The 72089-nt window shown below is 39.3% G+C and overlaps 3 protein-coding genes across 5 annotated transcripts; 1 reads left to right on the top strand and 2 right to left on the bottom strand.

Annotated features, from left to right (window-relative positions):
- Positions 1-7648: 7648 nt before the first annotated feature.
- LOC145167911 (pyruvate dehydrogenase E1 component subunit alpha-3, chloroplastic-like) lies at positions 7649-10772 on the top strand. Its single transcript, XM_079087180.1, has 3 exons — positions 7649-8088; positions 8304-9084; positions 10320-10772. The coding sequence occupies exons 1-3, from the start codon at positions 7828-7830 to the stop codon at positions 10595-10597; spliced, it is 1320 nt and encodes a 439-aa protein (XP_078943306.1). The 5' UTR covers positions 7649-7827; the 3' UTR covers positions 10598-10772.
- Positions 10773-17213: 6441 nt separating this feature from the next.
- Positions 17214-26160, bottom strand: DCL1 (dicer-like 1). Its single transcript, XM_079087179.1, has 21 exons — positions 25894-26160; positions 24680-25704; positions 24475-24588; positions 23801-24011; positions 23333-23727; positions 23033-23246; positions 22781-22953; positions 22576-22698; positions 22338-22498; positions 22023-22256; positions 21757-21910; positions 21473-21655; positions 21201-21368; positions 20856-20951; positions 20152-20783; positions 19992-20092; positions 19716-19915; positions 18761-19639; positions 18132-18296; positions 17656-18041; positions 17214-17557 (listed from the first exon to the last, which is right to left on the bottom strand). Exons 2-21 carry the CDS (start codon positions 25655-25657, stop codon positions 17374-17376), a joined length of 5751 nt encoding a protein of 1916 aa, XP_078943305.1. The 5' UTR covers positions 25658-25704; positions 25894-26160; the 3' UTR covers positions 17214-17373.
- Positions 26161-34120: 7960 nt separating this feature from the next.
- On the bottom strand, positions 34121-38784 carry LHY (Homeodomain-like superfamily protein). 3 transcript variants are annotated; one of them, XM_079087178.1, is made up of 8 exons: positions 38478-38784; positions 38328-38353; positions 37864-38037; positions 37666-37777; positions 37363-37424; positions 36186-36443; positions 34820-36097; positions 34121-34736 (listed from the first exon to the last, which is right to left on the bottom strand). In XM_079087178.1, exons 3-8 carry the CDS (start codon positions 37903-37905, stop codon positions 34386-34388), a joined length of 2103 nt encoding a protein of 700 aa, XP_078943304.1. In that variant the 5' UTR covers positions 37906-38037; positions 38328-38353; positions 38478-38784; the 3' UTR covers positions 34121-34385. The 3 variants fall into 3 exon arrangements, with proteins under 3 accessions (XP_078943304.1, XP_078943302.1, XP_078943303.1); XM_079087176.1 differs by having other exon boundaries at positions 34820-36109; positions 38478-38783; XM_079087177.1 differs by lacking the exon at positions 38328-38353 and having other exon boundaries at positions 34820-36109; positions 38478-38783.
- Between the last annotated feature and the right edge of the window lie 33305 nt (positions 38785-72089).

Below are 72089 nucleotides of genomic sequence, written 5' to 3'. Positions count from 1 at the left end.
GTTTGAGGGATTCGGACGCACCTTCGGGTAAATCTGGACTCAAACTGGGGATTTGAGAAAAAAAAATTAAAAGAAATGATTTTTCTAAAGCGAACGAGGGTTCTAAGGGAAAACGAGAAAGAGCAGTGTGTACAATCAGCCAGAGCCCGAACAGTGATTTCCCAAAATACCCTTGCTTTTGTATTATGAGATATTTATGAAGTATTATGTATGCTAGAGATAGGCTAGGTATTTCATATTTTAGGACTAGAGTGGCCTGATTTGTGATGCCTTAGCCTAGGAGTTGTTGTTATCTGTGATGTGTTTTCGAGTATGTGTTGAGTAAGAGTATCCAGCAGGAATCCTTTTTAGAGAGGGATTTGAGTAGAGGAGTAATCTAGGAGAGATACCTAGATGAGCATTTGTGGAACCTACCGAGAGGGTAGTTAGCTACTCGCGAAGGGTAGAGTTGCTGATTCCGGTGATATCTTTTGAGTATGAGTAGAGCAAGTGGAGCTATCACCTAGGGTGGGTTTTGCGTATTTATTCGATGCCCGAATGCTGCTTGCTTCGTGCTTTGTGGAACTCCCGATGATGGGAGTCAGCTACCAAGTGAATATGACGATATTCAGGAGGTAGATGATTGGCACCATAAGGAGTTTCTCAGCAGCTGATGGCGGAGAAGTGTGAGAACCTAGGAAGAGTCTAGGAAGTGACCTTAGTCAGATGAGTACGCTGACAGAGTAGAGCATTTCGATGGGAAGCGAGCACGCGTGTCGGGATTGGTGATTGCGAAGGTTGAACAGCTACTTAGGGACTCTGGGATGGTCCGTATAGAGAGTATGGGTAGATGTGGCAGGTAGTATGGGCCTGTACTACTGAAAGGAGATGACCCATACTCGATGCAGGGAGTATTCCGGAGGATCTAAGTAGCAGATCGAGAGGTGATGTCATGGTTCGAGTACCATGATTTGTAGCAGATCGAGAGGTGATGTCATGGTTCAAGTACCATGATTTGTAGCAGATCGAAAGGTGATGTCATGGTTCGAGTACCATGATTTGTAGCTGATCGAGAGGTGATGTCATGGTTCGAGTACCATGATTTGTAGCAGATCGGGAGTTGATGTCATGGTTCGAGTACCATGATTTGTAGCAGATCGAGAGGTGATGTCATGGTTCGGGTACCATGATTTGTAGTAGATCGAGAGGTGATGTCATGGTTCGAGTACCATGATTTGAGGCGGATTGAGAAGAGAGAACATGGTTCGAGTACCATGATTCGTAGCAGATTAAGAGGAGGTAACATGGTTCGGGTACCATGATTCATAGCAGATCGAGAGGTGGTCACATGGTTTGAGTACCAGGACACGTGGCGGTTAGTGCTTCTGGTTTTACCGGTTATTCTGTGGTGATTGTCTAGACTGAGATCAGATGTGGAAGAGTATGAGGCCAGAGGGCCATGATGAACGAGTTTTGGTGGAGCATCCCTTGAAAGGGAAATCGAGTTAGCTCCGAGGGATTGTTGGTGAGATGCCAGTTGGAGTCGCAAGACTCAGGGATGAGTAGGGATGGTGCGCTATGGGAGAATACGGTCTGGGCTGAGCGACCGACCGATAGTGGAGATGTCATTTTCTATGACCTGAGCGGTGCTATTTCTGTTCCTATGGGAAACAGGAGAGGTATTGAGATTTTTGGTTTCCGAGGTTGGGGGTGAGCCCTGTGGGGTAGCTTTGGTTACGATCTTTCATCGGAGTATCTGGGCAGTAAGTCTGCCGCGAGGTAAGGATATAGCATGAGTAGGTTGTCAGTGGGGACTGAGATGGTCAAGGACCAGGATACACCTTATTTGAGCATAGTAGGGCATGTGTTAGCTGCAGCAACGGACGATCAATAGGAGTATATCGGAGCGGTGGCTCTTATTGTCTATGATGGGTATCGAGGGTGGAAATGAGGTCTCTGCTCTTACGATAATTCACATGATGGGATGTTGGTTGAGGAGTCGAGGATGAGGAGTATGTTAGTTCATTATTTTCAGACTGAGAGTCAGGGTTACTACTGGACAGTTGAGATGTCCGGTAGTGAGATGGTACGAGATTCTGAATGACTAGAGGCAGTCATAATGAGAAGTTTCTGAGGATTTCATCTGAGATTCGGGGTATTTGGAGTTGCTTGATCTCCATCGGGGAGATCATCGAGCATTGCGTATCACCTTCCAAGAGTAGTTGCGATGTTACTGGTAAAAACAGTATGTGGGATAGATTGTTGGTGAACCAATTGGTGATGGTTCAAACCCTGAGTGGGGGAGAACCGGGTACTTTTTGAGGAGATCAGAGATTTGTTCAAGAGCGGTTAGAGAACTGGATATAGAGACCTGCGGTGCGGATTCCTGAGACCAGGGTTATTGGTGGTCAAGGCGAGGTGCAGAGCGAGATAGTGCATGTGGTACGTGTTTGAGAAAGGATGGGTGTCTCCACGGCAAGTGGCCGTTGGTCGGAGGCCTTGTGGTGGTTAGGAATCCTTCAAGGTTATAATGGTGAATTCGAGGTGGTTGGCTTGTAAGGTTAGTTCGGCGGTTGAGAATTTCTGGTTCAAGGTATGGGCTATTATATGCAGTGTGGGAAGGGAAGAAGTTGATTGGGCAACCAACTTCAGGGTCGTTATGAGTATTCTTGCATGAGTTTTGAGCAATAGAGGAGGAAGTTTTGGATTTTCGTCTACGTATTCTGAGTCGCTGACGACTCCTCCGTGTTTCAATTGAGAGTTGGAATATTTCGGAGTTACGAGTGGTGCGAGAGGAAGATCAGTTGCGAGACTTTGAAAGGATGCGTTGCAGTATCAGGGTATGATACCGTATACAGGAGATCGGTGGGTTAGGAAAGACTTCGTGAGGTTCGGTGATGGTGTACCGAGGTATCCGAGCATGATGCCCTGATTATCGGGTTATTTTGAGGCTTGAATTACGAGATAGTAAGTGGAGTATCAAGTATCTATGGTTCCGGTGGGAGCACTTCGGCTAATTGATGTTAAGTGAGATTATTCGAGAATGTGGACTGCCGTAGGGAAAGGTGTTTTGGCGGATGTCGCCAGAAATAGCAACGCATTTTGGTTAGGTGTGTACACCTATCGATAGTTGGTCCGCAGGGCATGAGTTAATGATCGCAGTGTGGTGTCGACTTGAGGATGAGATTGTGAAGTGGTAAGAGCAGGTGCGGTAAGACTGCGGGGAGCTGCAGTCTCAATGAGTTAGTGAAAAAGGGGTGTGGTGATGCTACGCGGAGCCGTAGTACTCACTATTAAGTGAGAGGTTGTGGTGATGCTACGGGGAGCCGTAGTCCTCACCAGTCAGTGAGAGAGGGTGTTGTGATACTGCGGGGAGCCGTAGTACTCACTTGTCAGTGAGAAGGTGTTGTAATACTGCGGGGAGCCGTAGTACTCACTAGTCGGTGAGAGGGTGTTGTGGTGCTGCGAGGAATCACGTTATTCGTTAGTCAGAGAATGACTCAGGAGAATTATTAGGCTTGAGTAGCCTTACTGCATTGAGTAGGCTTGAGTAGCCTTATTACATTGAGTATCCGAGAGCCTGGTGGCCAGGTCAGGATAGAGACGGAGGTCTCCACAATGGTCGAGAATCATTATATCCTGAGTAGGGCTGTGGAGACCGTAATGGGAAGGGATCGGAGAAGAGATGTACGAGTGGGTTGCGAGTCATGAGTCATGAGTTGGGTGCTTTATTGGGACGATTGGTTCCAATTTCGCGTCGGGCCAGACTCTCGAGTTGAGTTTGATTCTAGTGGTGTATCGAGTAAATGGATTGAGATTCCGGATCTAGAGAATGATTTCTTTTGAAGGGGTATTGTTTTCATCTGGTGTCTTGGAGTTGGGTGGGTCGGTTCATTGGTGTGGGAAGACCGCGAGACGCATGAGACTAATGGGTAGTTGTCGACAGAGGTCGAGGGTGAGACGATTTTAGTTGGGATTATAGAAATCGCTTGGGGTAAAGCGAGCTTCGTGTCTGGTGTGTGACAATAGGTCGAGATAGTTGTTATGAGAAGGAAGTCAGTGAGACGCTGTGGGGCATATGATTTGAGATGTCAGAGGACACTTCTGAGCGAGCTTGATTATTTTCTTGTGTCTGAGGACAGGGTGTTGAGGGTTCAATGTTCGGACGGATTCTGACAGCAGTCCAGTGGATGGGTCTTTGGTAGCATGTGACCCTTTTCGTCTATGGAAGTGTGTTTGGGATCGTTTGGTATGTCTGGCATGGGTGATCGATAGCCGATTGTTGGGCTTATCTTGTGAGAATCAGATGGGCAGTGAGTTATCAGGGTCCATTATGCGAGGGGCGAATAATGTGATGATATCTTGAATGGACGGTCTGGCGGCAGACCAGACCAGTAGAGTTCCAGATTTGGAAAGTCAGAAGGGGTGTCTTAGCGGCAGAAGGGTCGGTTTTGTTCCGAATTTAGGGGTTCCTGTTTGGGTTCAGGTATCCATGGAGTAAGATATCGTTTTGGTGTGAGATCCTTTTAGTGGTGCCTTTCGGGAGTTTGGTTTCTATCTATGTGGTTGAGGAGCGATTTCGAGGACGAAATCTAATTCAAGTGGGGGAGAATTGTAACATCCAGGAATCAGGTATATCCATTTAATCCCTCTTCTTTTCCAAGTTGTCAAAACTAGCCCATGGAATGATTTGTAGCAAATGAGTACGCCGGGCGTACTGAGGAGTACGCTGGGCGTACCATAGTGTACGTTGGGCGTATTGGGCTCAGTCATGAAACCCTAAATGAGACTTGTGCACTATAAAAAGTATGTGATTTTATAATGAAAAATTTGTTGAAAAATTTATGGTGTTACATAAACCACGCATGCTCCATCAACAATGATATTTTATGAGATACTCATTACAACTCTTTATTAGTCCCTATTAGTGTGTTGGTTAACCACACACACTCCACTAACGACTTATAAAGTGTAATGTGTAATTTCATGGGTTAGCATACTAATTCACATTTTTTCTAAAGTAACTAGATTTAGGATAAAAAGGTTCTAGTAATTTTTAATAGCACTATACTTTTAATGAAAATTAGTGTCCTATCAAATCCGTTCGGTTAATGATCCTCCACCATACAAGAGAGCGGTGGGTAGGAATGGATACCCAATGGAGGTCATTTTATAGGTTGCTTCCTTAAACTCCATTTTTATGGCTTCGTGAATGAGGCGTACTAGCAATTTGACTGACTTGATCTTATACATATAGTAATTATTAATCTTTTAACTTTACATATAATATAAGGTGTATTTTAAAACTTTTTCAAAATACTAGGTTTATAATTTAAATTTCGAAAATTAAAAATCAATTAATTTTAATTTAAAAATAAACCAAATGATTTAATATTTATCTATTAATTAACAATTTAATTAAATATATTAAATAAATAAGGATTAACTAATTAAATTAATCAAATAATTTAATCATAATCCTAACCCTTTAGTTTTCAAAAATTAGGGTGTAGAAGTTATCTAATTTTAATTATTTCTTTTTAGGCAAGTGAAATAACAATTACCAAAATTTGGAAACCCTAATTTACTTACCATTTTCGAAGATCTTGGGGAGGAAGGCTAGGGTTTCTAAACCCTAACCCAAAATTTTGAAATGTAAGGGAAGGGGCTAGGGTTTCGAAAAATCCTAACCCTAGTCGAAATTCTTGCCTTTTAGGGTTTAATTTCTACAAACCCTAATTGATCTAATTCTACTATTATAGCTATTCAATTGAAAACAAACCAAACGCTCTGATACCACTGATAGGATTTAGGTAAAACAAATAAACTTAAAACCAAGTCCACATGCAACCTAAGGATCTATGTTTTCATTATTGAACCTATAACTAAGAACATCAAATAAGAAACCCTAGTCAATTTTCGAAAAACATAAATAAGGGTTTAGGATTACATACCTTATTGTTATTATAGTAAATAACAACAATCCTTCACTTGTAGATCTTCTTGGAAGCAAGCACCACAATTGTCGTGCCTCTAATGGTTAACACCCAAGCTAGCAAAAATGAGGATTATATAGAGAGGAGAGGGGAGGTAAGATTTTCATTTTGCCCTTTGTAAATAATGAGTGGCCGAAAATCAAAGGGCTAGGGTCCTTTATATAGTGGTACAAGGAACCGTCCAACCCTAATGGTGGAAGGTTCTGGAGCCTTTTGTTCAACTATTGAACAATTGCACTTTAAACACTGCACTTTTAACTAATTCATTTAATCCGAAATTAATTCCAATTAACTTCTGATTAATTATTAATTAAATAATAGCTTTTCTAATTAATATATTATTTTCATAATACATTAATAAACTTTTTATATTAATTTATTAATCACATAATAAATTAATATCTCTCTCTAAAAGTCATCATGTCCAATTGCTAGGTTTGAGGACAACCAAAAATGACTGTGCTACTATCAATTCAAATATATATCAATTATAGTTATGAGCTTAGACATTTAATCCAATAAAATTTTCATGTGGTATGGAATAATAAAGATGGATGTAAGAGAAAAAAAATTAATATAACAATGATGTGACACGTGGATTGGAAAGAATATAAGAGAAAAACTCCCTCCATCTTTATAACCATATTTATAAGTAAAATTTAATAAAATATATATTTCTTAATGAAAGTTGATATGTCTTATTGAATGATTCAAAACATATAATTGATTATAACAAAACAAGGTGTTAGGATATGTTTTCGTTGTTAAAGCTATACTAATCGATTTAAATTTGCTACATTCTCATTGTTTAAAAAGTGTTAATGTGTTATAGATACAATAAAATAAAAATATTTTTTATATATTGTTTGATTATGGAACATTAAAATATTCTTTTGTTGCTAATCAATAAAATACTTTTATAATTTTTTTATCAATATATTCTAAAAAGAAAAAAACCCAATTGTTTTTCCCTTTCTAATAAAACTATTACTATACTAGCTTTTTATATATAAAAAAGTAGATCATCGGTGTTTTTGTACTCCAATTTCACGTTAATCTTTGGAATATCATTTGAAGCGTAGTCGGAGGATTGTTGGCCATAATCGTGAGATACAACACATGATAAAAAAATTTCTTTTACTTTTTCGGTATGTGTATTAAATATGAAGAGAGGGGGTGTGAGACTCTTAGAGATTTTCTTTTTGTTTTTCTTTTAATTACTAAAATGTAAAAGAAAAAAAACAAATAGAAATGACAAAATAGTTTGTTTCTTTTTTTTTTTTTTGGTTTTTTAAGTTGGACTATGATCAAAACTATAAGAGCATGTGGTATGAGTATCCATAATGTCGTTACTACGGAGGTGACAGCCACAATAACATGGAGAACATCACCATTTTGTTTGTTATAGTGTTTCACGTTAGCGTAACAACATATTGAAAAGAGAATTCAAAATCATTTTTCTCTGTCTTTCTTTACCTCTTACAATGTTATAACATAAAAACATCTATCTTCTATTGTTGTTAAGGTTGAGGTGGCTTGTGAAATGATACTATAACACCTATCCATACCTAATCCTCTAAATTTATAGATTTCTGGATTGAAACATAGATAATTGACCATGAGGGACCAAATTTGTAGTTTTCTCTAATTCTAATAAGTTAGGAGTTCATTGGGTTTACAGTTGAGACTTGAGAGTTGGGTGGACATCTTTCGTCTACAGATCAAACCAACGCCACATTTCCCCTCTTTGTCTCTCTTTTCTCGTTCTCTCCGCCTCTCTCCCTGTATATTTATTCATCTCCCCCATTTCAATTCCTAACCCCAAAGCTATTGCAGCTTAGCTTAGCTGACAATGGCTTTCTCTGGAAGCAAGATGATTATCCAGCCCCTCTCTCACTCTCTCCACGCCACTAGCAGATCAGACAACCCGCTTCTCTCCGATCCCTTTAGTAAGGCGGCTAAGCCCATCACCACTTCATCCCCTTTCCTTGGATCAACTCGAACCCTCCGACTCAATCAATCCGTTGCAACTGCTCAACGTCAAGCTGCTTCCCGAATCGTTGCTGTCTCCGATGTTTTCAAGGAAAAGAAGCTCAAATCCAAAACCAATCTCGTGCGTTCTCTCTTTCTACTGCGTTAATTTACTTGCTTTGAGATGTTCTTCCCTTTTTTGGTAATGGCAATTATAAACAACTGATTGCTATATGTTGTTTTTTTTTTACCGAATTTTAATTGATATACATATCGAAATAGTGAAAAAGCTTTAGCTTGACAGAACAGAAGAAGAGGAGTTAGTATATTATTACAAAATTGATTTGTGCACTGCAGCTGCTGACGAAAGAAGAAGGTTTAGAAGTATACGAGGACATGATATTGGGCAGAGCTTTCGAGGACATGTGTGCCCAGATGTATTACAGAGGGAAAATGTTTGGTTTTGTCCATTTATACAACGGGCAAGAAGCTGTTTCCTCAGGATTCATCAAGCTGTTGAAGAAAGAGGACAGTGTTGTGAGCACCTACCGAGATCATGTTCATGCTCTGAGCAAGGGGGTGCCAGCACGTGCTGTGATGAGCGAGCTGTTTGGGAAGAAAACAGGGTGTTGCCGAGGTCAGGGTGGATCCATGCACATGTTCTCTGCTGAACACAATGTGCTTGGTGGGTTTGCCTTTATAGGAGAAGGCATCCCGGTTGCCACTGGTGCAGCATTCAGCAGCAAGTACAGGAGGGAAGTGTTGAAGGAAGCGGATTGTGATCATGTGACATTGGCATTCTTTGGAGATGGGACTTGCAACAATGGCCAGTTCTTTGAGTGCTTGAACATGGCGGCTCTATGGAAACTGCCCATCATATTTGTGGTGGAGAACAATCTTTGGGCAATTGGGATGTCCCATCTGCGTTCAACTTCAGATCCAGAAATCTGGAAGAAGGGCCCCGCTTTTGGGATGCCAGGTGTCCATGTTGATGGCATGGATGTGTTGAAGGTCAGGGAGGTAGCAAAGGAGGCTATTGGAAGAGCTAGGAGAGGGGAAGGCCCCACTTTGGTTGAGTGTGAGACTTACAGATTTAGAGGACACTCTTTGGCTGATCCTGATGAGCTTCGTGATCCAGGTTAATTACTTACCTGCTTTTACTCTCCACTCTTCTCATATACTTACTATTTACATAATGTTTCTCTTTCTTACTTACTTTCGACAGACTCTTCTGACTTAATATTAACTCAAAAACTTTGCTTAATCTAATTAAGGCGCTAACTATTTGTCCTTTCTCTCTCAACTTCTCTCACGTTAAAGTTGACAGACATTCATTGTGAAAACTGTTTTTCGGAATGCAAGGTAAAATGGTCATTTAGTGTATCATTCAGAGTAGAAAAGAAACTTACAAACATCATTACCCAATCTCCTGCTCTGCTTCATCTATACAGAGGACCTGATGAGATAAAAAAATCTACGTCCTGTATCTGTATCAGTAAAGTGTAAAGTGGTTGGATATGAAATGATAAAGTAATGTATAAATAAAACCTTTTTTTTTTTTGGAGCGAATAAACCGTCCGAATGAGACTCAAGGACCATTTTACCCTTACATTCCAAAAAATAATTTTCACAATATTCATTAGTTTTGACAATATTCGTCAGTTTTAACATAACAAGAGTTGGGAGGCAAATAGGTAAATGCTTAGTGTCTTAATGCCTTAAGTCGGATTTTTTAGATTAACCCATTATCATTATGTCACTCCAGATTAAGTTCTTAACACATCAAGCTCCTTTAGTAAAAAAGAAACAACCCCTTAAAGGGGAGTCTCATAGGATTTTAAAAGATTTGTGGAATGAAATTCCTTTCCAATCATATATATGCTTGTCAAAAAAAAGAGGAGGCATATCCAAATTCAAATTTTTTGGAAATCCTTCCATAGGATCAAGAATCTGAGAAATCTTTGATTATAGGATCTCCTTTCAAGATAATAGTTAAATAGTAAAGAAATCATTTACATGAAGAAGCAAAAGAGCCCAAATCAAACAAGAATTAAGAGAAAATTGAAGAAATATGAAAACCCAATCAGAAAAGGTATTAATAAGGTTTTGGAACAGGATTTCAATCTATAAATAATGGAGGCTATGGAATAGAGATTAGAAGAAACATAAACCCTTGAGTGGAATTCTTGGCCTTTTCTTGTACATGGTCTGGGATTAAATACCAGGTTCAATCTGTTTATGAGATTTATAAGGCTCAACTAGTTTATATCATAATATAAACCAAAGAAGATGTTAATGTTAATACTAAATAAAATAATCCCTTAGTATGATTGTATTGTATTGAATGAATATTGGTATTTTGTGGCATGGCAGCTGAGAAGGCCCATTATGCAGCACGAGATCCAATAACAGGATTAAAGAAGTATCTGATTGAAAACAAACTGGCGAGTGAAGCAGATTTGAAGGCGATAGAGAAGAAGATAGATGAGGTGGTTGAAGATGCTGTGGAGTTTGCAGATGAAAGTCCTGCTCCTTCAAGAAGCCAACTGCTGGAAAATGTGTTTGCTGATCCAAGAGGCTTTGGAATTGGACCTGATGGCAGTTACAGGTGTGAGGACCCCAAGTTTACTCAAGGCACTGCTCAGGTCTAATTATGGATATGTCTCTTTCTTTCTTTTTTTCTTTTAATTCACCTCACCTCTTGTCTTTCTCTGTCACCCAGATTGGTATTGCTGCTTATGTAACATTACAGCAGTTCATGAATCATGATTGTAGTTGTGTTTTGATTTTGTTTGAAATTTTATGCTAAATATGCCTATTTATATAGCTGCAAACACAACAAACATTACTACACTCTTCTGATATCTTATACAGAACCAGAAGCAACCTTTAACTACCCATCCGCTTTAATACAATACAGAAACATATAATCTATCACATTTCACAATCAGATATGATTATAACAAAGGTAAAAGAAGATTGTCTCGTTATTGGATGAATTAAAAGACGAGACATAAAAGTAAAACCAACACGGAGATTGCAGGTTCTTGACTAGTAACTACACCGAATGACTCATGTTCTTAAAGGTTTTTCGCACTCCATTGGTTGTAACTTGTAGTGTAGAACCCTAAGATTTAATGTAATTATTGTTCGTTCCAACAACAATGGAAGAATTGATAAACACAAAGTGAATACTCAGATAAACAAAAGAATGGAGAGAGAGAGAGAGAGAGAGAGAGAGAGAGAGAGAGAGAGAGAGAGAGAGAGTAAATATTGACGTGAAACCCTAGAAGACCCCCAAAAACGAGGATTGGTGACGACGACAGCCCTATCATGGCATGCCATGTGTCACGCGCTTTGACTAAGTCAAAATCCTAGTTAGTATGTCGTACTCTCCAACCAACGTGTTTTTCGGAGGCTTCTAGAAGCTTCTTGGTGCTTATCAGAAAGTCAACATGTGGTCAAAGGTGGACTAAACTGATCCCATCCGAACCCTGCTAAGAAAACTTTAATGGAGGCTTCTAGAAGCTTCTTGGTACTTATTGGAAAGTGAACATATGGTCAACTGTTTTCCTTCCGGTTCGGACCAACCCGATCCGACCCAAATCCTGTTAAAAAAAGCTCCTTAACTTTCCCGTGCTTATCGGAAAGTTAACATGTGGTCAAACTGTAACATCTCGGGCTTTCAGGTATTTTCAAATCCTTCCTTTGGTATTTAAATATGTCATTTTGGTCCTTGAGATTGGTTGGAATTAGCCCTAAGAAGCCCTAGTGGCAAATTGGTAATTCTTGAAAGCATGAGTAGTATGTCGGGCGTACATGTGGGTACGCTAAGCGTACTAGGGCGCGCCCTAGTACACTGAGCGTACACATATGTATGCTGGGCGTACTAGTGTCCGGGTGAAACCCTAAATTTTAGGGTTTAGGGAGTATTTAAACCTCATTATAGACCATTAACCTTTCTCATTTCAACCTCTAAGTCCCCTGAGTTGTTCTTGCAAAAACCCTAGCTCCCTTAAGTAAGAGTGAGAGCCTTAAAGTGTGTTCTTGGTGATTTAGAGTCAAAGGAGGTGCAACAAGAAGCTTGAGAACGTGAAGCAAGGCTTGGATCTGGGAATTTGGCTTCCTTTTCCATCACCTAAAGGTATAAAGTTCATACATTTATGATTAAATTGATAGGTCTCTTGTTGGGTCCTTTTTATACATCTTTTTGGTCCCAAATGCTCCATCTTGAGCATGGCATGTTCTGGATGTTTTGAGTGATCATTTCAGACCCTTGGAGGGGTCCTTAATCATAAAAATGAGGTCTCAATGGCTAGAAGTGTCCCATGCACTTGGTAGAAGGGTCTTAATGGATTAAGACCTTGTATTAAGAGCTTTTGGACGTCTAAAGTCATAAAGTTGGAAACTTTATGACTCTGAGATGCATTTGGACCATGGATCTAAAGTTTGGACTTAAGTGCTTAAGCCATTAAGCACATATTGGAATTTTGAGCTCTGCGAGGGTACGCCCCGCATAAGTAGACGTACGCCCCACGTACTGAGTCAACCACCCTGATGGTGGTCAATGCGAGACGGAGTACGCCCAGCGTACCGAAGGACTAACCCCCGCGTAAGCCTTATGTTTGGGTTTTGGACTTTAGGCTTCGAGTGTTAGGCCATCTTTTCGGCTTGGATGCTTGGGCCCTCTTTGGACTTCTGGATATGAGTGTTTTGGGGTTGATTAGAGAGTTGGACCTTAGGATAAGGCCCAACAAGGAGTTGGGCCCAATTTGGAAGATTGGGCCAATTATGGGCCTTGAAGTAATTTGGGCCTTTTGGATCAAATATTTGGACTTGGGCCTTGGCCCAATTGGGGAAAAGGTAAAGTGGACATTTACCCTAAGTATGGACCCTTAGTCAAGGATGGTAATCCAATTGTTAATTGGATGTTTGTTGTTGTAATAGTTCGGGATTCTTCATGAGCCAGCAACCGGAGGTTTCTCTATGGTTTGACATTGTGAGGTGAGTATTCCTCACTATACTCTCAGGTCGAAGGCACCAAGGTCGGCCCATTGGTTTGATAACCTGATATTGTATGTTGAGTATGGAGTAGATATGTATGCTAGTTTTAATATGCTAGTTTGGTAGATCGGTAGGACTCCCTGTGATACTGCCTGTTATCTGAATATGATATTATCTGTTATATGTCGACATATGGGTGGGTTGGGTTGAGGTTGTACTGCTCCGTGCTGTAGCCAACAAACCCTGGAACATACCAGATATGAGCTGAGGGCCAGGTAGGGCATGCCAGACTCATACTAAGGGATCATTAGCATTCCGGATATGAGCTGAGGGTCGGGTAGGGCATGTCAGACTCGTACTGAAGGCCGGTGAGTAAGCCAGACATAAGTTGTGGGCCCAGGGGGCAAACCAGACTTATGTTATGGGCTCAAGGGTAATCCAGTCTGTTAGGTGTGGACCCATTGCATGTTGTAATTAATTTTGTGTTGTTTGCTATGTATTGGTATTTTGGGGGAAACTCACTAAGCTTTGGGCTTACAGTTTTGGATTATGTTTCAACTACTTCAGAGGATCGCGGGAAAGCGAAGGCGTAATCGTGCACCTCCTCATATTTTATTTCACGATTTTGGGATTTCCCTGATGTTGAACTTATTTTGAAAACAATTTGTAAGCAATGATGGTTTTTGAGTAAATTTAAAAGTTTAAAATTTTTGAGAATTTTATGAATGTTACAAGTTGGTATCAGAGCCTTGGTTTGAGTGAATTAGAGGAACACTCGTGTGAATCCAGTCTTAAACTAAGAAAAAGGATTTTCAAAATGATTTTCAAATGGTTTTCAAAATAACCAAAGAGGATGCGATGTGTACGATCAGCCGGAGCCAGTAAGTAGACCCCAAAATACCATACTGTTATTTGATAGTGTGATATGTTAAAACAGCATGCTAGTGATAGGCTAGGGATCTTCAGGAATTGCATGATAGAATTGCATGTTTATATGATGCCTGGTAGCCTAGGACCTTTATTTTATGGAATTGACATCATTACTGTAGTTGCTTAGTGTATGCACCAAGGTTATACATAACTAAGATCTTATAGCCTGAGAATGTTTGGTTTGGCCTTATTTCCTGTTCTTGTTTGATGAAGGGCTTAGGGTAGGATCAGATATTCGAATGTTTATAGGGTCCAGCGTTATGTATGGCTAGCATACACAAGTGTTGCAGGGTTGGTGGAAGTTTCATGGATGCATGGTGTGGGGTCAGTCGGTCAGTTGTGAGATGTTTAGCCTTTCCTCTAGGGAGTGAGGATTAAGTGTATGGTTATACTTATGAGTATTGTCAAGCTGTCGTGATGATCCTTGAGACAAATACGGGTAAGTGTGGAAGGTAGTATGCGCCCGTACTACTGAAAGCACATTACCTGTACGCGTAGCAAGGAAGTCACAACCTCTAGGGCTTTGTTAGGAGTTGGTTCCCCGTTATGATATGCGTATTATATGATATCTTATTGGTGTATTTTCAGTATGGTGACTACGAGACGAGCTGAGATCGGATCCTGATCGGGATCAGGAGCTGGCAGGCAGATTGGGGCAGATGAGTTGGATGCCCGGATTAGGGAGATTCTTCATGGCGAGGTTGTAGCAATTGTCCGGGGTCAGATACCGGAGCTGTTTGGGTCTATTAAGATCGCGATGATGGAGTTCTTTGATGACAAATACGCAGCCATTGTTGAGACTGTTGTTGTTGCTGGTGTTGGACCGGGTCGAGTTTTTCAGTATCGAGACTTCGACAATACGAAGCCCCCGACTTTCAATAGGGTGCAGGACCCGATCATTGCCATGAGGTGGATATCTGATGTGGAGGGATGTTTTCACTTGTTTGTGCCCTGCTGACCAGAAGGTCAGGTGCGTTCTGAACCTTCTGAGGTCCGGAGCGAAGGATTGGTGGAGGCTCGTTACCAATTCCTATTCTGCTGAGCAGAGAGCTACTGTGACTTGGGAGCAATTTTCTGAGATGTTCCGCTCCCGATATGTTCCACTGGTAGAGCGGTAGAGGTTAGCCCAGGATTACCTGGATTTGAGGCAGGGTACTGAGGCGGTGACGGAGATCACCAAGATGTTTACAGTGAGGGCGATGTTCTGCCCTGAGTTTGCTGCGTCCGAGCAGGCTTAGATGGCCTGTTACTTGAGCATGCTCAAGACGGAGATCAGGCAGTTTGTTTCTACTCAGCGTTATGGTACATTGTTGGAGATGCAGGAGGCCGCCAGGCGGTGTGGAATTGAGATTGATCTGCAGACGAGAGAGCAGAGGTCGGCTCCAGCGCAGTCGCAACCTGCGCCAAAGCGGTTTAAGACCGTTGATGTCGGATCTGGGGGCCGGAAGGGCCACACTGGTGGCAAGTGCGGCAAGACGCATGAAGGTGCTTGTTTATCATTATCTGGGTGCCACAATTGTGGCCGACAGGGCCACATGGCGAGGGATTGCCGCCATCAGGTTCCTACACTCGGTTCCACGATTTGTTATCATTGCGACCAGGTTGGCCATGTGAATGCCAACTGCCCATTAGGGATGGCAACGGGTATGGGTATATCGGGTTTCGTATTCCCCATCCCCATACCCGAATCCCCGTCCCCATCCCCATACCCGACCCCATCCCCATCCTCATCCTCAATGGGGAACGGGGATCCCCAATGGGTAATCGGTTATTTTTTTCTGTTACAAAGTTTGGAACTTTTACGAAAAATAACACATAGTTATATATTAACCAACAAAACAAAAACTAATAGAAAGAATATAAAGCACAATAATCACTGAATGTCCTCAAACATGAACAATAACATTTAAGTTTACAAATTAAACCACTTATTTAAAAAAATATATTACAAAAATTACATAATTGATTGTTGATAAACCTTACTTTGTCTACTGACTTTCGCTTATACATTATGATTTATGAACTGATTAAAAATAATATATATATATATATATATATATATATATATATATATATATATCGGGTACCCAGCGGGGTCGGTTTTGGGTACGGGTATGGGTACCCGACAGGTAGAATCATCCTCATCCCCATCCCCGCTTTTTGTATTTGGGTAATACATATCCCCGTCCCCATCCCCGGTCAACTCGGGTACCCATCGGGTACGAGTTTTTTTGCCATCTCTACTGTCCATCGCTCGCTGCCAGGCCGGCGCAGGCTCCAGCGCCGGCTACTTTGAGGATTACTGACGGAAGTTAGGGCAGGGCGGAGCCCCTAGGGCTCGAGGTTGCGCTTTCCAACTTACTGCCGAGGAGGCCAGAGCAGCACCAGATGTTGTGAGTAGTATGTTTTTATCCCTTATCTTATTGATTATGTTTGTATTATGCTTATATATTTGTATCTTTGGTAGGTACGTTCCCAGTGAACTCCTTGCCTGCTTTAGTGTTGTTTGACTCAGGTGCGAGTCGGTCCTTTGTTTCTCGGTCTTTTAGTAGGGAGTTTGCTATGCCCTTAGGGGAGTTGGAGTGTCCGTTGCGAGTTTCTATCGCCAACGAACACAAGGTTTCTGCTTCTTCGGTGTATCAGGGTTGTATTCTGGAGATCTTCGGGGTATCCTTTCCGATCGACTTGATCCCTATCCCCATGGGGGATGTCTGTGTGATTGTGGGTATGGATTGGCTGAGCCGTTTCGGTGCTATGATCGATTGCAAGGGCCAACGTGTGATACTTTTTAAGCTCTTCAACAAGGACTGGCCCACAACTGATTTCAAACTTGTAAGAGTAATTTCACACCAAAATTTAGAAATTTATGATGAAGTTTTGGTCTCCAAGTTAGCAAAGATGGATATTTATGATGACACATTATTTTTATTGTTGATTTGGTAATGTTTGTAAGTTTGTTTGAGTTTGATATATATATATATATATATATATATATATATATATATATATATATATATATATATATATATTAAGAAGAATGGAATTCAAATTCCTTGATCCTACCCTAAGAACATATACAATCAATTTAAACATGGATTTCAATGGAATTTAACGAAATCCATTTCCATCGATTTAACCAAACACGTTATGGAAGGAATTTAACAAAGTCCATTTGATCATAAATAATCCACGAAACAAACACAGTATCAGTTGCATTTTACTTGGCTGTGATATATATATATATATATATATATATATATATATATATATATATATATATATATATATATATATATATATATATACTGTGGAGATGAAAGAAAAAGCCTTGGGTTGATATGAATTACCTGAGGTGAGGTGAGGTTGTCAATTAAATAATATTATTTAACTTTCCCAAAAGAAAACAAAAGAAAAGAAAACAGTAGTTTGTTTGGTTTGGTTTGGTTTGGCAAGACAAGAAACAGGAACATAGTGAATTGGAAGAACAAAAAAATCATGATGATGCATACCACCTATTTAAAAGGTCCAAGAGCAAAACAGCAGCAGAATCTTTAGCTTTCTTGACACTTGGCATAGGTTCTCCAATGCATTCATCCGTCCAGCCTTTATCACAGGTATTGACCCTTACAGCAAAAATAAAGCGTTTTGCATGTGCGGGCCCACCTTCACTCACACACCTACACATAGAACATTGAAGATTGAAGATAGATAGATAGATAGAGGTAAGGTAAGGTAAGGTATACATGATATACATATTAAGTGAGTGAATAGCTACCTGTACAATGGCATTGGCCAATTCCTGCGCAAACAAATGTCATTCAAGGTCTGTCTGGTGAAAGTCTGAGTGGCATTCTTCTTGTTGTTTCCATTTGGTGCTGACTGGTTGTCCTCCTCCTCCTTGTCCTTGGCTTCCTGTTTTGTTTTGAGAGCAGCAAGAGCATTGCGAGCAGCCAACTTTTGTGCCATTTTCTTTTGGGGGTTTTGAGCGACACCAACCTCCACACCATCAATCAAGACCTGAACCGTAGCCACGTTGCCATTCCGGGTTGCCTTGTACTCCAGCCCTTCAGCCTGCTGCTGGCAACGTTCTTGTAGTTCACGCACCGGATGCATCGGGAGTGTTTCCGGAGTCACCATTGGTTGCAACAGAGGTTGGAACACCTAAGTTAATCCCAATCCAAACCCAGATTAACCTTTTTTAATAACTGCTTGCTTAATTTAAACCACAAACTTAAACTTTTTTCAACTAACCTTCCATACAGCTGACGTGTCCCGCTCACTGTCCAAGAAGATGGCACCAGCAATAGATTCAATAATGTCACCAAGCACTTTTGGAGCTTTGCAATCTCCCAGACCAAACGAGTTGAACCCTGGCTTTGACACCTCACTTTCCACCTCCTTCACAAAATCCCGTATCTGCAGTGCTCATAAATCATTATCATACATACACTAACAGATCAGATGAGATAAAAGACTAAAATACAAAACTATAGCTAGCTCCTTTTGGTCCCAAAAAGTTTCCTCTTGCAATTTGCCTGTACGTTTTTGGTCCCTCCACAGTTAAATGATTAATTTGGGTCCCAAATGAATATAATACTCATTTTACTTGGGGTTGGAAAAACTCTAGTAAAGCAGAGGGGCTGATTCATTTTTGCACTTGTGGTCCCAATAAGCTCTCATTCTTGTAAGTTGTAACGTAAACTGTCTTTGGTTTGGTTTGGTCCATAATATTATATTTATTACAAGTAAAATGAGTATAGCTAACGACCTGTTTGCAAACACAAGAATCAATTATGAGTTGGAATAAGGGAAGAGAAACCAGAAATTGAATATTTTTCTACTCTAGTCTAGTCTAGATGAAGAAAGATGAGAATAATGACCTGTTTTTCGAGTGCACTTGAACCATGCCTGAGGTGCAGATGGAGGTTATGTTTAACAGCAACACGTGCAAAATTCTCGTTATTAACAGCAGCAGCTCGCAAATCAGTTAAGCGTCCAGGTGGCAGATCGGTGTACATAAAAAACAAATGCTTTGTAATGAGATGATCCAGCACCGCATCTCCAACAAACTCCAAGCGCTGGTAACAGGAGACCCCAGAAGAGGGCCTGGAAGCATGAGTAATGGCTTCAATCAGAAGACCTTTATCATTAAACTTTATGTTCAACGCCCCCTCCAACGCCTCAAAGTCAACACTCCTCAGTATGCTATCCGGAACATTACTAGGCCTTGTACACCACCCTACTTCGCTCCAATCAAATTCCACCTCGATCCCAATCCACTTCATCAAATGATTTGCAGCTTGTTTTCCGCCTTCAACGTAGTAAACCCCGATCAATGCTTCCACCACATCCGCCAGTGTCTTACTGGATAACACCCGGTAAGAGCTTGAATCCCCCTCCTCCTCCTCCTCAAGCTCACCATCCTCCAGATCATCATCATCTTTAATGTCTTCATGCTCAGATGTTTCTTTAATGTCTTCATCAAAAACAGGGAGCACCCCGGGGGCAGCCCATCTAGATGGAGCAAAGCGATCCGCTTGGATATACGACTGAAGTCCTTTTGTAAGGGCGTAATGGTACAACACCATGTTGCTCACCATCTGCTGTCTCATCCTCGTCAGCTGACCTTCATGCTTCTGTGGATGTTTCAGAAACAGATACCGACTCACAACCCATTTCAGATACGCGTCTCCCAACAGCTCTGCTCTTTCGTAGCAGAAAGTCTCCTGGCATGAAGCTGCAGTCAAAGCTTCCAAGATCTGTACGTAACCCAATGTCCATGCCAATGTCAAAACTCCATATAAAAGAAAGAAAGAAACAACTCAACAAGCATACCTTAAATGCAGGAACCGGATAACTGATAACATTCTTGAGCTGAACAGCAAGCAGCATACTTTCAACCCTGCGCATTATTGATGGCAACCTTTGTGCACCACGAACTAATGATCCGGACAGAGGATGTACAAAACATAGCTCCGGAGGGAGGAACACATAATATGTTTTATCCGGCGTCTCTTCCGATTCACCTTCATGACCTGATATGTATAAAAATAAAAAAAAATTACAAACAGCCCAGGTGGGATTAAGACTTAAGAGGGCAATTATAGCTACCTTCTGAATGTTCAAACCGAGGTGAGAGGAGATTCTTGCAATAAGAGACCCCACGCCCTCTTATCAGGGGCTGCTTCTTATACATCAGTTCCACTCCATACCTAAATTCAATATGTCAAATTTATATAGAAACCAAAGAGTACAGGACTTGAATGCTTACTTTTGCTTGTAGTAATCAGCATATGAAGTATACTCAAGCGGACCAAGATACCCTTCTTTCCTAGGAAAAGAATTTTCTGCTGTCATATCATATCTTACAGAATCAACATAAAACCTTTTCCCAGAATGAGCAGCAGTTACAATTCTTCCAACAAGATCCTGTGCATTGGTACAAGAATCAGCCATCATGACTTTCCCTTGTGTCAAATCCCAATCCCCATTATTATTAATATTATTATTGTATGATCGCATCAAAGGAGGAACCAATCCAGATGCTTTCACAACATCAAACTGTGCTACAGCTCCTCTAACACCATAAGTCGGATGTGATTTCTGCCCGCCTAATGCCATTCCCAGTCCGTGACGTAGTTTACCATACCCGTATTCCCTGCGGTCCCCACCAAGCGTCCTTTCATTTGTTCCAAGGTAGACATCGGGTCTAGCTTTCTGAAGTGGATTGTTCCATGCGGGCGTTTTTATAATATTTTCTACAGTATCCCAATCAATCTTGTCAGCAGAAACAGGCACAAATAAATATGCTTTCGCTGGATCCCAGGGAGTCGTGGATGGTTCAACATCCACATCCAGTACAATGCTCATTAGTCTTACATGAAAACTCTTCAATGAATCCAACTGCAATAAAATATAACTCATCAACAACAGTCAACAACCAATCAAAACTTAAGAGCTGCAACTGCAACAAACCTGAGTTTTATTAAGCTCGATACACCCCCGAAAGACAAGAGATGCCTTAGTTGTCATTGTTCGTGCGATAAATAGCTCCGTTGACATCGATAACACCTTTAAAATGTATTTTATTAGTCTGGTTTAATCATAGGGATTATAAATTAAAGAGTAAATCACATTTTTGGTTTGTTCCAAGTAAAATGACTATTTTTGCTGCTATACCCCAAGGGACCAAAAATACTCATAAGAAGAACCTACGGACCAAAGTTGCAAAAATGTAATTTACTCTAATATTAGATGACATAACAAAAATGATAAATATACAACATGGTAATAGTAATACTATTAGGTAATGGTACGTACCTCTGCATCCAGTTGATTACCCAAAAGCACAGCGAACTCTGAAACTTGAGTCAAAAATGGATCTTTTGAGGACCCCACATTAACACATTTCACAACATACATATACAGACGAACCAGAACCAACTCAGAGTTATCATATTCATCTCTTCCAGATAATATCCAATCGCCCTATGTGAAGAGAAAACATGTAAGCATAGCATATATATATATATATATATATATATATATATGTTATATAAACAATCAAAAAAGAAGTAAGTGATGAAACTAACCTGTAGGATCTTAGCTACACCTTCTGGATAAAATTCCCGATGTCTAGCAGTTCCTGGAAGTGGTTGGCCTTCATCACTTTCATCAGCTTTCTCAGCTTCTCCCCCACTCCCCTTATCTGGCAATAGCATGTCGGTAAATGCTCCCATTTCATGAAGCTTCTTGCAAGCAGCTAAGCAAACCGCCTACATATGATATTACAATTTACAAGAAAGAAAGTAAGTCAATAAAAGATGTCAAAGTCAAGTATAGATTAATAATCCAAAAGACATGACACGCCACATGCCTGTTGTGCGATTCGCATTGAACTGCATACAGGTCCCTCAAGCCTTTCAAAAGGTGCATTACAGGGAAGTTGAAGCCTGCAGGAGTATTCAGTTGGCCCGCCACCTGGCTTCTCATGCCGCTCCATAATAAACTCCGGACGAAGTATCGAGTATCTACAAAACCAAACCAAACCAAACCAAAGTTTAGAGACAAGATGCCAGTGTATTTGTATTTTTATACGCACGCACAAGAAGAAGAAGATGGGGTCGAATCATAGCATGACACCTGTCGCTAGGTAGCTGAGAGCAGTAGAAATGAACAAGGCCGACTGCAGAATTCAAGCTGACAACAGCGCCGGTTGACTCGACCTGGTAGACCGTACCATGAGTTGGCTCTATGGAAATCAACTTTGAGGTGCCCATAAGATGACTAAGATCAGTCCTTTCAATTGCTTCTTTCCTCAAAGTTTCTTCACTGTTTCTAGCATTTCTTAAAAACGCCTCGTGTGACAAATTTCCTCTGTACAAAAACCAAAAACCAAAAACATCAGTTTTCACTTCAGATAAATCTCATATCATATCGTATGATATAATAAATTACCTCTCAACCATCAAGATGTAATCTGAGCCTGGCTTTCTGGCCCTGCCCCGAGATTGGATATATGCCAATACGGTTTTAGCAAGGTCAAACCGGATAACAACATTACACTGCCGAATATCAAGACCTTCCTCAGCTACACTGGTGGCAACTAGAAGGGTCACCTATAAAAATTCTCAAAATTTAATCTTCACTTCACTATAATTTTATAAATTTATAAATTTATAATTACAATACATACACGACCATCTCTGAATTTGGAAATGGTGTCCTGCATTTGGGAAGTCCGCATTTCTTGACTGTTATTGTGCCCAATCAGACTTGCTGAATTGATAAATTTTAGAGAAGGAAGCTCTGCGAAAACCTGCATGCATGTGATGTTATAAGATTTAAGAGAGGAAAAGAGTACTTATTAATATCAGAAAAGGGAAAGGGAAACACTAAACCTTTGGAAGAACAAGGGCAGCCACAACGCGCTCAACAAATATGATGGCACGGAAATCCTCCGTGTGCTGGTACTTGAGAAGTATCTGGATCAGCGACTGGACTTTTGGAGTCACTTTTCCATCTGCCACAGCAGCTCCTATAACCACATCCACATGCTCTCCCCCAGACACCACTTATAACAAAAACAAACTCAAACTCAATCAACCATCTTTATTTCAATAAAAGTAATAATAATATAAACTCACACTCACCATGGCTGTCAGGAAGCTCCCCTTCCTCAATCTCATCGGGACAGCTCGCCACCTCATCAACTTCACAATTGCTGCTTTGTAACACTGCTCCCTCCGACAGCTGGCATTGTAATAGAGAAACGACTTTACTCAGGTAGGATTCTTGAAACTTAATATCCAGCTGGAAATTGGCCCTTTCATCACTTTGCAAGGCTGTCAAAAACGACTGTGCAACCTTCAAAGTTTCATCAAAATACATCAGTTAAGTTTTAGCCACCCTAACCCTAGATAATGACTAGCAATAGCAGTAGCAGTGTGTACCTTGTAAGCACACCATTGTCCTAGTTCACCAAGGGCATAGTTAATAGCCCTGAGTTTTTGAATTAAATTTGCAGCCCCATCCCCTTCTGTTCTTTCAGACACACCGTACACCTGGCGAAGCTCCTCTTTAGCACCAGCATCTCTTGCCCCCATAAACTGCCACTTGCTTCTTCTTGAACTTGATTGTGCAGCTTGCTCAACTGCAACTTCCATTTGCTTGATTTGCTCATGTAATGACCATAAACTAGCTGCTTTATCATACTCAACTACTGTTTCTATTGGCATTGGAACATGCTTTTCCAGCTCCTTACGGTCTTTAATGGTACACACAACAGAGTCCAGTTTTGTTTCAAGATTACGGATCTTGATTGCACAATCCACTTGGCTAGACACCCCTACACAACAAAACAAACACAACTCATCATCATCACTATTTGCAGAAAGAAAAAACAAAAAAGACGAAAATACCCTTTAGGTTAACAGGAGAGGCAGTCATTCCAAAAACGGATGGCCTCTTCTCCTTGGCTGTGGTGTGATAGAACTCCGACATCACCAAAGAGTATGGATGCTTCTTCACAGCATGGTGACACTCATCTAGAATAAGTAAATTTATTGCTTCCATTTTGATAATGCTGTGTCTCAGAATATTTAAAAGAATTTGAGCAGTCATAACTAGAACCTACATTACATGCAACAGAAACAACATTTTAGAATGGTGATTCATAACCCATCTCATATGAATAATTAGTTATCCCCATTAAGTCATGTATGGGTAAGTGGCTGCTGAAGAGATTATGATTTTTGTCTGGATAAAGTGGTGTACACATAATGTTTGTTTCTTTTCTGCACTATGAGACTTTTATCATTACATTCCAAAAAAAAAAAAAAATTCATAGTATTCATCAATTTTACGGTTAGGGGAGTTGAGAGGAAAAAAGAAGAAGAGCGAGTAAGTAAAGGGTTTGTCTCAATATATCAAACTAGGTTTTTGGCTTAAACACATTAAGTGACTATGTGCAGATTAAGCCAAAAAGAAACAATCATGTATAGGTGTCCAGATTAAGTGCTTAACCATCAAGCAAGCGCATTAAGTAAGAAAATGAAGAGCAACGGCCCCTTTATAATAATGAAGGATAAGTCACCTGTTTCTTCTCAAATTCACGTTGCCACCTCCTAGCATCCCAAAAATCTTGACCCATCTCACCACAATAGTGACCTACTTGATAGCCAGTCTGATCACGGATAACTTCTGCTTGCTGCACATGTAAATTCAAAATCACAGAATCTTCATATTCATGTTTCATAATAGGGGCAGATAAGTCAAAAGACAAAAACACTTTCTGGTACCTGATAGACAAGTGGCACCTTTGGAACCAAAAACACAGCCAGCATCTTCTTTCCTTGTCTATGCAAATCATTATACACGCTTTTTATAAGGAGGACAGCAATGAGGGTCTTCCCTGCCCCTGTCTCTAAGAAGGCTATGGTGTTTTTGTTTTTAGCTTGTTCAAGAACATCCAGCTGATACTTGCGAGCATGCTCTTTTGGTACTTTTTTCTTGGAATTATCATCATCGTTGTCTTTTTTTAACTCTCCTTGAAGGTTTTTGTCAACAGGAGGCTTGATATCTCTGTTACAGCCAGACTCCCAAGAACCTGGACGAAAAACCATGTCATTGGTTCCCAATCGGTCCCTTTCCCAATAACCCCTTCCTTCCCTCCAATCCATCTCCCTATTTCCCCTTCTACCATTACTACTATACTGGTCTTTTCTCCTGATTGAACTTCTATTAGTATTATCCCTTCTGTCTTTCTCTTCATAATCATGGGCCCTCTTCCTACAACTAGGTCTTTCTCTTTCTCTTTCCTTGAGACGCAGATGCAGATGCCTGCCACCATCAATGCGAGCCCTTTTCCCAAATCTTTCTTGCTCATCATCACATCCACGATGCTTGTGGGGGTGAGGATCACCCCCACGGCTACTTTTCTTCAAACTATTCCCATTATTACCATCGGATAACCCATTGGACACACCAGAAGCATCCAGTAACGAGCCAACAGTATCTTCCTCTACTTTTATGGCAGATGACAGTGTGAGTTGAGCATCAACGATGTTAGCATTTGTTGGGATACTATCAAGGATACCATCAAAGAAACAAGGATCCAAGCTCGTATCTTGCAAATTTGAGAGACCAACAGGGGGGAATTCGCCAGGAATTAGATCATCGCAAGAGATGTCCTCGCACGCATCCAGCCAGTAAGAAGGTTTTGTATCCTCCAGGGTGTCAGCAGTCCCAGTTAACATGCTGCTGCTCTTATCGTCCATTCTTTTACAAGTGCTTTGATTTTCAAATATTTAAACGCTGCGGTGGACTGCGGAGACCAAAGAAAACAAACAATTTCAGGGGAATAATATGCAGTGCACTAAAGAGCTGAAACGCCAAGATATAGCATGTAAAATTAGGGGAAAAAACCCACTCAAGGTTGAAGAGGAACAAGTAGCTGCTGTCTATTAGATTAGAACAACTAGAAAGGAGAAGCAAAGATATTTATTCTTCTTACTTTTTTGGGGGGAGAAAATGCCTACTTCTTCTTGTATGATGCTAAAGTAGAGCAAAACCCTCGAGCGTGTGAGATATTAGAGGAATCTGCAGATTGGCGTGGGATAGACCGTACGAAGCACGCAAATAGGCAACTGAGAACCAAATTGTGTGATTCCAATATTCCACACGGTCTATCTTACGCGATTCTGCCCATCCTCGCCATTCCCAACCAAGAATCCACCGGCTGCGCCTTCAGATGATATTCCAGGAGATAATGCTGAATCGGAGTACAAAACACCGATATGATGTTTTAAAGGCCATTACAACCCTTTTTATTTCAAGTAAAATCCTCCATAAAATTTCCAATATTTTGGAAATTAAACTTTTTCTAACAAAAAGATATTAATTTATTGATGTTAAGTTTTTTTTTTTTTTTTTTTTACCTTTTCAGTACAAAATCATTAATTTTTTTAAAATAATAGAATTTTTCTGTAGACTTTATCAAAATTTGTATATAATATATAAACGTATTTTTTACGTATTTATATTTATTTTTACGTATTTATATATTTTTAAAATTTTTTATATGTTTACGTTTTTTTATGTACTTTAAATGTATAAAAATATTTTTTTATGTATTTTTAAGTATTTTACATATTTTTTTTATGTATTTTTATGTATTATTTTTTATGTATTACGCATGTATACATATTTATATATATTTGTGTATTTTTTAAGTTTTTTATATAGATGTCTATTATTTTAAATGTATAAACGTATTTTTTATGTATTTATATGTATTTTTAAGTATTTTACATATTTTTTTATGTATTTTTATGTATTTTTTATGTATTATGTATTTATGTATTTTTCTTAAAGTTTGTTATATATATGTTTATGTATTTTTATGTATTTTAAATGTATAACCGTATTATTTTTATGTATTTATACATTTTTTACTTCAAGCCGTCGTCATCATTTCATCCAATTTCCACAGCTTCTTCGAGTATGTGTAGATGGTTTTTTTTTTTTTGCATAATTATGTAACACAAACACATAACAGATACTAGCATATTCATACCCTTATCAACTAGCATTCCCTAGTTACCCTGTCCTTGACCACTTCTCAATTAAATCATTCGTTGGTCATTTATACATAATCATGATAACTGGTCTACCCCAGTTATCCTAACCAAACATCACTCCTAATTGTATCATACGATCAACAGACAAGACTCTACCAGTCTAGCATACCAAGACACCAAGTGTCCTAAACTGCACATGCATAACAATGAGTTATCCTAGCCAACTAGTATACTTGTACCCTAACTATAATTGTATCCTACCATGCAAAGGATATATAATGGGATACGTTGCATAGTGAGAAACTCACCTGACTAAATGTCACACCCCCGAACCAGACGGCGGAAACGTCCGAGGGCTCGCGTGACTTAAATTGAAATATCATCACAATGAATATACATGAAACATAACGCATTCATCACCAAACATTACATAGTACAACTGGCATTGTTTACATCAAGTACATGGTTTGCATTACATGATCCCAAAATATAAAGTGTTTGGTGATTAGCTACTACAAAAGAAACTTTCAACACACTGGATGCTTCCTCGTTCTAACGATTACCTGAGAATACAAGTTATTTTGAAAACGGTCAACATATATAATGTGGTGAGTTCATAAGTGTGTTTGATGTAAAATAGTTTATGTCGTTCGTAAAACCCAGAAAATCTGATATTTTCTGTATTAAGACTTTTCATGAAAATGTTGTGATGATCCTGTAAGTATATGTGTGAATGATCTCAAAACGTGTACAAATGAGAAGTTTTGCATTATAGTTTTTGAAAGTACAAATGAGTAAGATTGGTTTCCCCGGAAAACCCGATGTTTTCCGATAAAAAGTTATGATTGTTTTGCATTATTGTATCGTCACATCGAATGAATATGATTTCCCTTGATTACTTAAATGATATCGGATTTCTACGTGAGTCGTTATAACCATGCATGATAATGACTAGTTCGTCTGTCTTGGCATTCTAATGAACACCGAAATTGATCTTAAGATTTTGTCACCCTAGACTGGCCGAGTCTAACTGTAGCGAACAACTTAGGTGTGGGGGAGTCACCCCCGTATAGATCTATACACAAACTCTCGCTCTCCCTCCAGGAGACTTTGATTACAACTACAGACTACGACCGACACTTATTGGTGTCACCCGTTATTACTCACTTAATCCACATGAATTTGATTAACCTTGATTAATGACCTGATTTTAGTTTACTTGAAGAGAAGGTAAGCCTAACAGACGAGGAGAAGATGACTACTAGGCCCTACTAATTACGTATGTTATTTAAGGCTGTCACGTATACGAAAAGCGCGTTGGCCCATTTCGCATAAGATTTATTTGGACCTTACTAGCAATGCTAATGGGCCACTGAGGCCCAATAGCATGTAAAAGCCATTGAGGGTCCCTTAAGCATGTAATTGGGTCAAAGGAGGCCCAATAACATGTATTGTTTAGGTTGGGCCCAAAAGTCATGTTAATGGGTCACGAAAGCCCAATAAACATGATTAGAATCTCTCAAGCCCAACAATTAGAATGTTTACTTGTTTTGAATAGTATTAGCGTTGCGAAGTTGTTTAATCGATATGTCGTAATAATCACCAATTTGTTTTATAACGATTCATAGATTTATAAAAATAGTTATTTTTCTATTTAAAACTCATAAGTTATAAAATTTCGTATAATTTGACCCAATTATTTTATTATGAACATAATTGACCAAAAATATTAGTTTGACCTATTCAGCCCCTTATTTTGGTATAGTTGGCAATTTTTAGCCCTTTTTATGAAAAATGACATATTAGGTCCTTGAACTCTTTTTCTTGACATTTTTGGCCTAAACACTTAATTAAATAATGTTTTAAGCCCAAAGTTTTATTTTGGATAGTTTCAGTCCTTAGTTAACATATTTGCATTTAAATCCACACTTTTTGCAATTTTTACACTTTTTACCCAAAATCCAAAATCTTTGCATTTTTAGTCCCTTTTGATAAATAAGGCCATTTTAACCCCTGAAATAGGTTTATTTACGTTTATAGCCCCTGTTTTGAGAAAACTTTCCATTTCAGCCCCTTAAATTTGATTTTTCGCATTTTTGGGCCTAAATAGCCGAAAAGCCCAAATTTTAGCCCATTAGGCTAAAATTTACATTTTTAGTCCTTTAAAAAGCCTAATATTTATAAAAACTCTTATTTTGGCTGTTTTGACCTTTTGATCCTTGTAGAAACCGTGAATGACATCTTTTTCCCCATCTTTTGTTTATTTTTCAAAAATAGTCCAATAACAAATTTTTATGTTGTAGTGTGTTATTTTAAAGCTTGTATAGTAGTTTATCTTGACATGTTAAGTGAAGTATGACCTAGATCACATATTTTTCCTTCTTGAACTATAGATCTCGAAATATCTTTCATTTTTAGTACATATTTACCACAAAAACACAAGAAATCACACATAACATACAAATACACATAGATCTTCACATTTTACTTGTATTCTCCCCCATAAATCATATGAAAACCGAAAATAGAGGGGTATGAACTCACCTTTGCTTGTTGTTTTCGATTTGAAGAAAGAAATGGAAGAGTTTGATGCTATTTTCGGCCCTAGCAAGCTTCCTTGGGTGGATCTCGAACTTAGTATGTTTCTAGGAGTATGATCATGAATTTAAGGTGGTAAGAAGAGTGAATGAGTGTAGAAAGGAAATATGTTTGCAAGATCTTACCACTAGAGTGTAGCTTGAAGTGATTTTTGGATGAAATCTCCTTGAAATGCTTCTAATTCTCGAAAAGTCTTGATGAGAGGGAAGGGATGTTCTTGAATGTTTTACTTAGAGAGAACATGAAATGTTTTGTGTGTGTTGATTCTCGGCCGCAAGTATTAAGAAGAAGAAGAGAGAGAGAGTGAGGTGACCATTATAGATGCATGTTGGTCCATGTATGGAAGTATGAAGTGTAATAAGGAGGTGGCACTACAAATGTCAACCCTCATTTCCCCCCCCCCCCCCATTTTTTTGTTTTCTACTTGGGCCGAGAGAGAGGGAAGGAAGAGAATGACTTGGGCCTTTTATGCTTGAGTCCATAATATGAGGCCCAATTTGATGGTTTTCGGCCTATTGGGCCCTTAGGGTAGATCACGGCCTAATTTTTGTATAAGAGAATGGATTTGAGTCCATTAAAGCTAATTGAATTTGTTATGGCCCAATAAGGCCCATTAAAGATAAACTAGTCCATTTTAGGCTTATAAGGCCCAAAAAGTTAAGTTTCATGAAAGTGGGTTGAATTAGAGCCCAATTACGAGTTCTAAGCCCAAAATAGTCACATTGGAAGTTTATTGGCCCATTAGGCCCAATAAGGAAATCATAATCCATAATGGACTTAAACCGGGATTTCTAGGGTTTTCAACTTTACTTGATGAATCTAGGTTTGAATGTGCTTCCATAGGTTGAACTTCAAGCATAACATGAATTAGGGTTTACGAGTTTACAGTAGATAATGTTTACAAGAGTACATAATTTCCTAGCTAGAATGCTAGTTGTGACACTAAAGAACTAGAGAAGCACAACAACACCCTCACACCTTGCCATGCTCGATCCCGCGAACCGACTTAACACTAAAAGAGATAAATCCTCAATTTACAAACCAAATCCTCCAAGTTTGACCATAAGTTAAACTGGTCAAAAGTCAACGGTCAACGTTCACCAAAAGTCAACGGCCACCACGACGTGGAGACCTCTTGGCCACATCATGGACATATCATGTAACATCCTAATTCCTGTCATTTCTTATTTCAGGGTTGTGGGTCGGAATTCGACTGTATAAAGGCTTTGGGCCTTAAGGAGGTAAAGTTTAGACCTTTTTGAAGGAGGTAAATTTTAGACCTTTTTAAAGGAGGTAATGATGGTTAAGAGATTTAACCCTTGGACTTTGACTTTAACCAAGTTGACAAGTAAGGGGTTATGAGTATGAAAGGGTAATTAAGGAAATCTGTTATGTTTAGGAGCTTGAGTGGGGTTGACATTCGGAGCCGAGGATTTTCAGCTACTTCTAGTATTCGAGGTGAGTTACCTTCCCTGTATGAGTGGGTCGAAGGCACCAATGTCGGCCTACTAGTAGTTGTTTATAGTAGAGATGGTTGTATTTGTGATAATTGTCTGGTATGCCACTATCTGTAGAGATTCATGTGCTTGTATGATATGTTATTATGTGGTAGTGGTAGAAGGGGGGAGTAGGCCCCGTAACCGGTTGAAATAAACCGGAGGGTAGATCGGGCACCCAGATATGTCTGACAGTATGATTATGATATGATATTATGTGGTAGTTGATGGGTTTTGAGCAAAAGAACATCCTATATGCACATGCAAAACCCTAAAGTTTTGGATCTAGGTTTCTCTATTGTACATGCAAATTTATCCAAAGCTTGTAAACCCTAATCTAGCATACTATGAAAACAAGATCTATAATAAAAAGAAGTTTAGATGATACCTTTCAATAGTTGCAAGAATCCTCAATCTTCAAGAGCTTAGTATCACAAATGAAATGCCTCTAATGGATTACAAACACCAAGGCAAGAAGATGATGTAGAAGAGAGGAGGAGGAGGCACAATTTCGGCTATAGTAACTCTAGGGTTTCTCAGGTGGCCGAAATCTGTAGCCCCAGGGTCCTTAAATAGCTGAGCTACTAGGGTTTCAGTCAAAACCCTAATTAGATGACTTAGTGTCACACCCCCAAACCAGACGGCGGAAACGTCCGGGGGTGGAGGACTTCATTTGTAGTATCACAACACATGCACCATAGTAATCAAAGTACAAACAACCATTGTATTTAAAAAGTATAAGTATGTACATGTGTTCAATCATTGTATGTTGAAACCAAAATAATTATACAAAAGAAGAAGATATGACTCAAAGTAGCTCCATCTTCTCAAAAGCTCGGGGAGTACCTGTTTATTGTTTCCCTGAGAATACAAGTAATTTAAAAAGGGAGTATCAACATAAAGTTGAGTGAGTGCATAAGTGTTTGTGTTTAAAAGGGTGTCTTTGTATCTTGCATATGTAAACTGTTCCAGAAAATCCTATATTTTCTGTTGTATATAAAAAGTAGTTTTATTCTCATAAAATCGTTCTATTTGTAAACCAATGTTTTGTACTTGTAAAACTTGTAACTGAGAGTGTGCCTGGCTTCACCAGCTGTTATTGAAACTGTATTAAACCATTGTAGTTTGTATTCTGTAAACTGGTACTTTGAAGGTGTACTTTCGTTTAGTTGATTATACACTAACGTATTGTTAATATCTTTTTAATGAGTTAATTATAACCATACTAAGACATGATGGCCTGAAACAAACGCTTTGTGGGCGTTTAAACTGTTGATAACAATTGTCACTCATTGGCGTGTATGCCTGACTGTAGCTAGCAGACTGAGTGCGGGGTTGTCAATCCCGATATAGATCTACACACAACTTGTTTCGATCTCCTGGCTGGAGATTCTGGTTATAATGTCAAGACTTTACCTTGGTTGTCTAAATGAATTAAACAACCTGAATTGAATGACTCATAAAAAGCATATAAACGTTACATGTATATTAGTCATGAAAACCCAATTATTCTGAAATAAATGATTGACAGTATGTTCTTGAATTTGTATTCCGAACATGTTTTTGACAATTGTAAACCCTTGATTTGTTTTGAATCAAAACCCTTGTTTCTTGTAAAACAGTGTATTTTAGTATACTTGAATCATGAATTATTGTTCTATGTATCATAAATTATACCTATTATAATTTATATGTACTTTCTGAATCGGTATTTAACTATTTTTCCATGTAACCCCTTGCTCAACATGTTACAAAGGTAGTTGAATTGATGAAATAACTTTTATATTTATATACATGCACAATTCTATATATAAGTAAAATTTAAACGACACTCAGACAAATAGTCGGTACTATAAGCCCACATCCAAACAAGGAAAAGGACACAAAATGAGTTATCAGTCCTAAGCCTTTTAAATCTTATTTATATACATATTTATATACAAATATGAATTTTGGGGAAAAATGTAAGTTTAATAAAGAGTCTAATGTTTTGAGTATTTTTTGATTATTTAATGTCGTTTTATCATGATTTGAAATCATGATTTTATAACACAAAGTTCTTGTGTTATGCTTGTATTCCCCCTTTAAAACAGTAGAAATTATGAAAATACGGGGGTATGAACTCACATGATAGGTGGTGATTTGGACAGCGTTTCGTTTCCTGGAAAGGAGTTTATTTGACGAAAAACCGGCTTAAATCGAGCAGAGTTTCGACTGGAGAAAGTTGTTTTTCTCGGGAATCTCGGAGCTTCGAGGCTTGCTTAGGGTTTTAGACTTGATATCGGGGCTTTAGGGGTTGTATATAAGTTTGTGGAAGTGAAAGGAGTGAAAAACAATGGAAAATGGGGTGAAAATGTGTAAAAATCTGGAAGGTCTCGCATGCCTTATATAGGCCGAAGCCTCGGATCCGAAGCAAAGGGAGGCTGCCGCGTGTTCGGACAGGTGGCGAAGGGAGGAGGCTCGCTTCGGACAGGTGGCTCGGAGGTGTTGGCTCCGGATTGGACCGAACTTCGGTCGAATGGGAAGAGGGCGTGTGTCTGAGGGGTGTGGTCCTGCGAGGGGTGTGTCTCGATGATCTTCTCTTCACAGTCACAAAAAGGTCGAATGTAGATCGTTTACGGGTAGGGAACCACGTAAATTTATAGATACCGGTGAGAGTGGTGGAGCCGCCATTGTTCGATAGTGATACCAAGGGTTTCGATCGGTGGGTTTTGGCTGAAAAGGAGATGATACTTTTAGGGTTTTATTTGTTTAAATTTCACATGATTGCCTTTATATACATTGGCACCACTTGAAGCCTTAGGCTCCAAGGTTTGCTGAATAGGCTCCACGACCCATCGAGTGGCATAATAAGCAACATGTCAACAGCTTTCTTCCTACATGGCAAAGTACTTCCTACATGGCAAAGTACGTAGCAGTGGAAACCTACTAAAGTAGGTAAAGTCGCCAATTAGCCAGTAAAAGTTAGCTTTGTACGGCTACAGTGACAATAACCCTTATATAAATCAGTCTTATTAAAACGATACATTTATAGACAAAATAAAAATTTCAATGCTGAAAATATTGATTTCCCCAAGTTGAGTTTTCATTCTCCTCAGTTATCAGGAGGAATATAACGATTAAATCCAATACATTCGGCATATAACTGCTGTGTCCATTCTATTCAGCAGCAAAGATAAAAGGTAAATAAATAAATAAATTAAAAAAAAAAAAAAAAAAAACATAGCACAACAAGAAGTTTGATGAGATTTAGGACTAAACTTAAGACTAATAACATAATATACAACACAAGTTTCCTCTTCCTCTTTCGAATCATGTATGTATGAATATCATCAAGTTGAGCCCTCTGCTTGAAACCTCATTCTCTTTGCAGCCTTGTCATCATTCTGGTTAGATGACGATCCGGGCTTCTCTTTGGCCTCCATGGAACACCTCTTGTAAGGTTTGAATCCTGTGTGAGTGTGTGTGTGGTTAACATTGAGCTTCACATTCCCCAATCCTATCGTCAATAGCCCTTCCTCCATGTTTTTCTCACCTCTCAACATCATCCTGTTGAGGTCCAACTCACCACCACCACTACTATTATTATTATTATTATTATTATTAATATTATTATTATGTCTATCTGAAAAGCTTTGTGGCAGTACTTGTCTCGAGAACAGCGCTTGAAAAGCAAGTCGTCCCTGTAAGTCAAGTCAAGTCAATTTAATTAATATAAAAAAAACCCTAAATAAAAAAAATACTGTAATTAGATTTGATGACTTGCCTCTTCGGAGACCTCCTTCCATGATTCGTTAGGGTTAATAGTGCTTCTACCCCCCCTAATAATACTAGTACGGGAAATAGAATCAAGATCGGGTACTACATCTGAAGCAGCAGCAGCAGCAGTTTCTTCCTTTTCTTTTATATTCTTCTTCTCTAAAGCATCCGTCTCAATTTCACTGCTGGAAGTCGTGTTAGAACCACAAGAAGACCGGTCAACCTGTTTGCGAACATTAACATTGGTCTCCTCCACCACCGTTCCCGTTCCCGTTCCCTTGGTGGTATCATCTGGATTCGATCCTGTGTTTAATTTCCCTTCTGAATCCTCCACCTCCTCCTCCGATGAGGAGTCTGTGATCTTTTCCGGAGGAGCTTTTTCTCTTGCTTGATTTCCATCCTCGACTGTTACTGGTGGTGGTGGTGGTGGCGCGCCAAATGAAAAAGGAGTTGGAGTTGGAGTTGGGTAGAAAGGAGGACAAACAGGGAGAAGACCATGAGCCGCCCACCATGCGGTTGCTGCTGCTACAGTAGCCGCAGCAATGGAAGTCATGCTAGGACTAGGAGTTTCCGAATCATCTCCTGAAGAAGCTTCTGTGTTTGTGTTTCCAGGAGGATGCCAGAACTTAGAAGCGAAGCTTGCTGCAGCATGGGCTGCAGGGTTTTGTAGCAGGGATGAAACAATGAGGCTAGAGATTGTGGATGAAACATGGAGAAGTGATCTGTAATTCTCTTCTTCATTATTATTATTATTATTATTATGATTATCAGAAAACGGGTGGGTGAAAACAGGAGGATGGAAGGTTGGAATTGTCTGATAGCTTGAACAACATCTTGAAGCTATGTTGTTGTTAACAGATAGGTTGGGGTTGGGGTTGTTATGAACTTGTTCCAACTTTTCTTCAAGTGTCGACATCTCTTCTGTGCCTGTGGGAATATTTCCTTGATTTCCATCTACAACTTGTACAGGAACATGCCTTGGGTAGCTGTGCACACCATTTGTATTTGTATTTGTAATTGTATTGTCGTCATGATTTTGACCTTCCGGAAAGTCAAACAATGAGGTGTGAGTAGATGTGTGCATGCCATCTTGATCTGATTTCTTCTGATACTTTCTGGTTTCAATGGTGGTGATGTAAGATTCGTTTGTTTCATCAAGGTTAATGAAGTCTCTAAAAACGCCTCTTGGTATGGAATTATCATTTTCTGATGACAATGATGCACATGGAGGTTCTTCCTTCTCCACATCCACTTGCTCACTCGTGTTTGCAGTTTCTTCTTGTTTCTGTTCATGGTACTGGTATTTAAATTTTAAAGAAAAATGAGTATACTTACTGATCTGATACCCAAGTGAATAGATAAAATAAAAATACCTCTGGGAGGTGGAGGTGGTCTATGCCAGATGGCAAAGAAGAAACTAAAGTTGGTTGATGATGATGATGATGATGATGAGTGGCATTGTCCTCCTCCTCCTTTGGATTTGGATTTGGATGATGAGTTTTGGGGCAAGTGCCAGACCCAGTCTTTCTGGGATAAGGATAATTTGGTTTCCTTTTAGGGCGTGGGGGAGGAATTTCCATGTCAAGAGCCTGTCTTGTTGGAACTCCTTTAGCAACCGCCTCCTTCTCCAACTATTATAAAAACAAAATCACCCTTTTAAATAAATATAATAATAATACAACCATGTTTTTACTCTAAAATCACAATCTAATTAATATATGCAAAGTACACCATGTGCAGAGTAAAGACACATATTAGCACAGAACCAACACTTTGGTGTTTATGCAAAACATCCCTCCCTGAATTTTGAAAGAAATAAATTTCAACTTCAACCAAGAACAAGAAATGATCAGCTGATATATTTATTACAAAAAGGACATGTGTGCATGTTAGTACCTATTAAGAGGATAAATAATGGAACGGAATTTTACTTGATAAGGATCTTTATATATATATATATATATATATATATATATATATATATATATATATATATATATATATATATATATTCCTTTATGTTGGAGGCCATCTATGAAAGTAGTCTCCCTACCCTTCCACTTACCCCATTCTTATGGGACTAGGGTATTGTTGTTGTTGTTGACGTTAAAGGACCAAAATACAAATTGGAGTGACTAATCAAATAACCAATGATGGATCTTGGTTGACAAATAAGATCAAAAGTCTCCATCATAAGACCAAACAAGGCAATTGCTTCCATGAGAGCAAAGCCTAAAATGACTCAATTTCTACCCTTGCCAACGAACATTAACATGAAATTTTACTTGGAAGTTCAAAAAGAAACCCAATAACTATATTTCAAACTGATAAAGGATATAAATTCAAATAAAGTAGATATATTCTCAATTACAGCAGACGTATATCAAATGCAGAAGCAGAACAAGGTATGTAGAGAACATTATCAGCAAACAACATATATATGTAGAACAGTGAATTCTCATGGTGTATTTGAGATAGATCTCATGATAAAAATGAAACTATGATAATAAAGAAAGATATATGAAAAAAAAAAAACAAAAAATTATTGACCTTTGTAAAGAATTTCTGGGCATGACTTCTGATTTGGACTGCAGTCTTGGTTCCTATGTGTTCTGTAATAACACCAAAATTGGAGGACCAAAAAGGATAAGAGAATCGCAACAAACTTTTCCACCAGGAAACTTATATATGTAATTTGCGGATACAGGAATCAAGAACCATTAAGGATAAGGGTTTTAGAAATCAAGGCAAGGATTGTAAAGTTATTAGGTAGAAAGAAGTATGAAAACCCCTTGGAAAGGAAAACCAAGATGCTGAATAAGCTGTTATACATTGGTATAACAACCTAGATACCTTCTATCCGTTGCCAAGCTCGCCCATATAGTTTCAGGGCTTCTAAAAAACTATTATGCTCTTCTTCTGTCCATCGTTCTCTTTGTTTAGTTATTGTATACGGTTTTCTTGTCTGTCATAGAAGGATAACTATAAATTGATTTTAATTTACAAGATAAAATGCATAAGATAGATGGTTTTGGTTAAAAAAAGAAAAACCTTAATGTTCAATTTTTCTCCAGATGATGAGTAGGTGTCCATCGATGGACCAGCGCTGCTTCAGATCCTCTGGAACAAGTAAGGGATAGAAAAGCCTTCTTTCATCCCTCGCACCATCCAAGCAGGAAAATAGCTTAGCCGTTGTAATCAACAAAACCTGATAACGTAACACTACTGCAAAAGACCAGAGATGTAACAACAGCAGAAGTCCATGAAGAGAAAGCAAGATCCAGAAACTAATTACTATTTCTGAGATCATCGATTGACTGAAAGTATGACCATTCCAACATATGAGTGATTATACGACTTATTTTTCTTATTTTCTGGATTCGACTAAAAACCAATCAAGGCGAGGAGGCATTAAAGACACACATACATACTCTCTATGAACCTGAAACAAGTAGTAGTAGAAGTAACAGTAGAGAGAGAGAGAGAGAGAGAGATTTCCCTATCAGAATCCTCACCAAAATGAGCCGGATGATGCCAAAACCTTTATGAACCATGAAGAATAAGAGAGAAAAAGAAAATTTAATCACTTGAATAAAAGGAGGGAAAAGAAAACAGGATCCCCTATCAGAAAGGGCAATAAAGCCCTAGAAGAAAAAAAGGGATACCTTGGAAGATACTCGCCATGGCTGAAGACAAAGGCTGAAGTTCCGATCTCGAATCTGATCAGCATGAACAGGATTCACCGGATATCTTCCATGACGACACGACCACTACGTATATACTCTGGCAATGGTTAAACCCAAATCTGAAGGATCGAAACCGGAGGAAGAAAAAGGAAAGGGGGATATGAAGAAGGAAGAAGGAAGAAGGAAGAAGAGAGTAAAAGAATAAAAGCGAAGTGAGTTGAGCCGACGAGAGACGAGAGTTTGGGGCGAAGAAGTGAGGAGAAATCTCAGCCACAACAATTTTGGGGGTGGATTATTTGCGGAGGAAAATAGAAAATTAAAGGGTTTAATTTGAGGCTGGAATCCATCCAAGCTTCACAGAGGGAGTACACGTGGCCGGAGACGAATGGTGGACAGGCTACTGTGGAAGCCCACACCCTTGCACTTTTTTTATTTGTGTTGCGAAATGAGACAGGCCAGCAACAGTGTTGAAAGGCTTGTGTGGCATCGACTGCATTTCAATACAAACTCCTAAATCTCCACCACATGTTCCTCCACTCTACAATTCCAACCACCAAATCCCGACTCTTGTTATAATTACATCACCGGGTTAATGTTAATTCCTACGAGTTTAATGTATATTAGTTTTTAAATTAAATAACAAATATTTTAAGTTATTATACTACATGGGTTATACTACATGGGTTATAACCTAGTAACAAAATAAAACTAAAAAATAATTAATAAGATAGATTGAAATATAATAAATACAATTATATTGATTACTTCATATTCATATATATTAACTTATCAATATAAAAACCAAAACGACTTATCATCTATAATACAAATAAATTAAGTGCTCGTAATCAACTTTATAGTAATTAGCTATAAGAAAAAGTTTTGCATTAAGATATTCTTATAAAAATAATCCACACTGTCATTTTTTTTCTTTTCCTTTTTTAATTTAACTTTTGTTCATAAGTTAAGTTGTGGTTTTGTTTTTTCTGAAAAAGATATATATATATATATATATATATATATATATATATATATATATATATATATATATATATATATATATATATATATCCTCTCCATGCTTAATAAAACACTCCTAAACCAGCCACGTGTCATCTTTTAAGCACTGTCTTATGCCACATGTCCTTCCACCATCATTCTGCTCTCTCTTTTTTCCGCCCAATGATTTTGATCGTCCGTCCACATTCAATTCCTTAATATCAGCATTTCGGTTATAATATTCAAAAATCAACCAAATTAGCTGAACTCAATCCATAAAATCTGCAATCAATCTTCAAAAATCAGAAAGTAAGTAGCAAGAAATCAGGAACCTAATCTTTTCCAAATTTGAATCTGATACCCTATGCATTCTGTTGAATTCATATAATGTTTTTTCATATCGATTGTTACTTAGTTAAAAAATTACTACTGATTTCTTCTTTTAGGTACTCAAGTTGCTCCTAGGAAGATCGATGTTGCTGACTGCAGTAAAATTCAAAGGAATCACATCTAAATCAGCTATACAGGTATCAGTCAAGCATATTTCCTTTAGGGCAAGTAGTGTAGGTGAACATCGTTTGGAATCCGCAACTATCTCCATATTATCTTTGTTTTAGTCTTCCAATACGCCCCCGATTCCCCTGCTACTCCCATCGATTTCCATTTACTCTTACCCTGTCTCTATAATAACCCTAGAAATTTGACTGAACAACCACCTTACCTCCACTGCTACATCCGCCCACCGCCTATGCTAATCTAAACTAATACCCAAAACACGGTAGCCAAACCACCATGTCTCTTCCACCATCACATGACTTCAATCACTACACGATTTTTCTGTTGTATTATGTGCCACTTCCTTCTCAGTCTCTCTTACTTCCGACTTGCTTTCCTTCTCAGGCATTTAACGGTTACTGAAAAAGATAGAACAGAAGCAACAAATCAATGGGTTTGAAGGTAAGGTGTATATGTTTCTAACTCCTAATGGCCTTTTGGATTGTGATTCGTTCTTTCGTTTCTTTTTTTTTTGCTTCAAAATTTTCCAAAGAAAAAGAGTGGGTGATAAAGATAGTATAAATGAGAGGAATTTGAGTGGGAATGGGTTATGTTTCTGACTCTCTTTTTTTTACTCCCACCTGAAAACCCCTCTTTCTCTCTATCTATCTATGCACAGAACACCCATCACTCACACATACATGTATATGCTTTTGCTGCTAACAAGGTAAAAGAATCTCTTTTTGTTTCTAAGTTCCAATTATTTCATAACACATGCCAAGTGTTCGATGATTTGCCCAAATAAAATTTTTGATGTACATGGTTATCGCAAAATGCTATCTTTGCCTCCTTTGGTGTTTCTTTTTAACCTATAATACCATAGTAGTTTAGTCTTGCAATTAATTTTCGGTTTTGAAGGATATCCAACAAGCAACGTTAGATAGTGGCTCATTCTTTTATATTTTTTTCATTTGAGTGCCACTCCTGTTGCTTTGCCTTTTGGTTTTTGGCATACATAACAGTTAAAGTTATTATATGTAGGTGTGGAAACTGTGAAAGTTGATTATGTGAGCAACAAGGAGGGATTTGAAGGCATTGTAGTAGAGGACGCAACCCCCAATGAAACAACATGTGAATTTACCTATCTAGATATTTCTTTTTTTTTTGTTCATCTTAGTTTTAATTTCATTATTAGTCAAAATAATATAGAGTGGTTGATTAGTTGTAAATAATTATATGGTATTTTTCGCAGTTGATACAATCTGTTTAACCGATGGTCTACCTGAAAATCTACCAATGCCTTCTGAATGGTACGTCTTTTGATCAATAGTTTAATCTTTTATTTGAAAATTGAATTCTCTTGGTTTCTTTTTTTACTTTAAATTTTGATTAATGTCTCTTTTCCTATTTATAGACTAGAAGAAACACTTATTGAACTTTATTTGTCTGGTTATTCCAAGATGGTGCTTTTGGTGTAAGGGTCGATGATGTAAATACTCCAGCTGATGGTTTGTGAAAGATCTTTTTGTTAGCTTTTAGATAGACATTGACATGGTTCTTGCAAGACTTAAATCAAGTGTAGCTTTGTCCAGGTGTAGATAATGGATCCCAGATGATACTCATGAAGTGGAGTTGCTTCAGATGAAGGTTCACATGATTTTTCCAAATTTTGCTCCTCAATATATAGAACTTTATGATGGTCATTAGTTGTAACTTTTCCATTGCTTTATAGATCCTTTTAGGGATGAAGATTTGTGGGATTGGATAATGGTTACATGAACAAAAAAGAATGGAAAAGGTCGTATATGCAGATTAGTAGGCCGATTAATATTCCAAAAATCGCTCCAATATGTGAAGCACGTCTTGATATGCATGAAGTTAGCATATCATTGCCCCTTAATGTAACACCCATAAAAATCATGCCAAATTTAAACATTTAAAAACAATTCAAACCATTAAAAATCATTACAGCTTGTTTTCAAAATAGTCTAATATCAGAGTTCATCCCAGAAACATAAATAAAAACATGAGGAGTTGTACGATCACGCCTTAGCCTTGCCGCGATCCCCTGATGTACCTGAAACAATAAACTGAAATTGTAAGCCCGAAAGCTTAGTGAGTTCCCCCAAAATACCCATACCAACAACAATACACATATAACCATAGACAACATACTATGGGTCCAGTCAACCATCGGGTTGGAATACCCCAGGCCCTCAACCATCCGGTTGGAATGCCAACATACTATGGGTCAAATCATCCTCGGGATGGAATACCCCAGGCCCACAACCAACAGGCTGGAATGCCCACATACTATGAGACCAATCATCCTCGGGATGGAATACTCACGGCCCACGACCAACAGGTTGGAATGCCCAGGTCTATTGGCTTTCGCACAAAGCAGATAAGCCTCAACCGCCAAACAAACATGTGCACATATAATAGATAATCACATAATAGTCTATAGACAACAACTGATCTAACGGATCATACCACATACCACATAATATTATCCTACCCTCTAGGATACCGAACTAACAGGTCATACCACATATCACATAATATCATCCTACCCTCTAGGATACCGATCTAACAGATCATACTAGCATAACATAACCAATAACAATTCAAAGGGCCAGCCTTGGTGCCTTAGATCCTTGAGTATAGTGAGGATAACTCACCTCACAATGTCGCACTGAAAATGATAGGCTCAAACTCTCGAATCGCCAACACGAACTCCACCACCTATAGTTGCCATGAAACCCTTTTTCCATAAATTTCCAAATACCAAAATATCCCTAGAGGTCAACTTGGTCAACCCTTGGTCAAAGTCAAAGTCAACAGTCAAGGTCAACAGTCCATGTTGACCCGACTCGTCGAGTGTAGTTCTCCGACTCGTCGAGTCCTTCCTGAACTCGAGAAGTCGTGAAATCCTTGGTTGACTCGTCGAGTTTCCCTATAACTCGCCGAGTTCATGCGTGTCCAAAGGTTGGGAAAAACCCTAGCCGACTCGTCGAGTCATCGACTGACTCGCCGAGTCCAAGACAATCTTCATCGGACCCGCCGAGTCACTCTACTGACTCGCCGAGTCTGCGACAACCTTCATCGGACTCGCCGATTCGTTCATACGACTCGCCGAGTCCCTTCAGTCCTTCATCCATACAAATGCTTTTTAATCCATGCAAAGGCTCCAGATTACAGATCCAACCTTCCAAGGCCTGCTTATCACGTAAAGTTGCAAACTTTACGTGTATGCAAAGCTTTAAGGCCCTAAAATGGCAAAAATAAGCTTGAAATGAAGTCCAACACTTGAGGGAAGGCTCATACTTGCCAAATGTGACATCCCCATTTTCACGGCCAGAAAAGACCGGTTTTTGTTTATGCTTTATAAATATCAGAGTACCTCTTTTAATAAAAATGTTGCGGAATTTGTTCCCAGTAAAACATGATAAATACGTTATCAAAGCATTTTCGTAGAAAAGTATTTTTATTCAGTTTAAAACATTTGGGATGTCATCGTCAATACATAAACATAAGCATAAACAGAACTTACATTCATTATCACTAGTGATTTATGTCTCCTTAATCTCTTAGTGTAATGTGACTTCATATCAACACCTGTGATATAAATAAACTGAGTGGGTCAGGTTGGGAAACCTGGTGAGTACATAGGGTTTTCAACCCACAATAATATAATTATTATGTTTAATCATCAAACAGTTAACCCAATTACCCATCCCCATTATCTTCTTTACTCTTAAGGATCTACCCTAAGAATCAACTATTTCTCATTCATTCATTCCTAAGGATTATCCTAAGGAATAGGCACGAAATCCATTGTTGCTAATGACACATCTATCAAGCACAACTGCTAATATTATCACTTAGGCGCATCTGCCAGAATTGTGACATTCTTTATGGGGCGCATCTGCCGGTATAGTCCTTTAGGCGCATCTGCTGGGGTTATGAGGTTCTCTATTAGGCGTTTCTGCCGGTAGAGTCCTTTAGGCGCATCTGCCAGGGTTATCTCGCTTATTGACAGTGTCGTTTTCGAGAGTCCACTCGCAATACAGGTCAATGGGTTTTTAGAGTACACCAATGAACACATCGTTCACAACACCTACAGGTTGCGAGCCTGCTAGTGTTCCACTGGACTGTCTAGAATAGTCCGTGGTTGTCATCCATACTCTGCTAGATGACGGGGCCAACATTTGGGTAAAAGGCTTCTCACATCGTCCACCTCTCACCCTCACCTCATGGTCTGTTTCACCTCTTACCTCATCATCCGACTCATATTTCATCTACCCATGTTTACCCAACATATTTTGTAGATATAAAATATATATACAGTTTAAATCATTTAAAACATGTATAAAAATCTTTCACCCAGCACAGACGGCAAGTATACAGACAATATGCACACATAGCATGTAATTTATATTAAATACTTCATATCTATGTGTAAGATGAAAGTAACTATGCACTCACCTGATAAGGTGGTGACTCGGTACTCAGACAATGCTTCGTTTACTTAAAACAACTTCGTTCGACAAAACCTAGTATCATTACCACTAGGGTTTAGTCTAATATTCACCGAGACTAATTAATAGTCTAGCTATTATTACTATTATATAAGCGTTAAACAACACTCTTATATAACTCATAATAATAGCCTAAATAATTATTTTAAGGTCCTAATAACATTACTATATTGAAACATAAGCTATATTAAAGATAGGTTAGGCGTAGCTCACTTACAACGGGTTTTTCTCAAAACCGGGCTCAGCTGGAGCAGCGTTCCTGAGCCGAAAGGCTCTTCTTCTCGGAGCCGTCGGGTGCTCCGGGCTTCCGCCTCGTGCTAGGGAGGTTCCCTAGGCTTGGGGGGGGGGGGGGGTTGGGGGCTTAGAGAGAGGTTCTAGAGAGAGAAAGAAGTGGGTAAAGGTGTGAGGAATGAGGCAGCCCCGAGCCTCTATTTATAGTGCTCCTAGAACGACACCACGTCGTGGTGACTTTATCTACGTCGTGGTGTTGCGTAGGCTCCAAGGTTTCCCCTGGTGCTGACACGTGGCATCGCATACAGGGTGGAAATCAGCCGATTTTCAAAAATTCATAACTTTCGCATACGAGCTCCGTTTTCGGCGTTCTTTATATCCACGCGTAGGTAAAAATAAGATCTACAACTTTCATTTTGACTCCGTCAGATAATTTGTCACACCCCAAAACCGGAACGGCGGAAACGTTCGGGGGTGGAAGACGTCATGTACAGTATCACAACAATGCATAGTAGTAAACAAGCAACAACATCATCCATTGCATTAATAATATAATTTAATACATGTGTGTTCTGTGAAGTTTAATAGACACCAAAAATATGAATCAAAATAAAAGATGAGTCTTGAACGAGCTCCATCTTCTCAAAACCTAGCACCGGTACCTGTCTACTGGTGACCTGAGAATACAAGTTATTTTGAAAGAGTTTATCAGCTTTAAAGCTGGTGAGATCATAAGTATTTTAGTGTCATTGCTTGTATGAAAGTGTTTGTAAGTATGTGATGTATAAGTTTGTAATTGTTTGTAAATGTTTGAACTCTCCTAGAAAACCCTATGTTTTCTACTAAAAGTAGCCTTCTACCAAGGCATCAAATGTTTGTATGTTTGTTTCTTGTAAAAGTGTGTATTTTCCCAAATATGACTATCATTAACCAAAAATATAGCTTTTACATTACCGTTCATTGTGTGAAGGTCACAAAGTGAATGCAATGGGGAAATAATAAAGTATTGTAGTGTTGTATTAAGTAACTACTGCTGTACTAACTACCTTAAACCAATTGTTATTTAAAGTACCATGTGATATGCCTGCACCATACTACCGACTAAAAACACGACGATAAAAGACGTCGGAAGAAATGACATTTGGCACCCGTAGACTTGCAAGTCCCACTGTAGCGAACAACAAGGTGTAGGATAGTCAATCCAGTATAGATCTATACACAAATTCAACGCTCTCCAATTAAGGAGACTCTGGATACAAAACGAGCCATGACAGGTGATGCCATACCCCGTTACGTGGCTCACATAACTGTTGCAATGTTCTTGTATATGTATTGTGTGTACTAGCTGTATTGTATGTTCTCTCTCTGTCTAGTATGTATGTGTGTTCTCTCTGTTTCTCATAATAGTATGTTCTCTTGTATAATGTATAGTATGTACTAGCTGTATTGTATGTTCTCTCTCTGTCTAGTATGTTATGTTTGTTTCTCATCACTACATGTTATGTTTGTTTCTCATCACTATATGTTATGACTCATGTATGAACTGACTCATTGTATGTTTCATTGTTCTAGTAATAGCATTTGTAACTTCCTAAACTATACCTATTATAGTTTACTAGCAATGTTGTTTGTATAAATGAACATGTTTGTATACCTTTGCTACCCCAAAGGTATGGAACTGAAAGAAGTAACTTTTATATCTATATACATATACATAATATATAACTAGGATTCAAACGACCTTCGGACAAATAACCGATACCCTAAGTCCACAACCAAACAAGGAACAGGAAGTAAGGCGAGCTATCAGTCCTAAGTCCTTTCAATCCTACTTATATAACTATATCTATATAGATACACATTTGACAAAGTATAAGTTTAAAAGAGTTTGAATAGAAAGTACTTAACATGTAAAAGAGTTTGCAAAACAGTTTGAAGTAGTTTGTTTGATAACACAGTTTGAAAAGTAAGAAAATCCATATGTTTGATAGTTATTAATCACATGTGATTGATGTAATAACTATAATAGTTCAACTTGTATCCCCCCCCATAAAAGCATTTAAAATCATTTAAAAGGTTGATTAAGGGGTATGAACTCACCTGTAGTGAGTGGTTTGGAAGAACGGATGGTATAGGACGCTAAGTGTCAAGTGAAGACTTGAGCACACACACGGATCCTATTTAACATATAATGACACATATATGTATCCAATTAGTCATTTAACAACTAATTAACCAAGTTAAGATACCCCAGGACATGGAAAAACTTTGATTCAAGTGCTAGAAGTACCAAGGGTTGCATCTAAGGGTTGTATGGCCTCTCATTGGAGTTTTTTGTCCAAGTAGGTTTTCGGTCCAAATGGTTCTCGGTTTTTAGGGTTTTCAGTCCCTGAGTTTAATACCGAAAACTCATGATTTTTGGTGCATAAGGTGATTTTCAAGGGCTTTCAAGTATGTATAGGGGTTCTAAGTTTCATCCAAAGCCTTATGTGCATTTAAGGTCTTAAAGGCATCTTTCTTTAGGGTTTTCGGTCAAGGGAGATACACTTGACCGAAAACACCTATTGTTCTTGAGAAATGGATGTTTTCAAGGACCTAAATCAAGTATCCTTACTAGATAACAAGTATAGGAGATAGATACTTACAATATGGAAGCAAAGAAGGGTGTTTTCGGCCCAAAACACTAGTGTGTGTTCTTGGTGTTCTTGGTGAAATAAAGAACACTTGAAGATCTAAGAAAATGGAATGATTTCATGGATGAAATCATGTAAGATCACTAGATAATGGAAGAGATCAACTAAACAAGGAAGGAAACACTTACAATCTTGAAGATCTTGACAAAAAATTTGGATGATACTTGAGAGAGAATTGTTCTTGACTTGGAAATGGGAAAAATGACTAAAAATGACTAAGAGTCATTTATATACCCTTTAGGGTTTTCGGCCCTAACACTATTTTGGGCCGAAAACTCCAAACTCTTGGAGTTTTGTGACTTAAATGTTGCACAATTAATCCTAAAGTATACTTCCTCTAATTTGTTCTCTCAAGAAAATAAATATTAAAAAAATACCCAACCGGACTTTAAACCGAGCTAAAAATTAGCAGAAAAGAATTTGACTTTTAATTGAAGTGCTAGACGGTAGAGTTTGTTCAAATGGAAATTTCGGGTTGTCACATCATCCCCCCGTTAGAAGGAATTTCGTCCCGAAATTAGAGTTTAAGCAAATAAGTGGTTACAAATAACTAAGTAAAAAGATGAGGATATTTCAGTTTCATCTGATCCTCTCGCTCCCAAGTGAATTCAGGTCCTCGCTTGGCGTTCCAGCGAACCTTCACTATCGGGATACGGCTTTGTTTCGTTTGCTTGACCTCCCGGTCCATGATCTCTACAGGTTCTTCCACGAAGTTGAGGCTCTCGTTGATCTCGATCTCGTCGAGTGGGATTACAAGAGTCTCGTCGGACAGACACTTTTTCAAGTTCGATACGTGGAAAGTAGAATGTACGTTACTGAGTTCACGAGGTAAGTTAAGTTTGTAAGCTACAGGGCCGATTCTAGCGAGAATCTCGAAAGGCCCTATGTATCTTGGATTTAGCTTTCCACGCTTTCCGAAGCGTATCAAGCCTTTCCAGGGTGAGACCTTCAATAGAACACGGTCGCCCACCTGGAATTCCAACGGTTTCCTTCGTTTATCTGCGTAGCTTTTCTGTCGGTCTCTAGAGGCTTTCAATCGTTCACGAATCTGAACGATCTTCTCTGTCGTTTCCCGAATGATCTCCGGACCTGTGAGAGTGATGTCAGGAACTCGTCCTTTAGCTAACTGGGTATCACCCACCTCAGCCCAGCACAGAGGGAATCTGCACTTTCGGTCATAGAGGGCCTCGAATGGAGCAGCCTTTATGCTCGTGTGATAACTATTATTGTATGAGAATTCGACAAGGGGTAAATGAGTATCCCATGCCTTCCCAAAGTCGATCACACAGGCTCGCAACATATCTTCCAAGGTTTGGATAGTCCTCTCACTTTGTCCGTCGGTCTGTGGATGGTAGGCTGTACTCATGTCCAGCCTAGTCCCTAGGGAACTTTGTAGCGACTGCCAGAACCTCAAAGTGAATCTACTATCTTTGTCCGAGATAATGGATATGGGAACACCGTGCAGTCGTACAATCTCCTGTATGTAGGTTCTTGTAAGCTTCTCCATCTTGTCTGTTTCTTTGATAGGCAGGAAGTGTGCGGACTTGGTCAATCTGTCGACGATGACCCATATGGTATCAAGTCCACCCGTTGTCTTGGGCAACTTGGTTATGAAGTCCATAGTGATCCGCTCCCACTTCCATTCCGGTATCTCCGGTTGTTGTAGTAGACCTGAGGGTTTCTGGTATTCGACCTTGACCTTGGCGCAAGTAAGGCATTTACTTACGAAGGTAGCAATCTCTGCTTTCATGTTAGGCCACCAGTATAGCTTTTTAAGATCCAGATACATCTTATCTGAACCTGGGTGGACGGAATAACGAGTGTTGTGTGCCTCGGTCATGACCAAGTCTCTGAAACCACCGTGTTTCGGTGTCCAGATCCGATCCATGAAATATAAGGCTCCGCCACCTTTGACTTCCAAGTTCTTATCCATCCCTCTCAGGGATTCACTCGCCACATTTTCAGGTTTCAAAGCGTCGAGCTGAGCCTCCTTAATTTGCATGGACAAGTGTGAATGGATAGTCATAGTCAATGATTTGACTCTACGACTAGAATATTCTTTCCGACTTAGGGCGTCAGCTACTACGTTGGCTTTACCCGGATGAAAATGAATTTCGCATTCGTAATCACTGAGTAGCTCGACCCACCGTCGTTGTCTCATGTTGAGCTCCTTCTGGTCGAATATATGTTGTAGGCTTTTGTGGTCTGTAAAGATAGTGCTTTTTGTACCATACAGGTAGTGTCTCCAGATCTTCAGAGCAAACACAACTGCTCCTAGCTCAAGATCGTGAGTGGTGTAGTTGACCTCGTGTGTCTTCAGCTGTCTCGAGGCATAGGCGATGACCTTACCTCGTTGCATCAGAACACAGTCGAGCCCTTGATTTGACGCATCGCAATAGACAACGAAGTCTTCTATCCCTTCAGGGAGGGATAGTATTGGTGCGGTGCACAAGGCTCGCTTGAGCGTTTGGAATGCTCTCTCCTGCTTCTCTTCCCAGTCAAAGGCCACGCCCTTCTGGGTCAGTGTTGTAAGAGGTTTCGCAATTCGGGAAAAGTTCTGAATGAACCTGCGATAGTAGCCAGCGAGGCCTAAAAATTGACAAATTTATGTAGGCATCTTCGGTGCTGACCAACTCTCAATGGCCTTGATTTTGGAAGGGTCCACGTGTATTCCCTCTTCGCTAACCACGTGCCCCAAGAATTTGACTCTTCGGATCCAAAATTCGCATTTTGAGAACTTCGCATAGAGCTTCTCCGAACGCAGCGTTTCTAAGACTAGTCGCAGATGTTGACTATGTTCCTCCTTACTACGAGAGTATATAAGTATGTCATCGATGAAGACGATGACGAACTGATCCAAGTAAGGACGACACACCCTATTCATTAAATCCATGAATATTGCGGGCGCGTTTGTTAATCCGAACGGCATCACTACGAATTCGTAGTGCCCATAACGAGTTCGGAAGGCTGTCTTCGGAACATCCTCCCCTAGCACTCGTAGTTGGTGATATCCGGATCTTAGATCGATTTTTGAAAAGAAGTTCGCCCCTTGCAGTTGATCAAATAAATCGTCAATACGAGGCAGAGGATAACGATTTTTGACGGTCAGTTTGTTGAGCTCCCTGTAGTCGATGCACATACGAAATGATCCGTCTTTCTTCCTGACGAACAAGAATGGAGCTCCCCAAGGTGAGAAGCTTGGTCTTATAAAGCCCTTGCTGAGCAGTTCGTTAAGTTGACAGGACAGTTCTTGCATCTCTGCAGGTGCTAAACGATAGGGCGATTTGGCTACGGGGGTAGCCCCTGGAACTAAGTCGATTCTGAACTCGACTTGACGTTGCGGAGGTAATCCTGGGAGTTCTTCCGGAAAGATGTCGGGAAAGTCACGTACTACTGGAATGTTCTTAATGTCTTTCGCTTCTTGGGTCACATCGACAACATGAGCAAGGAATGCGCGACATTCCTTTCGCAAGAATTTCCGGGCTTGAATGCTTGAGATGATACGAAGATTCGTGCCGGGTTTGTCGCCATAAACTACCAGAGTTTCTCCAGACGGCAGATTAAGGCGAACCGCCTTTTCGTAACACATGATGTCGGCACGATGAAGACTCAACCAATCCATGCCGATAATAACGTTGAAACTTTTAATTGAGACCGGCATGAGGTCGATCGAAAATGAATGGCTATCTAGAGTTAGGGTACAGCCTATGATTATACTGCTAGTGCTCTCTGTCTTCCCATTAGCCATTTCTACAGTGAACGGTTCTTTAAGTGCTCGTGATTTTTGCTTAAGTAAATGAGCAAATTTTTGGTTCACGAAACTCCTCTCCGCTCCACTATCAAATAGTATGCATGCATAAGAGTTATCGAGGAGAAACGTACCAGTGACCATTGTGGGGTCGGCAACCGCTTCCTCATGGCCTATAGCCAAAACTCTTCCCACTCCGTCGGCGTTCCCTGCCTTCGGGCAGTTCCTTTTGTAGTGGCCCACTTCGCCACAACCGTAGCAAGTTTGGCCCACACCAGCGTCGGGGACTTGGTTGATTGGCCTCGCCGGTGCTTTGCAGAAACGGGTTGTGTGCCCCTTCCTGTTGCAGTTCGAACACTGCATTTCCCGGCAGGCTCCGATATGGTGGAAGTTGCATTTGTTGCACTTAGGCAAACTTCCCGCATACTGCTTGACCGGAGCAGCAGCGACAGGTGCTATCGCAGCATGTACTGCCACGACCTGCTGCTTTTTGGTAGCCTTGTTCTTCTTCTTGTCCTCCCAGAATTTCCGCTTGCTATCGGCGTCTTTGGGGGGTTCTGAGATGGCTAGGGTTGTTGTTGCTGCTGGGGTACAGACCCCATGGTCAATGAGTCTCTGTGCCAACCTCTTGGCACTATCGAATGTAGTGGGGTTTGAAGCTAAAACATTCACCTGAAATGGAGGCACCAACCCCCATATGTACCTCTCTATCATCTTTCCCTCTGTATGAACCATGTTGGGACAGAGGGCCACCAGCTCGCAGAATCTGGCTGTATAGGTCACAATGTCGGAGCCTTTCATGGTTAGGCTCCACAGTTCCTGCTCCAGCTTTTGGATTTCGCCCCTCGGGCAGTATTCTTCAATCATTAGCTCTCTCAGAGCTTCCCAGCCCATAGCATTAGCCGCTATAAGAGATAGTGACTTGACATGACTATTCCACTATGTCAGGGCTTTTGCCTCGAAGGTGCACGCAACAAATTTGACTTTGCTTCCTTCCGGGCATGAGCAGATCTCGAAGATCGACTCCGTCTTTTCGAACCATTGCGAGAGGGCAATGACTCCGCCAGTTCCTTTAAAGGACAGTGGCTTGCAGTTGGTGAAGTCCTTGTAGGAGCACTCTCTCAAGCGCACAGGGGCTTCACCATGGTTAGAATGAACAGGTGTTCCTCCTCCAGTGAAACCGGAAGAATGATATTGAGCCATGGCTGTTGCCACAGCCGCAGCTACTGCAGCATTTAGAGCTGCCGTATCGATTTGAGGAGTAGGTGGTGTTGCAGTTACTGGAGGATTGCGTCTCGTTGATCGGCGTGGAGGCATCTTTCAACTATAAGTTTACAAGGATGATAGTATGGATAAGAATAGAGAAATTGATGAGAGTGACTCATGGACTAATTCTCCGTAACCCAACAACACAATTGAATGGTATGATTGAATGTAGATCTAGTTCTAAAGGATGATAGTATTTGGATATTAATTTCCATGAGATTAGATATCTGTCAATAATATTGGAATTACAGATGTAACAAGTTCGGGAAAAATGACCTAGAAGTAGGTCTTACATCAACCAAGATGGGAAAATTTTGATAGAACTACGACCTAATCATGACCTAACAGGTCCAAGTTTTAACAAAGATAGGAAATTAGACTAGAGTTTTACATAACTAAGTTATATACAAAAGAGAAGGTTGAGTAGGCTCTATCTACGATGAGTACCACTCGAATGAGTCCTTGATTCAGACAGACGACGCTCTATGTCTCGCATGCGCCTTTCATACATTGACTGCCTAGCCCGAAGTTCCCTAACTTTAGCTTGGGATGCAGCTAGCTGTTGCTGCAGAGTCCCATTGGTTATCCTAGCCCTTTCCATAGCTACCTCGAGTTGGCGAATGCGGACCGTGTTAACGCCAGAGTTGGCGTCAATCTCCACGACTCGATCGATTGTTGCTCGACCTTGCTCGGTGTTCCGAGAAATCCTACGGACCATGATGGGCAGGACTTGGTCAGCTGAACCTCCCTCATTTAGGTTGTAAAAGCTTTTGTCCCCATTGTAGGGAATGGGTTGACCCTGTTCCTGACTCCATCTGTTCAAGTTTGTTGCCCACAGAGGTGTGAGTCCTTGAAATGCTGGACGTGGGTTTGGGTTTTGAGCTACTGGGGGTAGGTTTTTGACTTCCGACTCTAAGTCAGAACCATCAGAAAAGCCTTCAGCTTGGTGATCATCCAAAGGGATTGGGTGATCATCCCCTGGTTCTTCTCCCATCCATCCTGCATTGTCGTTGTTGGGATAGTACGAGTCTCCGGGAAGATGGAATCCAACCATGATATCTACGCGAGGAAAGGGGTATAAGAAATAACTAAATAGACGAACTAATTAGATAATTATAAGATGATCTTTATCCGTTACTTCAATACTTGTTTAGTTCATACCAGTTATATGTACTCAAAACAGGATAGACCTTCGAATAAGTGACCCTAACTCTAAGCCCACAACCAAACAAGGAACAGGAAGAAAAGCAAAGATCACATATTCTAAGTCTATGACATCCTAGTCACATATAACCTTAGAGTATCCACTTATCAATTATTGACCTACTACTAAAAACCTTTAATTCTCAGATAAGTAATTATAGTACCACAAAATACTCCTATAGTATTTTAAGTTTATGTTCTGTTCTAATGTTTTCATTGTAGTATTGTTGGTAAGTTTTTAGACTTGTTGCAACCTCACAACCACCCTTAGGCACATGCTAGTCACTCCTCGAATAATATAGTTGATCAGGCTATATCTTCCCAGGGTTGACTATATGTCTCTAAGTCTGAATGTGTTGTCCAACAATCGTAATACTTTTGTTCTGTCTTAGTGACACTGATTTTAGTATGAATGCAGGTATGTATACTTGGTTAAATATTTTATTATTTAAAAGTATAAACTCTTGGTCAGAGTATTTTAATCCCGTTGTGTTTATAGTTTGTATATCTTTTATGGGTTGATATACTCGATTCACTATAAACAATGCTCTGATACCAATCTGTCACACCCCAAAACCGGAACGGCGGAAACGTTCGGGGTTGGAGGACGTCATGTACAGTATCACAACAATGCATTGTAGTAAACAAGAAACAACATCATCCATTGCATTAATAATATAATTTAATACAAGTGTGTTCTGTGAAGTTTAATAGACACCAAAAATATGAATCAAAATAAAAGATAAGTCTTGAACGAGCTCCATCTTCTCAAAACCTAGCACCGGTACCTGTCTACTGGTGACCTGAGAATACAAGTTATTTTGAAAGAGTTTATCAGCTTTAAAGCTGGTGAGATCATAAGTATTTTAGTGTCATTGCTTGTATGAAAGTGTTTGTAAGTATGTGATGTATAAGTTTGTAATTGTTTGTAAATGTTTGAACTCTCCTAGAAAACCCTATGTTTTCTACTAAAAGTAGCCTTCTACCAAGGCATCAAATGTTTGTATGTTTGTTTCTTGTAAAAGTGTGTATTTTCCCAAATATGACTATCATTAACCAAAAATATAGCTTTTACATTACCGTTCATTGTGTGAAGGTCACAAAGTGAATGCAATGGGGAAATAATAAAGTATTGTAGTGTTGTATTAAGTAACTACTGCTGTACTAACTACCTTAAACCAATTGTTATTTAAAGTACCATGTGATATGCCTGCACCATACTACCGACTAAAAACACGACGATGAAAGACGTCGGAAGAAATGACATTTGGCACCCGTAGACTTGCAAGTCCCACTGTAGCGAACAACAAGGTGTAGGATAGTCAATCCAGTATAGATCTATACACAAATTCAACGCTCTCCAATTAAGGAGACTCTGGATACAAAACGAGCCATGACAGGTGATGCCATACCCCGTTACGTGGCTCACATAACTGTTGCAATGTTCTTGTATATGTATTGTGTGTACTAGCTGTATTGTATGTTCTCTCTCTGTCTAGTATGTATGTGTGTTCTCTCTGTTTCTCATAATAGTATGTTCTCTTGTATAATGTATAGTATGTACTAGTTGTATTGTATGTTCTCTCTCTGTCTAGTATGTTATGTTTGTTTCTCATCACTACATGTTATGTTTGTTTCTCATCACTATATGTTATGACTCATGTATGAACTGACTCATTGTATGTTTCATTGTTCTAGTAATAGCATTTGTAACTTCCTAAACTATACCTATTATAGTTTACTAGCAATGTTGTTTGTATAAATGAACATGTTTGTATACCTTTGCTACCCCAAAGGTATGGAACTGAAAGAAGTAACTTTTATATCTATATACATATACATAATATATAACTAGGATTCAAACGACCTTCGGACAAATAACCGATACCCTAAGTCCACAACCAAACAAGGAACAGGAAGTAAGGCGAGTTATCAGTCCTAAGTCCTTTCAATCCTACTTATATAACTATATCTATATAGATACACATTTGACAAAGTATAAGTTTAAAAGAGTTTGAATAGAAAGTACTTAACATGTAAAAGAGTTTGCAAAACAGTTTGAAGTAGTTTGTTTGATAACACAGTTTGAAAAGTAAGAAAATCCATATGTTTGATAGTTATTAATCACATGTGATTGATGTAATAACTATAATAGTTCAACTTGTATCCCCCCCCATAAAAGCATTTAAAATCATTTAAAAGGTTGATTAAGGGGTATGAACTCACCTGTAGTGAGTGGTTTGGAAGAACGGATGGTATAGGACGCTAAGTGTCAAGTGAAGACTTGAGCACACACACGGATCCTATTTAACATATAATGACACATATATGTATCCAATTAGTCATTTAACAACTAATTAACCAAGTTAAGACACCCAGGACATGGAAAACACTTTGATTCAAGTGCTAGAAGTACCAAGGGTTGCATCTAAGGGTTGTATGGCCTCTCATTGGAGTTTTCGGTCCAAGTAGGTTTTCGGTCCAAATGGTTTTCGGTCCAAATCGGGGCGTTACACTTAAAATTGCCTAGGATCCAAAAAATATCATGCAATATGGAGGCAAATAAAATCATACTAAAGGCAATCTTGAAAAAATATTATAAAAGGAGAAAAAGGTTTGTAGGAAAATGTTGTTATTATTAACCTTTTCTATATATGTAGTATGTTGATATTTTTTTTGACTGATTGGTATCTCCTGGCTATGAAACGTAACAGTGGATACTAGGAGATGGCCTATAATTATGAAAGTAAATGTGAATTTATAATATCTTTACTATGGATGTCGCTAAAGTCATTCTTCATGAATATGCTAAAGTCACTCTTCATGAGTATTGTATGGAGAATCATGATTATGGATTTTGTTTACAGTAGACTGTAGGATCTCAAGTTAATTCCTCTAAATATTTTCCATCTAAAGGTGGTGTGTTTCAGAAACTTGAAACAAAGTCAAATTTATTTTTACCAAAAAATTCTATTGAGAACTTATTTTAATTTAGTATAACATTGTACTTTAAAAAAAGCAACAATTAATAGTATTGTACTTTAAAAAAATGTTTTTTTTTATAAATATTTTTCACCCGTGTAGTACACGGGTTATAACCTAGTATACATATATATATATATATATATATATATATATATATATATATATATATATATATATATATATATAAGTTCATCTAAAAACTAGTTTTAGTGTCTAAACAAAAGGATTAGTTTCATCCATTGGATCAATAAATATATATCCGTTCATTTAGATTGACTAATTATGGTAAGAGAGAAATTTAATATTGTAACGACCCAATTTTCAAAAGAAATTTTTCATTTTTAATTATCCAAACACATTTTCATAATCCATAAAACCAGTTACAATTGTTTTCAAAACCATGTCAAATACAACTTTTATTTCAAAATATCAGAGTGTCCCATAAAATGCCCAAGTGAGAGTGCATGCCGCGCCATCAAGCCTGACTCTTGCCCTTGGGCTCAGATGTACCTGAAACAAATCCACAAACTGTAAGCTAATGCTTAGTGAGTTCCTTAGAGCATACCCACACACAAACCACATACAACATATCATACTAGCTATAACAGCTACACATATCACATAAGCCATGCACACAACAGATAGGGATGTCGTGGGCTCGTCCCCAGTGTCTTACTCCAAGATGCCATTGGCTCCCCACATGGTCTTACACCTAAGTGCCATGGGCTCTCCCATGGTCTATGATAGGAAAGCCATGGGCTCTCCACATGGTCTTACTTCCAAGTGTCATGGGCTTTCCTATGGTCTTCCATACAAACATATCACATATACCACTAGCATACTTCCTAGCTCATACCAACTAACATGTCACACAATACAATCTCAGCTAGGATACTACATATCATAAAATGGGTCGGCCTTGGTGCCTTAGACCCATTGGTATGGTGAGGAGACTCACCTCTCAAATGTTGAACTGACAAGCTAGAATCAGGCATGTCCCACACATTACTCCTACTCAACTGCCTATAACCATCACGTGATTAACTTGTCATAATCCCATAATTACCCTCAAAGTCAACTCTGGTCAACCCTGGTCAACAGTCAAGGTCAATAGTCAAGGTCCACAGTCAAGGTCAACAGTCAATGTTGACCTCAACTCGTCGAGTACACCCATCAACTCGTCGAGTTCCTGTATGACTCGTTAACTCGCCGAGTTACCATTGTAACTCGTCGAGTTCCTTCCGAGTCCATTCCACTGAGTCGCGCCTCAACTCGCCGAGTCACCCTATTGACTCGTCGAGTTCATCATATGTCCAGAAAACTAAAGTCTGAACGGACCAAAACCCTAATCCTTCACTGCACTCATCCAGAAACCCAGAAACGGGCAAACCCTATCCCGACTCGTCGAGTCAGCTAAGGAACTCGGCGAGTTCCTTTCGTCCATTCCAAGTTCAGCCATTTTCGGTGGGATCTATGGTCCCAAACTCCATATCCAAACTCTCATAGTGCATATACCACGTAAAGTTGCAAACTTTACGTGCATCCAAGGCCCTAGAAGGCCATAACCTCAAAACTAGGCTCCTTACAAGGTTTTTGTGCATGGAAAGGGCTAGGCTGCATAAAGTGAGCAACTTTATGCAATCGGGGACCTTGAGGGGTCTAGATCTGGAACCATATCCTTGCGACAAGTCCAGATCCAAGCTTGACTCCATTTTGCACCAAAAATGACCATTTACATCTAAGAAAAGGGATCTAATCAACTAGAGATCAAGGTGACGACTTTATACCTTAAAATGATGGCCAAGACAGAGTAGATGTTGAATCTACTGCTGCTCTCCTTGTTCCTTCCTCTCCAAGCTCTATAATCCTTCACAAATGCCCCAAAATTACTCACAAAAGCTCTTTCTCTCACTCAAGAAGGTCCAAGATCGATCTAGGGTTTTCTCTGGATGTTAGGGTGATAAGGGAGGCCACAAGAGGCGCAATAAGTTCTTTAAATAGGATGCAAACCCTAAAAATTAGGGTTTCTCTTTACAGCTCCTACTCGTCGAGTCGGGGCCTTCCGACTCGCCGAGTAGGACCCAAAACCCGCGTCCCCTAACAATCTCTACTCGACGAGTTGAAGCACCCCAACTCGCCGAGTCCATGCACAAAACCCTAAAAATTATAAAAACAAATCAATACCTGGAACAGGTGTTACAAATATTTTAATGGATTTAGTACTTCCCACCGCATCACTGCCTCAATCTTAGCTGGATCAATCAAAATACCCTTTTGGTTGATGATGTGCCCCAAAAACTGCACCTCTCTCAACCAGAAATCACACTTTGAGAACTTGGAAAAAAGCCTTTTTGTCCTCAGTGTCTCTAATACCTCCCTCAGATGCTGCTCGTGTTGCTCCGTGGTCTTAGAATAGACCAAGATATCATCGATAAAAACGATCACCGACCGATCCAACATCGGCCTACGCACCCTGTTCATGAGATACATGAACGCTGCTGGGGCATTGGTGAGCCCGAATGGAATCACCACAAACTCATAGTGACCATCCCAAGTCCTAAAAGTTGTCTTCGGTATATCCTCATTGAAACATCCCAAAAATATAGTCCAAAAATTTCGTTTTAAATCAGTAATAAAAACCATTAACATCATCCATCACATAAAAGTCATAACCATGTACCTCAAAAATATCATAATATCTATCAATGTATCAAAATCATATGTCAAAAATCAGAGTAAATCCTCCCAGTCTAAAAACTGTGGTGTGTGTCATGCAGTCATCCCGAGCTCTTCCCCTTACTAGCGGAAGTACCTGAAACCAAAACTGAAAACTGTAAGCACGAAGTTTGGTGAGTCTCCCCAACTACCACATACCATACACATATCACATAAACATATCTTGGGCCCCGCCCCTGCTACATCGAGTCCGGCTCGGCATCGGCATTTCCGGCATCGGTCCCCGCCCGGTATCGAACCCTATTCGGCATCGGGCCCCGCCCCTCATTGAGCATATCTCGGAATACATGTGAACATAATCAAATAATACATATAAACCTAAGCATATATCATTAACATTTAAACATTCCTGGGGCCCCGCCCGACATCAGACCGTAATCCGGAAACATACTAACATTCCTCGGGACCGCCCCGGCATCGGACTGAAGTCCGGAAACATACAAGTACAAACACATGCAAGAATCACAAAGACATCAAGCATACAAGCTTTCCTCGGGACCACCCCGACATCGGATCGAAATCCGGAAAAGCATATAAACCTACATCGGGCCCCGCCAGACATCAGACCATAGTCCAAAACTACTACTAACTAAACGGGCCGGCCTTGGTGCCTTATACCCGTTCCTAGTGGAGGAAACTCACCTCGAATGCTAGCTGTGAAATCTCATGTGAGGAATCTCTGACGGCTGCTCCAACGTGTCACACCCCCAAACCAAGGATGGCGGAAACGTCCAGGGGTGGAGGACATCATGTATAGCATCACAATAACGAGTATAATAGTGCTCAAAGTAAATACAACCATCATAAATATAATTGAAAAAGTTACACCATAGAATGTGTTTACATGTTTCAAATCAATTACACTATGATGACAAAATGAAATGTTTAACGGTTTAACGTCCCATCCTCAAAAGCTGTTGATTTCCTGTTTCACTGATTTCCTGAGAATACAAGTAGTTTTGAAAGAGTGTCAACAATTAAGTTTGTGAGTTCATAAGAGTTTTATTTGAGAAAGAAGCCGTTTCCTTGTAAAAGCGATAGAGTATGATTTCAGAAAATTCCTTATATTCTTTATTGAGTGTGAAATGAACGCTCCCATGTTATGCAATAATGTACCCTAGAAAGACCCATAGATTCCTTCTATGATCACCCAGAGTATATAAGTTATATAAAATTTAAGTTAAATAAACCGTCGAATATAATGGGTCAGCCCTAGGTTCACAACCAAACAAGGAACAGGAAGTAAGGCGGGCCCACCTATTCTAAGTCGATTGCGACTAAATTCGTATATTACTCTAACATGTACACTTAGCAATTATAGCTGAAGTCTAACAATTCTAGATGAAACGTAGTTTTAAAATCATTAAATCCATTTAGTGTAAACCTGGTACTTTATAATGTATATTTCAAGAAAAATCCCTTATTTTCCTTATAAAATGCATTGTAGTCTTAAAAGTCAAGACCGAAATGTACAAGTATTTTACCATACTTAAATAATTTATGCAAGTTTAAATCAACATAAACTCGTTTAATTGGAAGTAAAAACCCGTAAATCTTATGTTTTGTTAATACCCATGTGAGTTATTATAACCATACTATGACTCAGACGACCTCGTAATACGACGTTCTTCAGGCGTCGCAAAGTTAAATGACACTTGTCACCCCAGACCTGCCGGTTTAGCTGTTGCATGCAGCTCAGGTATGGGTTTGTCAGACCCAATATAGATCTATACACAACTATCACGCTCTCCCTACAAGAGACTCTGGTTACAATTTACGGGACTTTTGATTTCGTTACTTTGGAAGTAACGTGAAGTGAATGTCTCACAAATTTATTCATTAACAGATTTACGTGAACTGAACTGAAAACCCCTTTTTGTATAAACCCGGTACTTTGTATTCGCACCCCGTTTATATGAACTGAAAACCTTTGGTAATGAGTTTGAAATGTAAATGAAACATAAACTATACATATTATAGTTTAACATAATCGTTTATAATGTATATGAAACATAAACTATACTTACCATAGTTTATCATAAGTGTTTGTAATGTATATGAAACATAAACTATACTTACTATAGTTTATCATAAGTGTTTGTAATGTAAAAGAACCCTTTTCTATGTAAGTCGAATGTATAGCAAAAATATAACTATGTTTATCATGCTTTGTCTTGTACTATTGGTAATGATGGAGGATTCTTACAAATCAGTGAGTATTTTCTGTTATATAATTATACCGCAACAAGAAACACATGTAAAATTTAAAATCCTCAAAGATTAACACTTTGCTCAACATGTTACAAAGTGTGATGAAAGTTATAAGCTGTTAACTTGTTTCTAACATTTCTACACTGTTTTGGAAAAATCACAGAGAAATCATAGGAAGTCGAAAACTAAATCCGTAAACTCTGAGAGTTTAGAAAATGTGTCTAGTTTGTTCATAAATTTTATTATGATTTTTAGACGTCTCTAACGGGTGTGAAAACGTTCATATTCACAGACTGGTCCGAATTCGTAGCTACAGTGATAGACAGTTTTGTAAAAATCACCATAAATTGTAGAAAAATAGTATGGAGATGTGCAAGTAGTCATTTTAAAGGTATGAACCTGAACTATTTGCACCTAAAACAGTTTTGAAAACTAAAAAGTTTAAAATGCTCAAAACAGTCCGTGAATGGAACGAAACTTTCCTGTTGAAAGCTGATGTTTGAGTTTAGTTAAGTTTTTGGTGTTTTAACTTATATTCTCCCCCTAAAACTTGAATAAAGCATGAAAATGTAGGGGTATGAACTCACCTTGAGTGATCTCTTAAGATGGATGATGAAAAGAAGAAGTTTCCAAGTCAAGAACACTTGGGAGATACTTGAAGATTCGAAGATCCTATGAACAAATATGATGATATTTGTGTAAGGATTCCATGATTTGGGTGAAAGAGTGTAAGATAATCAAGTGAAAGATGAAATTACTTACCCAAAAGTGAAGGAGAAGCTCAATCACAGCCTTGGAGTCTCGAGTTTGAGAGAGAGAGAGAAAGTGAGAGAAGTGTGTTTGTTCTTCTTTGAGAAAGAGTGAATAAAGTGGGAGGAGAGATAATAACTTCCAGCCTTTAATCAAGTTTATGAGCTGGAGAAAGAGGGTGAAAGGACAAATAGTTTACTAGGTATGGGTGAATAGTGACTGAGCATGGTCTTGGAGTGGGTGTAGAGGGTTGCTTGTGTCATGACTCAAAGGTAAAGTCAACACTCCACCTCTAAGCCATACCCACTAGATTTTATTCCTAAATAAAGATTTCCCTAAAATGTGTTTAAATTATGAATATATAGGGTCTTATATGTCAAAATATGAGTTTGGGTGAAAATCCCACGTTAAAATAATGAAAAACGGGCTTAAAACGGAGTCGTGGTCGAAAACCGGATGAAATGGTGCTTCCTGCGAAGTTGCTCGGATTGGGCCGAAGTTCGGTCCCAGCAGCCAGAACCGAAGGTGCTTGGTGAGAACCGAAGGCGAAGCTGGTCGAGTAAGGACCCGAAAGCGAAATGGGGCAAAAGAGGAGGTTCGGTCGGAAGGGACCTTCGGTCCTCCGAAGTTCGGGTTCGGTTCTTCATTGGGTTCGGTTCGGCAGAGCGGTTTCGGTCCAGGAGGCTTCGGTCCTTAGAGGGTTCGCCTCTAACAGGTTCGGCTCTAAGAGGGTTCGGCCCTAATTGGTTGTTTTTCAAATAAACTTCCCGTTTCGAGCGGTTTTTCACCGAGTTAAGTGTCGGGATGACCCGAATGATTATAAAAAGTTAAAAGAGATTTTGAGAGAGATTCGGGAGAGATTTGGGAGAGAGAGAGAGAGATAGAGTGAGAGAGATTTAGAGAGACTTTAATTGTGACCTTTTTGAGTGTTTAGCTTCGCAACGCAAGGTCCGTACACTCCGTTAAGCCATGTTTAAGAGTCTTACACACCCCCGAAGGGTATGCAATATTGTTTTATCGTTTTGCTACGTCACTTAACACGATTAGGGTTTTGAGTTCCTGAACACATGACACTTCTAAGTGATACTTTGTATTAATGTAGTGAGTTGTACAACGTTTGATCATAATGTAAACCCTAATATCCGAGGGTTAGCTAGATTGACCGGTTGACTTGTTGACTTTATTTGACTTTGACTTGACCGGAAATTGACGGTTGTCACATCATCCCCCCATTAGAAGGAATTTCGTCCCAAAATTAGCACTTTAACCGGGACTTCGAGAGTTGGGGAAAGATGCGGGTATTTTTGTTTCACTTGATCCTCACGTTCCTAGGTGAATTTGGGTCCTCGTTTTATGTTCCAACGGACCTTCACAACAGGGATGCGACTTTGATTTCGTTCTCTTGATCTCTCGATCCATGATTTCTACCAGTTCTTCCACGAAGTGGAGACTCTCGTTGGTTTTGATTTCGTCGGGAGGTATCACCAGAGTCTCGTCAGACATACATTTCTTTAAGTTTGACGCGTGGATGGTTGGGTGTGCATTATTAGGTTCTTGTGGCAGTCAGAGTTTGTATGCTACCCGGCCAATCCTAGCAAGGATTTCAAATGGCCCGCTGTACCTTGGATTTAGTTTCCCATGTCTGCCGAAATATGACACTATATGGCTTGCATGGGGGCTCCAATGGCATAAAGTTTGCACCTTTATGTCATATCAACCCCTCTAGGTCCTAGATCTGGAAGAATACCCACTTAGGTCGATCATTCTCCAAAAGCTATCATTCTTGGACCAAAAACCCTCATAATATGGACATAAAGAGATCTAATGAACTAATAGCCAAGATAGAAACTTGATTACCAGAAAATGTAGAAAATGGTGTGTAGTTTCTGGATCTACTTTTTCCTTCTTGAGCCCTCTATCTTCTTCTTCTTCCACAAGCATCAAAAGTACACAAGGATCCCTCAAAATGGCTCACACTCTCAAATAAAGCTCTAGGGTTTCGTGGATTAGGGTTTGGGACATGGAGGCTGGAAATGAGGCCAAGGGGTGGGGGTTAAGGAGCTTAAATAGGGTGCAAAACCCCGAAATTAGGGTTTCACTCTGGTCGATATACTCGCCGAGTCGAGGGCTCTTGACTCGTCGAGTAAATAGCTTAAACCCCGCGGATAATCTGCCCTCTACTCGACGAGTTAGGGCCACCAACTCGTCGAGTTAACCTTTCAAACTAAATAAATTAATGAGTTAAAAGCATACCAAGAACCAGGCGTTACACTCATCCCTAATCCTCATCTAATGGTACCCGGACCGAAGATCAATCTTGGAAAACCAAGATGCACTCTGCAGCTGATCGAACAAATCATCGATCCTCGGGAGCGGATAACATTTTTTCACCGTCAGCTTGTTCAGCTCTCGATAATCAATACACATCCTGTGTGACCCGTCCTTCTTCTTCACAAACAGGATCGATGCTCCCCATGGGGAAATGCTTGGACGAATAAACCCTCGGTCTAGCAGCTCCTGCATCTCGGGCGGAGCTAGCTGGTACGGTGCCTTAGCTATCAAAAGTCGTAATATGATAACTATCATAAAATCAGATATCAAAAGTCAAAGATACCTTGTCTGTAAACCCTAAAATTATATTTTATAGATCAAATGATAACCATCATAAAATCAGATATCAAAAGTCGAAGATACCTTGTCTGTAACATCCCAAAATCAGAGTAAAAATTTCATTTTTAAAACACAAATCCACAAGCCCAAAGGTTACCAAAACATTGTTTACAAACCATAATAAGTCAAAACAACGAATCAAGTATCAATCAACATAAACTACATAATGGTGCGTACAATTAAGCCTTCGCCTTTCCCGACTCATCAAAAGTACCTGAAACATGGAAATCTAAACTGTAAGTCAAAGCTTAGCGAGCTTCCCTGAATACCCCATAATACAAACAATTACAGATATAATGCAAGCATGCATACAGGGTTGATTGGCCCTTGACCTCAACCCAACCATACCGGGTTTGTTGGTTTACATCACAGAGCAGTAAAACCTCAACCCAACCATCCAGGGTTTGTTGGCACGTGACCTCAACCCAACAATCCAGGTTTGTTGGCATGTGGCCTTAACCTCACCATACCGCTATGTTGACTTCCAGTCTCAACCCAACCATACCGGGTTTGTTGGCGCGCGGCCTCAACCCAACCGTCCATATGTCGAAATATACACAACAAATCACACATAAAACTATCATGGAAATCCTACATCCTAGGATACATAAACACAATAAATGGGCCGGCCTTGGTGCCTTAGACCCATTGGCATAGTCAGAGAACTCACCTCTCGGTCCGAACACAATCTAAAATAAGGCTCGACTCCGAATACCGGCTCTACCCGTCACCTATTATGCAAATCATTGCCTAACCTTAATTAATACCAAATTACCCAAAATATCCTTAGGTCCAAATTGGTCAAACTCAATAAACCAGCCGAGTCGACCCAGCCCCGTACGCGGGGCGTACTCAAACGCACATGGGGCGTAATTGATCGCGACCAAACAAACGGGATCCTAATTGCGTATGGACGACGTACCATCTGGTACGCCCAGCGTACGCATCTGAATGCTTCTCAACCCATTAAGTGCCCAAATGTTGTCCTTGACCATAAAGTTTCCAACTTTATGGTCTTGCATGGCCCTAAAGTGCTTAACACTAAAAACCCCAACATTTTTAAGCCATTAAGACAACCAAACTAATGCATGGGGAAGAACTAAGGGTCACAAACACATTTTATCACTCTAAGCCTAAAAAAACGTCCAAAAGGACATACCATTTTCTCTATAGCATGCCATGCACAAGAAGGTCATATTTGGGGACAAAAGTTCACAATATCATCATATACACAAGATATAACAAGCTGATCACCAAGTTATGAACTTTATACATTTTGGAGATTGAGGATGATACGAGACTTCCAGATCCAAGCTTGCTTCTAGCTTCCAAGCTTCACCACCACCTTCTTCTTACTTTGAAACACACAAAAACACATTCTCAAGCTTCAAAATGCAACAATGGGGCTAGGGTTTGCAAGGGACAACGTTTAAAGTGATGGAGGCTGCAAATGGGATGAGGAAATGGGACTTAAGGTTCAATATATAGGGTCCAAACCCTAAAGATTAGGGTTTGTGTCCAGACGGAGTACGCCCAGTGTACTCCCAAAGCGTTGTCGTTCCACTTACACCGCCTTACGCCTAGCGTACCATCCAGGTATGCCCCGTGTAAGGGCTAAAGTTTCCAAAATCACAATTTAAAGGGTTAGAAGGGAAACTTACCTGGATTCGAGTGTACATTGTCAAGTTCAACAACACAAAAAGAAGAACAAAAGATGAATATTCAATGTTATAATCTTTTAAGAACAAAATTTTGATTATCATTTATAAATTGTTTTTGATGCATTTTTTCGAAAATTCAAAACAAAATTAGCTTGTAGATGTGATTATAGTATAGTTTTCGTACTTTTTTTTTTTGCAAATCGACATATTCCAAATGTTGTTTTTTGAAGATTTTGAACAAAATTGATCGTAAATGAGGGGTTCGTTAGGGTTTTTCCTTCGAAAATAAGGCGAGAGAGAGAGAGAGAGAGAGATTTCTTAAATATGCAGAGAATAAGGTTGCAGACGATTTATGTTTGTCTTTTGCAGAGAATAAGGTTGTAGAATATTCTTATTTGTGTTTTTGACTTTATCGCCCCTCCATGTTTTGTAATCAGATATACAAGTACATGTTCGCATTTTTTGTGTACTCCCTAATATCATTGATGTGTATATAAATGCACTGGTTTTAGTCCTACTTTTAAGATGTAATTTAAACATACAAAGGCGGTGAACCTGTCTTTTAGTGGTATAGTTGAGCAAGTAGGGTATCGAACTCGAGGAACGGAAATTAAACTAATAACTAGAATTAACTAAACAAGTAATAAAAGTAAAAGGTTTTCTCTAGTTTTACAAGACTAGAAACTTTAACACACTAACTAACATGCAAATTAAGTAACTAATCGGCTAAAAACAAGTAAAAACTAACTAAATTCAATAATAGAAAGGTTTCTGTTTAGGTTCGATTCGTTTACTCCTATGGTTGATTTATGACAAGTGCAATGGATTAACTGTTATTGGTTACCGACTAAGGTGATTAGATTCACATTCGCTATTACCAATCCTTAGGAAACAAATTAACTTAAGCAGTGATCAAGTGATTAAACTAATGAATTTCCTAGTTTAATTATTCGGATTAAATAAGACTTGTAATTAGCTAATCAAATTAATAATTCAATTAACCTCTTGTTGATGGTTTATCACACAAGCTCACACATTAATTTACCCATTCTTTATTTAACCCTAGTTTCACATTCACTATTCCTAGGCACATAATAATGTTTTCACATAAATCACATGAGGTAAGCAATTAAGAGATGTTCATGCAGCTTAATTACTTGTCAATTAACTAAAAATAGTTATGGTTAATGCATAAGGTTCTTTAACAAGCTTAATTTAATAAAATTCACCAATAAACAATTACTCCTACCATAAATCAATCCATAGTTATAAACTTATCTACCCTAAACAGAAACTATAAGATTTAGCTCATAATTACAGTAGATAGCAATCCAAAAACGAAGTCTAGCAATTCAACCATAGTTTAATTCAAGAATAAAGTGAAAAGTAAACTTATGTTGCCTTGAATCTCCTTAGACCGCAACGCATGCATTTGTGTCTACAAATATTTCCTAAGGACCCCCCTCAATTCTAAATACTTACAATCCTCATAAACACTTGCCCACTTCTTTCGAACAATGCTCATTTTATGCATCCATCCGAATCCATCCGCAAAAAGCTTCCTAACCTCAAGGTATTTTTGGTTGAGCAACCCAAGCATACATTATCTAGACAATTACAACTTTTTGATACCACTATAGAGCTTATTTGGAATTCTTCACTTCTTTGATAATTTGTTCTTGATCTCTTTGAATTCACCACCTTTATGATTTTTGGTATCTTCACTTTAGCTGCTCAACAATTCTTACAACTTTTCTTGTAATTTTCTCTCTTTTTTTCACATGTAACTCACTTTTTTTTCACTCAAATCCTACATGCTTAAGCAGGGGCGCTCAACTTCAACCTTTATTGGTTAAAGATAAAAATTTTCCTGGATACATTTCTGGTACACGATGCTAAACATATTGCATCCCTCAAACTAAGCGAGGTTGTGTTTTTGTCCCATGATTTCACTAGAATAAAGGAGGCCACAAATGCATTATAACGTATATTGGCTCAACTAAACATTTGGGTCTTCATGCAATCATCAAACATAATACTAGATAGATTCCTAATTGCTTTTTACCAAAGTTTTCTAAATTAAATCCTAGCAATTTTATGCAAAAATTTCAAAAATAACTAAAATTTTAACTAATGTAACCAACCCCCTACCCCACACTTAATTTATGCAATGTCCCCATTGCATATTATGCATGATAAAGAAATCAAAGTAAAGAGGGAATTGGAACAAACTCCCCTGGGATAGTAGTCGCGAGGTTGATGTTCTTCATTCAAAGCTCCTTCTTTAAGTAACTTTAGACATGGGAACAGCTAATCCATGTCTCGGGCGTCAAATCTCGTGTGGTTAAGCTCTAAAAATGCAAGAAAGACTCTCGGAAATCTTCAGGAATTAAATTTCAAGAAAATATCATCAAATCATCAGCTTTAGAGGTAAAATGGAAATCAACTCGTCGAGTTAATAAGGTGACTCACCGAGTTGTAGCGCGAACTGGCAAAAGTCGTGAAATTGCACTGTGACTCGTCGAGTCCGAGATGTGCACTCGGCGAGTACATCGTTGTATGGAAAATTTTGCCTTCTGCTCCAAGTCTGTTTTTGGTGTACTGAAGTAACATCAAAATGACATTTATGCTCATTTTTCTTCAATATTTAGACACTCTTTAACCATCTTCATAACCGGACTCGATATTCGAACTCAAAACTCTATTTCCCTTCTTGCCTAGACTCGATTCTTCCCACTACTCTTTCACTCTCAGACCCTCTGCATGCATACCCTTATTCAAATTCTGAAAAGAACCACAGCAAACACAAGTAATAAAAAGGAAAAACAATTAAAATCCTACTTAAAAGTTCGAACAAACCAACCAAAAACAACCAAACAAATAAAAATTGTTTTAACACAACCCAACAAATAAAAAGGATAGATCTCAATCCTCATCTTCTTCCTCATTTCCTCTCGCTCCGCTACTACCGGCTTGATTCCTTCTTTGATTTATCCTTTCTTCCCAACTTGAAACATAAGGGTATCTGGGTCCTCGCCTTGGTGCAATGTGCATTTGTTCAAACAAATAAACAAATAACTCATTGTGGTAGTTCATGATTCGCCCAAGATCATCTTGGTACCTTCTCATCTCCATATTATACCAATCCATTGGTAGCTCCTCTTCCACCGGAATGACCGGTGGGTCTTCTCGGACATGCTCCCTTCTTTGCCTTACCCTTCTTCCCGGCTCCTCGGGCATCAACACCTCATCCGCATTCGGAATTCCAATATGTCCCCCACCATAATCCTCAATGATCCTTGCCCTCCTGAATAATGTGGTGCTAAAAGGAGGAGAAGGAATCATTGTCAACATTCTTGCCGCCCCTTGGTCCAAGATCCCATACGTCTTAGCCAGCTTTGTAACAAACATGCCACCATTGATTTTGGAAGTAATCCTTTCCTTGACCGGCCCCTCCGCTAAGTATTTTCCCATACAATACGGCAAATTGCAAAAAACATTGGGGGTAATGATGCTCCACATGTAGAAAATATCGAGAGTGGGGACCTTATCATCATCCTTTCACATGTTAATGGTGCTTGCGATATGACGATGGATCAAGCGATGGATGGGGGAACGGATGCTTCCCTCTTGAGCAGAAGAAGGAATGTAGACCCAGTTAGCAATTGTGTTCCACCAAGTAGATGCAACCACTTCTTCAGGCAAGTCCTTGTGGAAGTGTATGACATCCCCAAATTTCACGGCCCGAAAAGACCGATTTGTTTATGCTTTATTTGAAAATCAGAGGATATTTTTAAATAAATATATTGCGGAATTTGTTCCCAGAAAAACATGATAAATATATTATCAAATCATTTCCGAAGAAATGTATTTTATTCATATTAAAACTTTGGGATGTCATCGTCAATACTGAAACATAAGCATAAACAGACCTTACATTTATTTACACTAGTGATCTACATCTCCTTTAATCTCTCAGTGTAAAGTAGCTTCGTATCGATACCTATGATATAAATAGACTGAGTGGGTCAGGTTGGGAAACTTGGTGAGCACATAGGGTTTTCAACCCACAATAATATAATTATGCTGTTTAAACATCAAACAATCAACCCAATTACCCATCCCCATTATCTTCTTTATCTCTTAAGGATTTACCCTAAGAATTATCTATCACTCATTCCTAAGGATTCATCCTAAGGAATAGGCACGAAGTCGCATCGTCGCCAGGGTTTATCTAATAGGCACGAAGTCACATCGTCGCCAGGGTTTAGGCACTAAGTCTGCATAGTAGCCAAGGTTTAGGCACCAAGACTGCATGGTCGCCAGGGTTTATACAATAGGCACTAAGTCCATAGCTGCCAACGTTTATCTAATAGGCACTAAGTCCATAGCTGCCAGGGTTCTTAAATTACAACTGGTGAACACATAATTTAAAAATACCTAATCCATACTCCCAGATCTAAAACTAACCTCTCTACCTGATCCATACTCCCGGATCTGGTATGTATGATCCATACTCCCGGATCAATAACTAATAACGATGTCTATACCCTGCTAGATGACTAGATCATCTTAAACATCGTGACCTCTCATCAATTTTTATTTCGTCACACATCATCTAATTCATCTACCCATGTTTTACCCAACATATTTGTAGATATAAAATACATATACACTTTAAATCAATTAAAACATGTATAAAATGGTTCATCCATCATAGATAACAAGTATACGGATAATATGCACACATATCACATAATTTATATAAAATACTTCATATCTATGTATAAGATGCAAATAATATGCACTCACTTGATAATACGATGATTGGACAACACTTCATCCCTTAAAACAATATTCTTCGATGAAACCGGGATGTTTTCTAAAAAACTGGGCTTCACGCGGGCAGAGTTTGACTCGAAAACTCTTTTTCTCGGGATCTTCGGGGCGTCGGGACTCGCTTCGGGTCTCGGGATGATACCGGGGCTTCGGGGGTACTTCATGACGGCTAGAGAGAGTATCGGGAGTGAGAGAGTGAAAAAGGAACAACCAAACCCGGCTGCCCCTTGAACTTCTATTTATAGGGTGAAAATTTGAGATTCACCTCGTGAACCAAGTATGTTCACCTCGTGAGGTTCATCTCGTGAGGTTCACCTCGTGAACCAAGTATGTTCACCTCGTGAATTCGATCCTGATCATCTCCTAGGCTTGTCGTGTATCTTCTAGGCTCGAAAGGTGTCATGCAACGAATTCACCTCGTGAATTTCAATGTTCACCTCGTGAAGGTCTCGAAGTTTGTGCCCCGGACTTCAAAAATCCATATTTTTCGCATACGAGCTCCGTTTTTGATGTTCTTTATATCCACGCGTAGGTGAAATTATGCTCTACAACTTTCGTGTAGA

The sequence above is a fragment of the Lactuca virosa genome, chromosome 3 (genome assembly GCF_052849685.1).
Source record: "Lactuca virosa cultivar CGN04683 chromosome 3, Lactuca_virosa_CGN04683_v6, whole genome shotgun sequence".
NCBI classification, from domain to species: Eukaryota; Viridiplantae; Streptophyta; class Magnoliopsida; order Asterales; family Asteraceae; genus Lactuca; species Lactuca virosa.
Note: the sequence above shows the minus strand (reverse complement) of the source record. Positions and strands in the feature narration are given on the sequence as shown.

Bases quoted from the DNA above. Each gene is read 5' to 3' on its own strand.
- LOC145167911 (XM_079087180.1), top strand. From the start codon at position 7,828: ATGGCTTTCTCTGGAAGCAAGATGATTATCCAGCCCCTCTCTCACTCT. The intron at 8,089-8,303 runs GTGCGTTCTCTC...TGTGCACTGCAG, and splicing joins TCAAATCCAAAACCAATCTC to CTGCTGACGAAAGAAGAAGG. The intron at 9,085-10,319 runs GTTAATTACTTA...GTGGCATGGCAG, and splicing joins TGATGAGCTTCGTGATCCAG to CTGAGAAGGCCCATTATGCA.
- DCL1 (XM_079087179.1), bottom strand. From the start codon at position 25,657: ATGGACGATAAGAGCAGCAGCATGTTAACTGGGACTGCTGACACCCTG. The intron at 23,728-23,800 runs GTATTTTCGTCT...TTTGTTGTGTAG, and splicing joins CTCTCCTGTTAACCTAAAGG to GGGTGTCTAGCCAAGTGGAT. The intron at 20,093-20,151 runs GTAAGCATTCAA...TATTGAATTTAG, and splicing joins GCTGATTACTACAAGCAAAA to GTATGGAGTGGAACTGATGT.
- LHY (XM_079087176.1), bottom strand. From the start codon at position 37,905: ATGGACACCTACTCATCATCTGGAGAAAAATTGAACATTAAG. The intron at 36,444-37,362 runs GTCAATAATTTT...TTTTTATAATAG, and splicing joins CCCAGAAATTCTTTACAAAG to TTGGAGAAGGAGGCGGTTGC. The intron at 36,110-36,185 runs GTATTTTTATTT...TTTAAATACCAG, and splicing joins ACCACCTCCACCTCCCAGAG to TACCATGAACAGAAACAAGA.